This window comes from Lolium perenne, chromosome 7 (genome assembly GCF_019359855.2).
Source record: "Lolium perenne isolate Kyuss_39 chromosome 7, Kyuss_2.0, whole genome shotgun sequence".
Taxonomy (NCBI): Eukaryota; Viridiplantae; Streptophyta; class Magnoliopsida; order Poales; family Poaceae; genus Lolium; species Lolium perenne.
The window spans coordinates 134,556,545-134,628,633 of record NC_067250.2 but is presented as its reverse complement, the minus strand read 5'-3'; positions in this window follow the sequence as shown (position 1 = coordinate 134,628,633).

The following is a 72,089-nucleotide window of genomic DNA, read 5'->3' as shown; positions in this document are numbered from 1 at the left end:
GTTTTATTATGTGATCAATGTTGAGAGTGTCCACTAGTGAAAGTATGATCCCTAGGCCTTGTTTCCAAATACTGCAATCATCGCTTATTTACTGTTCTACTGCATTTTTACTTCCTGCAATATTACTACCATCAACTGCACGCCAGCACGCTATTTTCTGGCGCTGTTACTACTGCTCATATACATCCATACCACTTGTATTTCACTATCTCTTCGCCGAACTAGTGCACCTATACATCTGACAATTGTATTAGGTGTGTTGGGGACACAAGAGACTTCTTGTATCGTGATTGCAGGGTTGCTTGAGAGGGATATCTTTGACCTCTTCCTCCCTGAGTTCGATAAACCTTGGGTGATCCATTTAAGGGAAAACTTGCTGCTGTTCTACAAACCTCTGCTCGTGGAGGCCCAACACTGTCTACAGGAAAAGAAGCGTGAGTAGACATCAAGCTATTTTCTGGCGCCGTTGTCGGGGAACGAAAAGCTACCAACAGAGATTTCCTCCCTCGTCAACCACGCGCCAGTCCTGGGCAGCAGGTCTCCGACTTGTCCTTCGAAGTCTTCCTCATTGGCGACTACATCCATTCCGACGATGGTCCTCTTGCCTCTCCTCACGATAATACGGCTAGGCCTGGATGGGTCGGTTATGAAGAAGCATTGGTGCACGTGTTCTACCAGTACCCATGGCTCATTCTGCGCGGTGGCGTTCATGGACTTTGATTTGTTGGCTTCGGGTAGAAACATGGTGGTGAAATACCGGTCTTCTTTTGTGACGCTCTTAGCCCATCTGATACGGAACATCGACACTTTCTCCCCATCGTAGCTAAGCTCCCAGATTTCCTCGATCCTTCCATAGTATCTACTCTTTACGTCACCCGTGCAGGAATCCATCGTTACCCCTCAGTTCTGGTAAACACCGTTCTTTCTTTTTCTTCCGTGTAGAATGTGTACCCGTTGATATCGTACGCTTGGTAAGTCATGATGTTGGGCGCGGGGCCATGTGACAAGGCCAATACTAGTTTATCCTTGTCAGAATCCATTGGTGGGGGAAAGCATCAATGTGGTCTTTGAACCATCGCGCGAAAGAGGAGTTGTGCTCTCTGAATATTTCTGCTTCCGTCATCATCGGCTTGCCACTGTTCTCTATCATGGTTTTGTGCTCTTTCAACCAAGGGTCGATCAAGTCAATGTGTTGTAGCGCTACTAAGTTGGCCCTGTCAAAGTTGGAAGTCCGACCAGACATGTGCATGTGCAGTTCCTTCTTTCCATTTTTGTGGCCTACTCCCTCGAACCTGCGGAGGTGCTTGTTTTGAGGCAAACCAACAGGGTCCTCGATGTCTAGATAATTCGTGCAGAAAGAGATGCACTCTTCGGTGAGCCAACCCTGGATGATGCTTCCATCCGGATGTTACCGGTTACGAACGTATCCTTTAATGACCCCATTCATTCTTTCAAACGGCATCATGTTGTGTAGGAATGCCGGCCCTAGATTGATGATATCATCCATGATATGGACCAACAGATGGACCATCACGTCAAAGAATGCAGGCGGGAAGTACATCTCAAGCTCACATAGGATCACCACGATCTCTTCCTAGAGCCTTGCGAGTTTCTTCACGCTTATCGACTTCCGAGTTATGACGTCGAAGAAGTTACAGAGCCCAGTCAGCGTTGCACGGACATGGTCATCCATTATACCTCGGATTGCAACCGGAAGAATCTGCGTCATCATCACGTGACAGTCATGAGACTTCATGCCGCTGAAGTTTCGTTTCTTGGGGTCCATGTATCTGCTTATTAGCCCGGAGTAACCGAAGGGCACTCTGACTCCTAGAAGGCAATTGAAAAATTGATCGACCTCAGCCGGACTAAAAGTGAAGCAAGAGGGGGGGGGGGGGGCAGTAATAGTCTGGCTGCTTAATCCTTTTGCGCTTCTGACCGCCGTCCGTATCCTCCTCCGACTGTCCGTCTTCGGTCGACGGGATCTGAAGCTCTTGCCTGATGCCCAAAACTTTCAGGTCGTGTCTTGCTTTTGGCCCATCTTTGGTCCGGTCCGGCATGTTGAGAAGAGTGCCAAGCAAGCTCTCGCACACGTTCTTCGTAATATGCATGACATCAAGGCAGTGAGGTGTATCGAGAATTTTCCAGTACGGCAAGTCCCAAAACACGGACCTCCTTTTCCATACACCAATGAGCGGCGTTGTTTCCTTTTTCTTCTTCTCTCCAGGCTTTGACGAATCTTTCCCGACGCAGGGCACTCCTTCCAACCTTTCAGTAATGTATCAATCTCTTCGCCGCTCTTCTTACGTGGAGGTCCTCTGGGTTCATTTGTACCATCGAACAAATCTCCACGCTTTCTCCACGGGTCAGTCTTGTGTAGCCACATTCAATGCCCCATGTAAACTGTTTTCGAAGAGCCGGGATCCTTACCAAGCTGCAAAAACATCGTCTCTTCTATGCACCTGACACATGCCTTGTGTCCATGGCACACCTGGCACGAAATATAACCGTATCCGAGGTAGTCCTGCACCGTCGTGATCAACGCGACTCTCAAAGGGAAATATTCTTCCGCGACGGCGTCCCATGTATCTACCCCTTCCTCCGCCCACAATGTTTCAAGCTCCTCCTTTAATAGTTCGAGATACATGTTGATATCGTTTCCTGGCTGTGTCGGCCCTTGAATTAGCATACTCATCTGTATGTACTTCCTCTTCATGCACAGCCAGGGCGGGAGGTTGTAGATCCATGCAAACACGGGCCATGTGCTATGTGTGCTGCTCTGGTTTCCGAACGGATTGAATCCGTCCGTGCTCGCACCCAACCTGATGTTTCTGGGATCTGCCCCAAAACTTCCGAATTCAATGTCTAATGCTTTCCACTGGCTTGCATCCGAAGGGTGCGTCAGCACTGGGTGCTCAATCCGCTCTTCATCATTCAACACTGCCTCCTTTCTTTCAGCGTGCCAGCGCATGAGCTTTGCTTCCTTGCGGTCCGCGTAGAACCGTTGAAGCCGGGGGCGAGCGGGAAGTACCACACAACTTTCTGAGGAGCTTTCTTCTTCCCTTTCTTGTACCGTTCAGCGTCACACACATGACATTTGGTCTTGTCCACGTGCTCCTTGCGATACATGATACAGTCGTTGATGCAGGCGTGATACTTTTCGTGGGGTAAGTCGAGAGGGCACGTGATTCTCTTGGCCTCGGCTAGACTACCAGGACACGTATTCCCGGCAGGAAGGAGATCTTTCACGTATTCCAAAATGTCATCGACGCTTGTGTCCGTCCATCCGTGTTTCTCCTTCATCTGCAGCACATCGAGCGCTACTCTCAAGAGGGACTCTCCCAACCCGCGACCTGAGTCTTACAACGGAGTATTCGAGTCTATCTCCAGTTGCTCAAGCTTTGATTTCCGCTTGGCGCCTTTCGTCTTTTTGAGAAGCAGATCTTGAAGATAAGGGTCCCGCACGACTGAAGCTAGCGGCACCTCTTTGTCGTCAAGGTTATTGTCGTCGCCAAGGTTATCGTCGTCGTCAAGGTTATCGTCTTGTGCGACAAACTCTTCATCGTCATCAATATCATGATGCCCTCCTTCTTGCCGGCCATTACCATTTGCTGCCGTCGCCCCACTGACCTCCGCGCCATCATCACTCATCCATTGAGTGTGTCCATGCATGAAACCATTAGTGAGCAGGTGCCCCTGCAATTTGCCTGAATAGGGGTCAAACCATTTCACTCGTTTGCATCTTTGGCACGGACACAATACCTCCGTGCGGTTATTTTCAAATATGTCGATGATCGCGTGTTTCAGATATCTCATCACGACGCTTTCACTCATCTCGATAACCATTATCGCCTGCACGGTAAGATTATATAATTGATTAGAACCATGCATCCGTCGGTAGTTTTCACGGAAAATTTCGGCATGACCTTCCTACATGGTAGGACATAGGAGCGCCAGAAATGTGCCGAAACGGAAACTTAACGAATCAACATTTCGGCGCAACGTTGGCAACTCATTTTCAACGCAAACATACACAAGCACAAACACAACATATATATATGCCACACACGAGCTTTGCTTCAAATGTCCAATATACATCGATTTCATTCCTCAATTTGTTCATCAATCACCTATTTGTTTAATATATTCGTCAACGAGATCGAGACGTCGCGCTGCGACCACGGCGTATGGAAGCCGAATTTCTAGATCTAGATCTAGATTGAGCGGTCAATGCGGGATAGTAGATCTAGATCTACATAGGGGGATGTGGGAGATGCATGTAGGAAGGGAAGATTTGCTCAAAATATATGATTTTGTTTGGTCAAATTGGCTAAATTGGGGATAGAAATGGGCAAAAATGAGCTAGGTTGGGAGAAGGCTCGGGTTTGTGTGGAGGAGTGGAGTAATGGTAGTGGGGGGAGTGGTTGTTGAGCAGAAATAATTTCCCAGGTTACTGCCGGAGCACCAGGGCATGGGTGCGCCGGCAGCACATAGCCAATTCGGCTATATCTGCTCCGGGCCAGGCCCAACAATCATTGCCGGCGCACCAGCCTAGGGGCGCGCCGGCAATAGTAAATTTCCGCCGGCGCGCTCCTGGGCTGGTGCGCCGGCAATGATTCTTGGGCCTGGCCCGAATCGGGCAAGCCCATGCCAGGATTTGTCCCCGGCGCGTCTATTCCTGTGGTGCACCGGCAATAGGCCTGCATCGCCGGTGCGGCGGCAAGGTGGTGCGCCAACACTTCTTTCCACCGGCGCATGTCCAAGGTGGTGCGCCGGCACCACTTACCTCCACCTATAGGCTTTTTCCCAGTAGTGCTGAGTATAGAACTCATCAATAGTGGAATCACCCTGCTGAAGAGCATGCTCCTGACGAACCACAGACAGGTAAAGAGCATCCCTAGACGGCTGATAGCGCTGACGAAGAAAAGCCCACTAAGCAGCAGCAGTGGGAAGACCCATGAACTCAGCAGCATACTGAGGCAGAACATTGGAAGTGAGAATAGCAGCAGCATGAGCATCCTCATCTATCCACTGAGTGTAGTCAGTCAAATCCATCTGGTATGTCGCAATAGCAGTAGAATACTCCTGGATCTTCCGGTCATACTCAGCCAGAGTAGTATCATCAGCACTCTTGGCTGCATCCTTGACCTCCTGAGTAGCATCGGGGGCAAGGGCAACGGGCGTCGGTGCAATAGGCGACGTAGGAGTAGCGGGGCGCGTCGGACAAGAGACCTCGCCAGAAAGCACACCCCAAAGACGAAGACCGCGTATGTGGACGCGCATGAAGGCAGCGAAATCAGGATAATTCACGCCATCAAAAATCACCGGGCAGCGAGGAATCGCAAGATAGCCCGACGAGGAAGACATAGTTTTTTTTTTCAGAGATGAGATCTAGATCGAGTCAACTCCCGATCGAATCAGCAGCGACGCGGGCGCAGGCGGGCGAGCGGATGGGGAGCGCAGGCGGGCGAGCGGCCGAATGGGAGAGGCAGCCTGGCGGGCGGGCGGCGGGCGGGCGGGCGGACGGGAGAGGCGGCGGCCGGGGAGGCCGAAGATGGGCGGCGGCGGGGCGGAACGGGCGGCGGCCGGAGCTCGCAGACGGCAAGGGAGAGGCGGCGGCAGCGGCCGGGCACGACGGCAGGAGGCCGGGGCGGGCGGCTGCGGAGGCGGCTTGATGAGGACATCACAACTTCCGATTTGAAGACATATCTTGGTGAAAAAGATGATACTACATCGAGGACGACTTCAATTCAAGAAGGGGAGGATGATGAGGACATATCTATGATAGATACAACCAATACTCCTACAACCACATCTCAGGTACATTTGTTACTAGGAATCTTTCCTAATATATATGAGAATATGATGCTGCCTAAATCAAATGTATTTATATTATTTAGGAATGGATCTAGCATGGACGCCAAGCATTGGATTAGGAACGTGCATGGAGATGGCAGCAGACCTGCAAGGATTCAGGATGGCGTTGCAAGCGAGGATTTTAGAACATTGAAGCCACGATAGTGAAGCAACGATGCTTGAATGAATTATACAAGTTACTCCATCATAAAATTCGTCCAAAGAGTTATTTCTGGTGTTGCGCCACCTTATTTAATGGGCCAGGCCCATGTATTTTCGGATTAGGTATTTTAGGGGATTTTAAGAGGCCATATAGTGGAGGAAGGCCCATTTAGGGGTGTTTTTGGCCAACCCTAGCTGGTTGGACGAAAATCCCTTGACTTCCCCCATATATATCCCTCTGTAGCCGTCATTAGAACTTGGATTTTGATTAGACTAAAAGTTAGCCATTGCAGCAACTCTCGTGTACTTCTTTTGAGGCCAACGCCCAGAACAAGACCGACTATTCGGAATCCCACCTTTTCAATAAAGCTTTCATCTATATCCGCAATAATTCTGATTGCATTATTAGTTCTTACTTGTTCTCGATTTCAGGTAGGAATTAAGACCCTCGCTGGTCAGGCTAATCGTGCATCCGCAAGATCAGTAACTCCCGGAGATTGTCCTAGCGATTGCATTGGCGCACGAGCTTTGCACGTGTAGTCGGATCGTCAGGTACGAACTCCACCAACAAATCAAATTATCTTCATCTCATCGAAAGATCGGACACCTTTGCCCTATCAAGTGGTATCAGATTTCAGGTTGCTCGGTGAGATTTTACAGTTTTCCTAGTGTAGATTTGTTTTTACCTATAACCCAAAAAAAAGCCCCACAAAAAGAAGTTAGATTAGTTCATCCTCGCCTAAAACCAGTCTTAGCCTTTTTGCTAACCTTTTTCATAGTAACAAAGGTACCTGAGATGTGGTTGTAGGAGTATTGGTTGTATCTATCATAGATATGTCCTCATCACGGCTACAAGGAGAGGAGCTAACCTTGCTCTGATACCATGTTAGGGTAATAGGCTTGTTGTATTACCAGGGGGCCAAAGGGCACAATATATAGTACATGTACAAGTGCAAATATGCAGGAAGCCCCCTAACATATGGGGAAACTACAATATACAAATATATACATCTGACAATAATCTAGCATTGCAGGCCAAAATAATATCTTATTTACATGACAGTGCTATTGGTGGACATTCCGGCATTCAAGCATCTTATCAAAGGATAAAGCATCTCTACTACTGGCCATCTATGAAGATTGCCGTAGAAAATTATGTGAAACAATGTGTTATTTTTCAGCAAGCAAAACACACTCACATCACAAGCCGACGGGTCTGCTTCATCCACTTGAACCGCCTAAAGCTCCTTGGCAAGAATTGACCATGGATTTGATAGAAGCAGTTTCTATTGCTAAATTGTTTGTTGACAACATTGTCAAGTTACACATGGTGTGCTGCTCAAGATTATCTCACATAGGGATAATATTTTTACAAGCAAATTCTGGAAAGACATGATCAAAACTATTGAGATTAACCTGAATTATAGCACTGCTTACCATCCTCAAACGGACGGCCAAAGTGGCACGTGAACCAGTGTTTGGAACGGTATTTGCTTTGTGTTGTGCAATACAATCCTCGTTAGTGGAAGAAATGGCTAGGTTTAGCAGAATTCTGGTATAATTCCAGCTATCACATGACATTGGGGTGCAGTCCTTTCAAAGCCCTATACCACACAGATCCTAACTTTGGAGGTATGACCGATCTCTTTGTATCAACATATTCCGTGGCCAACAAGGACACAATGGCCTATCAAGCTCAAACAGAACTACTTCAGGCTCAACTGATCCGAGATCAACAATGTATGAAGATGTATGCTTTCAAGAACAGAGAGGAGCGTCAGTTCATGGTTGGCGATCAAGTGCTGTTGAAATTGCAGCAATATGCTCAGCAATCTGTGGTAAATCGCCCCTATCCGAAGCTTTCCTATAAGTATTTTGGACCATACAAAGTCCTGGAGAATGGCATACCGTTCTAGCCACTACTCTGGTGCATCCCGTGTTTCATGTGTCTCAACTAAAACCTTTTACTGCAAGCTATAGTCCAGTTTTCAGTGAAGTTCCATCGGCTTCTGACTTCATGGCAGCAACTCCAGTTCATGTGGTGATTCTTCAGCGTCGGCTGGTGCGTAAAGGCAATGCAACAACACCTCAAGTTCTTATCAAATGGGGGCACATTTACCTGATGATATGACTACCAGGGAGGATTATTATGTATTGAAGACACAATATCATAATGCTACACTCTGGGAAAAGAATCAACCTCATGTCATTTCTCAAGGAGGGGGGGGGGGGCAAATGTCACACCTTCTCCAGAGTCGGTATAGAAGTGCTTTGTTGGTCACAAATTGTCAGAGACTAAGCTGTTGAGCTATTCGTGGCCCAACTGTCAGAGACTAAGGTGGAATAGGCGTGGAGTGTCGTTAGACTAGTCATGTGTGGACCTGGGAGTCATGTAAACGTGTATGTCTATAAGAGACGAGGGCGACATGTTGTAAGGCATGTTGAATAAAAGTAAATGATCTCTGAATCTCATCCCCTAGTTCTCTATATCTAGTTCCCAAGGTCTGGCCTTAACTGGTTGTGCCTGGCAATGACCTTGTTGGAGGCATTGTTTGGAGAGCGGGGACTATCTTCAGGGTGAAAACCTATGATCTTTGGTCAGGCGACGACGGCGCTGGTGCACCGTTTCCTTCTTGGAGGCGTCGTTTTTGGAGATTCTGTATTTCAGGTGTTGTCTTGGTGGTGGTTGTATTACTGTTGCTAAGCCTAGGATGCTATAACGGGACTTTTGTTTCTTATTTTTCTTTTCTTTTTTGGCTGTGTGCATCCGTATGGCCATTAGGGTGTTGCGTTATTGCAGAGGCTGGGTGTAATTGGTATCTTTTGATATTAATATATTCCCTTTATCGAAAAATCTAGTTCACTTGCTCCTCTCATCCCACCTCCATTTTCCAAATCCGTTGAATCATGTGATCGTCCTCTACCTCTAATTGGTATCTTTTGATATTAATATATTACCGCTAATTTAATCAGAGTTTTGTGCTGTTGGAATTTCAGAAATAGTGACGAATATCTCATGTTTGTCCATATCCTCCAAAAGAGGCATATATGTTTCTGTACTGCTGAAGTGCTATATAGTGGGGTCTCCACCCGTCCAAGTGCAATCTAGCAGATGGCCAATGCAGTGCTACACGGTTTCCTGCTCTCCCTAGCACCGGTATGTAGTCAAGTCAGCGTTTTTTCCGGGATATGGATGTTTTGTACAACTAAACCGATATCTAGGCCGGTCCTTGTTGAGGGTCCTATCTTCAGGGTGAATAAAGGCCATTTTGTACAACTAAACCGATATCTAGGCCGGTCCTTGTTGAGGGTCCTATTTTCAGGGTGAATAAAGGTGGTAGTCCTAGGGTTTCTCTTGTGTGAAGATGAAGACCTTCCTAAGGTCGAGTTTCGGAAGGCTCTGCTTGTGAATGTAATAGTGCACCTATTGCTTGGAGTTTGCTGGATAGGGTGGTATTCGGTCATGTGCACCCATGACTTTATTCTGACCGTTTGCTTTTAGAGGGAGCGACGCGAAGCTTTGTACTTTCTTGCCATCAGGTGATATTTTGGTACATGGTGAAGTCAGAGTCGGAGAATATCATGATGGCCGGATTGGAGTACTAGCAATGGAGGTTTAAGTCTTTGCTCTGTTGAGGGACTTTCTTGGTGTTCCAGGGTTCACGACAGCAGTATGAAAGTGGGGCCGGCAACACATGTGAAATTCAAAGTCTTGTCGAAGACATTGTTTTAAAAGCGGGGACTATCTTCGAGGTGAAAACCTAAGATCTTTGATTGGACAACGATGGAACTTGTGCACTTTTCCCTTCTTGGAGGTGTCGCTTTTGGAGAGCCTGAAGTACAGGTATTGTCTCGGTGGTGGATGTATTATTGTTGCTAGTGCTGGAATGCCGATGCGGGACTTTTATTTCTTAGTTTTCTTTTCTCTTTTTTGGTTGTGTGCATCCGTACTGCCATTTGGGTATTGCGTTGTTGTAGATGTTGGATGTATTTGGGGGTCGGGAACCATTCGAACCACTCACAACTTCTTGCATGACAACAGCTAATCAAAGCAGACCCCACCAATGTTGATCGACCGGTGGTCTGAGAATGACGAGTGTGCTTTCGCCCACAGCTTCTGTTGCTTAACCGGCTCGTGGTGTTTATGGTCCTGACCCGGTACAGCCGCTAAGCTCATTTTGCATTTCCAAGTGTTGTTACTAGCCTCGAGAGAGATGTTTCACAGGATTCACCTGCAACGTAACTTGTGATATTAATATATTCCCTTTATCAAAAAATCTAGGCCATTTTCATACCCTCTCACTCAATGCTAGGGTCCTTGCCGATCTACAACTAGATCTGAGAATGGTTGGGTAACTAATACTAAACCAAAAGGAAATGGAGACTGCAGTTATCAAAATGAAGTATAAAAAGCGGTTACCTCCCCCAACTTGATTAAAGCGAGGGTTTTACTGCTAAGGCGCAAATGACCTCTCCTTCAATGAACATGGACCTTTGCTTCCAGTGAATGTTACTTGACGTGGTCCAATGGTCTCCTAAGTAATGAACCTGGGGTAAACAAAACTAAAAGGAAAATAAATATTTTTATGCTTTTATTTATAGTTGTATAGTTTTTTAATTTTGAGGCACGATGGGTCAACTCATAAGTGATTGAATCATGAGCCTCACAGGTCGGTTCATCTACCTAAGCACCACACTTAAGTGAATCAAGCTGATGTTTTGATCAAGCTCAGGTCATTTCTTGGGGGGGGGGGGGGGGGGGCAAACGTCACACCTTCTCCAGAGTCAGTATTGAAGTGCTTTGTTGGTCACAAATTATGTCACACCTTCTCCAGAGTCGGTGGACCATGAGATGGCAGCTGGCTGAGCTGGTGAGCTATTCGTGGCCCAACTGTCAGAGACTAAGGTGGAAGAGGCGTGGAGTGTCGTTAGACTAGTCATGTGTGGACCTGAGAGTCCTGTAAACGTGTATGTCTATAAGAGACGAGGGCGACAAGTTGTAAGGCATGTTGAATAAAAGTAAATGATCTCTGAATCTCATCCCCTTGTTCTCTATATCTAGTTCCCTTGCTCCTCTCATCCCACCTCCATTTTCCAAATCTGCTGAATCCTGTGATTGTCCTCTACCTCAACTCCAGGAACATCACAAATTACTGCCGATTTAGTCAGAGTTTTGTGCTTTTGAAATTTTAGAAATAGTGACGAATATCTCGTGTTTGTCCATATCCTCCAAAAGAGGCATATATGTTTGCGTACCGCTGAAGTGCTATATAGTGGGGTCTCCACCCGTCCAAGTGCAATCTAGCATATGGCAAATGTAGTGCTAACACGGTTTCCTGCTCTCCCTAGCACCGGTATGTAGTCAAGTCAGCGTTTTTTCCAGGATTTGGCTGTTTTGTACAGCTAAACCGATATCTAGGCCGGTCCTTGTTGAGGGTCCTATCTTTAGGGTGAATAAAGGCCATTTTGTATAACTAAACTGATATCTAGGATGGTCCTTGTTGAGGGTCCTATTTTCAGGGTGAATAAAGGTGGTGGTCCTAGGGTTTTTCTTGTGCGAAAATGAAGACCTGCCTAAGGTCGAGTTTCAGAAGGCTCTGTTGTGAATGTAATAGCGCACCTATTGCTTGGAGTTTGCTGGATAGGGTGGTATTCGGTCGTGTGCACCCATGCTTTTATGCTGACCGTTTGCTTTTAGAGGGAGCGACGCGGATCTTTGTACTTTCTTGCCATCATGTGACTTTTTGATACATGGTGAAGTCAGAAGCGGAGAATATCATGATGGCCGGATTGAAGTACTAGCAATGGAGGTTTAAGTCTTTGCTCTATTGAGGGACTTTCTTGGCCGGATTTAAGTTCAGGTGTTGTCTCTGTGGTGGATGTATTATTATTGCTAGTGCTGGAATGCCGATGCGAGACTTTTATTTCTTAGTTTCTTTTTCTCTTTTTTGGCTGTGTGCATCCGTACTGCCATTAGGGTATTGCGTTGTTGTAGACGTTGGATGTATTTGGTATATTGTGATATTAATATATTCCCTTTATCAAAAAATCTAGGCCATTTTCATACCCTCTCACTGAGCGCTAGGGTCCTTGCCGATCTACAACTAGACCCGAGAATGGTTGGGTAACTAATCGTAAACCAAAAGGAAATGGAAACTGCGGTTATCAAAATAAAGTGTAAAAAGTGGTTACCTCCCCCAACTCGATTAAAGCGAGGGTTTTACTGCTAAGGCCTAAATGACCTCTCCTTCAATGAACATGGACCTTTGCTTCCAGTGAATGTTACTTGACGTGGTCCAGTGGTCTCCTTAGTAATGAACCTGGGGTAAACAAAACTAAAAGGAAAAACAAATATTTTTATGCTTTTATTTATATTTGTATTTTTTTTTCATTTTGAGGTGCGATGGGTCAGCTCACAAGTGATTGAATCATGAGCCTCACAGGTCGGTTCATCTACCTAAGCACCACACTTAAGTGAATAAACTAAGTCTAAGAGTTGTACATCTTTTAGGTTAGGATGAAGTGCATGTGAGACAAAATGTGGAACACGAGTGTGAAGCCTCCTATGTGCCAAAGATAAAATAAAGGGATCCCACTTAAGGTGGAAAACCTGATACCACAACTTTTAGTGACAATGGTTTAAGTTGGAAAGTTTTTCTAGACATTTCTTGTTAAAGCTTGTTGGAATGAAACAACCAAATGGTTTAGGGGGGGGGGGGGGGGCTGGAGGTTGCATGGCTGACACTATACCGTACATGTCTTCGCACAAGGTTCAAGTCACTGCAAAAATAACAAACAAAATAAAAACGATCGATCCAGTCACCCAAACGAGAAATGGGAAATAAAGAGAAAATGCAAAAAAAAAACACTACAAACAATTATAGGATAGAGAGTTTCTAAGATAGCTAAAATGAATAATGATACCTTGTTGCTCGGTGTTGTCCTATCGTATAGGTGTTTAGTACGAGCGTATGCCCATGTTGCACCTTGCCTTCTTCTCTTCGCTTTCTTTCTCAAATCTGGGATGGTACATGCATGTGGTATGGGTAGGCCTGCCCGAACCGGTGCTCGTTAAACCTCATGCTCATCTAGTTTCTTCTTCCTCCAGGTGGTATGGTTGCTTGGTACGGGCGGGCCTTCCCGTACCGGTCCTCGTTAAAAATTGTATGCTTTGATGAGAATTTTTTATTTCTTGACAGAGTGGGTATGGTCACGGTGATCGTTAAACCTTCTGCAAACTCAAAATTTCTTGTTTTATTCGGAATTTTCGCAAGGACCTATCATGTTAGTTCAGCATACCAGAGGGTACATGTGTATATATATTCATTAAAGTAGTTTTACTAAGTAGGACTACTCATATGAGCAACAAAATGAATACTATCTTTCAAAGATTAGTATGTCTTGAGCCAACTCTAATAGAAAAACATGCGAAAAATAAAAAGTGTCAGTGCAAATGTGTGGCACCCCCGGGATCAGGGTTGGACAAATACCAGATCTTCGTCTGACATAAGCCTAACCTTGAGCTCGAGAGACTACAGTGAGAGAATCGGTAACACAACAGTGACTCTACGACTCAAAAGAATATATTACAACTCTTAGCAGAGTAAGATCCAAATTATAACACGCAGAGGTCACTGACCCAACATTCAACAAGCAACGGAAGCAAATTATGTTATTCTAAATAACAAGATAGCAAAGGGCTTAAGAAGCCATAACATAAAGCGACGTCCCAGCCCATAAGTCGCAGGCTGCTGCCTGGGAACTCCAAACTAACCGTCGATGTTAACGTAGAAACCACCTTCGGCTGTAGAGACTTCATCTGAAACAAAAGCATGCAAAGCTGAGTACAGGGACTCAGCAAGACTTAGTACAACCTTTTAGCAAAGCGGGTATGCGGGCTTTCTGGTAGATCTTCTTTTGCGTAAAGCCAGTTTTCCTTTGTAAGATAAGAGAGAAGAGAAGCTCGACTACTCAGAACTTTTAAAAGGGGATAAGAGAGCGACATCTCTATCTCTATTGAACATCATATTGTATCCACCAAACGTCATCATCTCGAACCACTATCCTCGGATCACCCCCTCAACACCCGAAGAAGGTGTCCGTAAACACACATTGTTTGCCAAGTTTTACGATCAGGTTAAAGTTATCTATGATCACAGAATCCATTCCCAAGTCGTCCATAACCGTGGACACGGCTTTTCGAAAAGATTTAACCCTGCAGGGGTGCACAACTTTACCCACACGTGCCAACCGACTCTTAATGCCAATATATTAGCTCTCTTCCGTGGAAAGCCGGCAGAGGGTGGTCGACCACGACCTTTACCTTGCTGTCGCCGAGACCATGAGTCACGCGCTAAGGATTATTCCGCCGTAACGGGTCGAGTCCTGAAGTCGGTCCTTAACGATGTGTACCGAGGTGGGTTTCCCCAGAGGCCGCAACCCCCAGCCACCACGACCACGCTTACCTGCCTGTTATGTACCTTTAACCCCCAAGCAAAATGCAATGCATATGACCAGGTAACGCGCAAACTATGTGACTCATGGAATCTACTAGGCAAGTTAGTGAGTCGAGAGGGTACCATAATAGGGCCTCGTGTGGTTGTACGCTCGGTCTTGGTTCAAGAGGCGAGAACTCGGTTCCTAGGGTCGGCAGAAACGAAACAACCCACCACATCCCAATGTGGCCTCTCGTCTGAGCCTTTAATCATGTTTATCATCATCATCTCTATACTTACCACGTCAACCTGTCATGCTAGATTCATTTCATTGTGAGGCTCCAACCGAAGACCGGAGTAGTAGCGTAACAAACTAAGCATGGCTAAGCATAAGAGATAAAGGCTCTCGCGACGCACACATGCCAAACCTAGTTATGCTAGGAGCAGTGGATCAGGGTATCGAGGCTACAAAGGTCGGACATGCAATCGATAGGGTAACTCTATCTATCGATAAAAGACAGTTGAATCGTATGCGATATGTAGGAACCACAGATAAAAGTATTTCGAAATCACAGATGAACCAGGTTAGGGCTTGCCTTGTCCCTCAGCGGATGAGTACTGTTCTTCGGTGGCGTTGACGTCGGACTCCGGCTCAGATCCTATTCGCGAAGAACCAAACACCGGAAAGGGGAAATAAACAATCACGACATGGCATAATGCAATGCGCATACAAGATGAATGATATGTCATGTTATTAGAATTGAGTAACCCTAGATGCATCGTCAATTTAATGGGGTTCCGGCATCGGACCCCGACATATGAGAGGGTTCGATTAGGGTTTCGCTAAATTTGCAAGTTCAAAGGTTGTAATGATGTATGAGATGCTCATAAACATGTAGGATTTTAAATTCTGAGCAAATTGATATATAATACATCATTTTCTGAATTAAAAATAAACAGAAAATAATAAAAGGGTCGGCTGACATCATCATGACGTCAGCACGACGTCACTCTGGCCATGGCCGGCCAGGTTGGCCACGGCCTCGACGAAGCGGGGCGCTAGGGCCCAAGCGGGCGCGCGCGTTGGATGCGCGGGGTCGGGGCGAACCTAAAGAGGGCGGCGCCGCCCTCCATTGGTCGCCGGAGCGACCACGGCGGCGTTGGCCGGCGGCAGAACTCGCGGGCGCGCGTTGCCGGCGCGCTACGGCCAGCAATCGGCGAGGGGAGGGGCACCAGGCGACTCAGAATCTCACCGCGGAGCTTCTAGCATCGACGGCGGGGCCGGAGGTGGCCGGAATCGGCGAGGACGGCGGCGACCTGCGAGCTCGGGCTCCGCCCGATTGAAGCGATTGGGAGCTCCCCGGCGTGCGCTGCTTAGCGGAGAAGGAAGAGGGCGCCTAGGCGGAGCTCGTGGCGGTGTCGGCTGGCCGCGGGGAGGCGCCGAACGGCGGCGACGGCGAGCTGGCCGGGCCTAGGGTTTGGTCGGGCGTGGAGCAGAGAGGAGGAGAGGAAAGAAAAGGGGCGTGCTAGGGTTTGCTCCGGCGGCGGCGACGTTTTATAGGGGGTCCAGGGGGCGGCGGAAGCAATCCCGGCGGCCGGCGCCATCGGGTGGCGAGGGGCGCGCCAGGCAGCTGCCTGTGTGCGTGCGGGGAAGAAGACAAGGGGGGATTTTTCTGAAAACCCCCCTGGGTTTTTTGGAATTTCCCTGGAAATTAAAAACAGGAGGGATTTTGATGATTTTGGGGGTCTTTTGACCCAAAATTTTGAGGGGCTTTTTGCACCAAACTTTTGTGAGACCAAAACACAACATTTGCAACTTTGTTTGAACACAATTTTAGTGCAAATTTTCTCAAATTGAATGCAAATGCATGCATGCACATGACAACTTAGCAACATTATTTGATTAACAAAGTTGGTCTGTTACAACTCTACCCCCCTTACAAGAATCTCGTCCCCGAGATTCCTAAGTTTTAGAAAAGAAGGCAGGGTACTCAGATCGGAGACGATCTTCTCGTTCCCAGGTTGCTTCTGACTCAGAGTGATGAGACCATTGAACTTTCAGGAATTTGATGGTTTGACGCCGAGTTTTACGCTCAGCTTCATCAAGGATACGGATAGGATACTCTCGATAGGTCAGATCCTCTTGGAGATCAAGTGTTTCGTGGTCAACACCACGAATGGGATCTTTGAAGCAACGTTTGAGTTGAGAGACATGGAAGACGTCATGAACTTCAGGAAAAGTTGGAGGGAGTTCCAACTTGTAGGCAAGTGTACCTCATTTTGCAAGGATGCGGAAAGGTCCAACATAGCGAGGAGCTAGTTTGCCTTTTATACCGAAACGATGGACACCTCTTAAAGGAGTGACTCGAAGATAAGCTTGCTCGCCAACTTCATAGCGAACTTCTTGATGATGACGATCGTAATTGCTCTTTTGACGAGACTGAGCAGCTTTCAAACGCTCTCGGATAATGCCAACTTGATCTTCTGCTTCCTTGATCATGTCTGGTCCAAAGAACTGTCTTTCACCAGTTTCTGACCAATTCAGAGGGGTTCGACATTTCCGTCCATAAAGAGCTTCAAAAGGCGCCATGCCCAGGCTAGATTGGAAACTGTTGTTATAGGAGAATTCAGCAAATGGAAGGCACTTTTCCCAATTCTTGCCGAAGGATATAACACAGGCCCTGAGCATGTCTTCAAGGATTTGATTCACCCTTTCGGTTTGACCACCAGTTTGAGGATGATAGGCCGTGCTGAAGGAAACACGAGTTCCCATAGCTTGTTGGAAACTGGCCCAGAACTTGGAAGTAAACAGCTTCCTCGGTCAGAGATAATCCTCTTCGGAACACCATGAAGAGAGACTATTCGAGAAACATACAGATCTGCCAACTTGCTAGCAGTAATGTCTTCTCGGATAGGAAGGAAGTGAGCAACCTTGGATAGGCGATCAACAATTACCCATATAGCATTGCTTCCTTTCTGAGTTTTGGGAAGTCCGGTAATGAAATCCATACCAATTTCATCCCATTTCCATTCAGGAGTAGATAGAGGTTGAAGAGTACCAGCTGGTCTTTGATGTTCAGCTTTTACACGACGGCAAACGTCGCATTCAGCTACAAAGCGAGCGATTTCTCTTTTCATCCGAGTCCACCAGAACCTTTGGCGAAGATCCTGATACATCTTTGTGCTTCCAGGATGAATAGATAGAGGAGACTCATGAGCTTCTCGGAGGATAAGCTCTCTTAGGTTCTTTTTCTTCGGCACCACCAAGCGGTTACCAAAGTAGACAACACCTTGATCGTTGACGGAGAAACATTTAGCATCTCCGCTAGCAATGTTCTCTTTGATCTTAGTGATACCCAAATCACGCTTCTGAGCGTCTTTGATCTGGTCTTCAAGAGAGGGTTTTACCTCTAAGTTGGAAAGGAATCCCTGAGGAACAACTTCAAGATTGAGTCTTGCAAATTCCTCATGGAGGGCGGGTTGACATTGCTTGAGCATCAGATTGTTGCAATATGACTTCCGACTTAGCGCGTCAGCAACGACGTTGGCTTTGCCGGGCTGATAGTTAAGACCCAAATCATAGTATTTGATGAGTTCCAACCATCTTGTCTGCCTGAGATTCAGATCTGGTTGGGTAAAGAGATACTTCAGGCTTTGATGATCCGAGTATAACTCGCAACGATTACCGTAAAGGTAAGGTCGCCATTGCTTAAGAGCATGGACCACAGCTGCAAGCTCTAGATCATGAGTTGGATAATTGAGCTCATGTGGCTTCAATTGTCGAGAGGCATAAGCCACTACATGGCCATCTTGCATCAACACACATCCGAGCCCTTGAAGAGAGGCATCACAGAAGATGACAAAGTCTTTGCTTGTGTCTGGAAGGACAAGTACCGGAGCGGTAGTCAGCTTTACTTTCAGTGTCTGAAAACTTTCTTCAGCCTTTTCTGACCACTCAAACTTCTTATCTTTCTTCAGAAGGTCAGTCATTGGTTTGGCGATCTTGGAGAAATTCTCAATGTATCGACGGTAATAACCCGCCAATCCAAGAAAACTCCGAATCTCTTTGGCTGACTTAGGAGTCTTCCAGTCAAGAACGGATTGAACTTTATCTGGAATGACTGCAACACCTTTTGCAGAGACCACATGGCCAAGAAAGATGAGCTCTTGTAGCCAGAACTCACATTTAGAAAACTTGGCATAGAGACGATGTTCACGAAGCTTTGTCAGCACCAAACGCAAGTGTTCAGTGTGTTCTTCTTCGGTTTTGGAGTAGACCAGAATATCATCAATGTAGATAATGACGAATTTGTCAAGATACTCCATAAACACTGAGTTCATGAGCCGCATAAAAGTGGCTGGAGCATTTGTGAGGCCAAAGGACATGACGGTGTACTCGTAAAGACCATAACGAGTCATGAACGCCGTTTTTGGAATGTCCTCCGTTCGGATTTTGATTTGATGGTAGCCTGATCTCAAATCCATCTTGGAAAAGACTGTGGCACCACTCAATTGATCAAAAAGATCATTGATTCGAGGTAGAGGATACTTGTTCTTGATGGTTACTGCGTTGAGCGGCCGGTAATCAACAACCAGACGCGGAACATTGGTATCCCTCTTCTTGACAAAGAGTGCAGGACATCCCCAAGAAGAAGTACTAGGTTGGATGTACCTTTTCCCTTCTAACTCTTCCAACTGCTTCTTCAGTTCAACCAACTCTTCTCGAGGCATACGATAAGGACGTCGAGAAACAGGAGCAGTTCCAGGAACCAGCTCAATGACAAACTCCACGCTTCGATCAGGTGGCATGCCAGGTAATTCTTCCGGAAAGACATCAGGGAAGTCACAAACCACCGGAACATCAGAAATTTCAGGCGGAGGTAAGACATCAAGGGAATACAACTCAGCATCAGGGATATGTACTGCTGATGGAGATGTTGCTGCCGAAGACCAATACAGAATGGAGCTTCCGGAAAGATCAGTCAGAGTAAGAGACCTGGCTCCACAATCAATGACAGCCTGATATTTAGCTAGCCAATCCATGCCCAAAATGATATCAATGTCGGTTGACTTGAGGGAAATGAGGGGAATTGGAAAAAGAAGATATCCAATCTCGATTTTATTCCCATGACTAACCATAGCGGTATACCAACTAGAACCAGGGGAATGAACCATAAGAGGGGTAGACATAACTTCAAAAGGAATCTCATGCAGTTGAGCAAACTCTTTGGATATGAATGAATGCGATGCTCCAGAATCAAACAGAACTGTAGCTATAATGGAGTTGATTCGAAGCGTACCCATTATGACGCTTGGATCTGCTTCAGCTTCTTCAAGATGACATGGGTCAGACGACCATGACCAGCAACTGGAGGCTTAGTAAACTTCTTTGGTGATGGAGCACCACGAACAGAAGTATTGTGGGGGCACTCCTTCATGTAGTGACCAGGTTGACCACAAGTGAAGCACGCACCACTGCCTGGAGTACCCATAGCGGGACGATAGTTTGTTCCACCAGAATTGTTTGGAGCTTGTGGGCGAGGAGTATAACCAGAAGACTTTGGTGCATTAGGAGCACGAGGCACAGCACTGTATGGAATGAAAACACGACGGCGTTGATTGCCTGATCCAGAAGACTGAGAAGTATCTCGAGGACGCTTGCGAGTTTCCTCATACTCCACCTTTCCTCTTTCTGCCTTCATAGCCTTGTTGACAAGATCTTGGCAGGTTGGGAAGTCCAGGAGATGAAGATCTCGACGAAGATCAGGATCCAGTCCTTTGCGGAACAAGGCTTGCTTCTTGGCATCAGTGGAAGTTTCTTCAGGAGCATAGCAGGCAAGACGATAGAAATTACCTTGGTAATCACAGATAGAACCACTGCCCTGCGTCAGCTTCAGAAACTCTTCTCTTTTCTCGTCCATCAGACCCTCTGGGATATGATATGCACGAAAAGCAGCTTTGAACTCTGGCCAAGTTACAACATGACCAGCAGGCTGCATCAACAGGAAGTTTTCCCACCATGAACCAGCAGCTCCTTCAAGATGGTAGGTGGCAAAGTTCACCCAATCTGCTTGAGCAGCGTGGGCAACCTCAAGCTTGCGCTCGATGGTGCGGAGCCAGTAGTCAGCATCAAGTGGCTCAGTGGAATAACTGAACACTGGTGGGGTGAGGCGGATGAAGCTTCGAATCCCCACTTGTTCCTCATGACGCTGAGCTGTGTTACGCTCAATCCTTTCAAGGAGCCTGATATTGTCTGCGCGATTGGCTTCATACATGGCCATAAGTTGGACCATAGAAGGAGGAGGAGGAAGGTCAGGATTCTCCTCGTGGCCATCTCCACGACCATTGCCACGGCCATGACCACGACCACGGCCAGCACCACTTCTAGTACCGCCTGACATCCTGAGGAGAAGACAAAAACCATGAGACACGGATTCACCGGAAGGATTCAACGGAAGGATAGCATGTACCGAATGCAATGAGCATGCTGAAAGACAAGACATGTGATATGAGGATATATCATCGTATCGATCATAGTAGTTAAACAAGCATACAAAATGTACACACTACTAACCGACTCACAAACCATGAAGATGGAATGCAAAGATGACATACAATCACCATGTCACATAAAGGCAAACAATTGGATGCTAAGTACCCGAAGCAAAAATAAAGGAACAATGCTTCAGATTAACTGAGGCATTCTGGAAACTCGAAGACAAGCAACCAGATACGGAGTACTGGAGAAAAATAACCCAAACCCGCGTATCCTAGAGATTTGAATTGAGAGGAAAGAAGTGAAATCTTTTTCCAATCAAAACCAGGTAAGATGACTCAGCATTAGAGTGACACCAGGTAAGGAGTAAAAAGAATCCTATTCAGAGTTTTGCAAATAAACTTTAGCTTTCAAATAGTTTTCGCAACAACTAGACTCAACATCGACCAGTGAACAAGGGTTTCCTACGAGCAGTCTGCTCACGATACCAAAACCTGTGGCACCCCCGGGATCAGGGTTGGACAAATACCAGATCTTCGTCTGACATAAGCCTAACCTTGAGCTCGAGAGACTACAGTGAGAGAATCGGTAACACAACAGTGACTCTACGACTCAAAAGAATATATTACAACTCTTAGCAGAGTAAGATCCAAATTATAACACGCAGAGGTCACTGACCCAACATTCAACAAGCAACGGAAGCAAATTATGTTATTCTAAATAACAAGATAGCAAAGGGCTTAAGAAGCCATAACATAAAGCGACGTCCCAGCCCATAAGTCGCAGGCTGCTGCCTGGGAACTCCAAACTAACCGTCGATGTTAACGTAGAAACCACCTTCGGCTGTAGAGACTTCATCTGAAACAAAAGCATGCAAAGCTGAGTACAGGGACTCAGCAAGACTTAGTACAACCTTTTAGCAAAGCGGGTATGCGGGCTTTCTGGTATATCTTCTTTTGCGTAAAGCCAGTTTTCCTTTGTAAGATAAGAGAGAAGAGAAGCTCGACTACTCAGAACTTTTAAAAGGGGATAAGAGAGCGACATCTCTATCTCTATTGAACATCATATTGTATCCACCAAACGTCATCATCTCGAACCACTATCCTCGGATCACCCCCTCAACACCCGAAGAAGGTGTCCGTAAACACACATTGTTTGCCAAGTTTTACGATCAGGTTAAAGTTATCTATGATCACAGAATCCATTCCCAAGTCATCCATAACCGTGGACACGGCTTTTCGAAAAGATTTAACCCTGCAGGGGTGCACAACTTTACCCACACGTGCCAACCGACTCTTAATGCCAATATATTAGCTCTCTTCCGTGGAAAGCCGGCAGAGGGTGGTCGACCACGACCTTTACCTTGCTGTCGCCGAGACCATGAGTCACGCGCTAAGGATTATTCCGCCGTAACGGGTCGAGTCCCGAAGTCGGTCCTTAACGATGTGTACCGAGGTGGGTTTCCCCAGAGGCCGCAACCCCCAGCCACCACGACCACGCTTACCTGCCTGTTATGTACCTTTAACCCCCAAGCAAAATGCAATGCATATGACCAGGTAACGCGCAAACTATGTGACTCATGGAATCTACTAGGCAAGTTAGTGAGTCGAGAGGGTACCATAATAGGGCCTCGTGTGGTTGTACGCTCGGTCTTGGTTCAAGAGGCGAGAACTCGGTTCCTAGGGTCGGCAGAAACGAAACAACCCACCACATCCCAATGTGGCCTCTCGTCTGAGCCTTTAATCATGTTTATCATCATCATCTCTATACTTACCACGTCAACCTGTCATGCTAGATTCATTTCATTGTGAGGCTCCAGTCCGAAGACCGGAGTAGTAGCGTAACAAACTAAGCATGGCTAAGCATAAGAGATAAAGGCTCTCGCGACGCACACATGCCAAACCTAGTTATGCTAGGAGCAGTGGATCAGGGTATCGAGGCTACAAAGGTCGGACATGCAATCGATAGGGTAACTCTATCTATCGATAAAAGACAGTTGAATCGTATGCGATATGTAGGAACCACAGATAAAAGTATTTCGAAATCACAGATGAACCAGGTTAGGGCTTGCCTTGTCCCTCAGCGGATGAGTACTGTTCTTCGGTGGCGTTGACGTCGGACTCCGGCTCAGATCCTATTCGCGAAGAACCAAACACCGGAAAGGGGAAATAAACAATCACGACATGGCATAATGCAATGCGCATACAAGATGAATGATATGTCATGTTATTAGAATTGAGTAACCCTAGATGCATCGTCAATTTAATGGGGTTCCGGCATCGGACCCCGACATATGAGAGGGTTCGATTAGGGTTTCGCTAAATTTGCAAGTTCAAAGGTTGTAATGATGTATGAGATGCTCATAAACATGTAGGATTTTAAATTCTGAGCAAATTGATATATAATACATCATTTTCTGAATTAAAAATAAACAGAAAATAATAAAAGGGTCGGCTGACGTCATCATGACGTCAGCACGACGTCACTCTGGCCATGGCCGGCCAGGTTGGCCACGGCCTCGACGAAGCGGGGCGCTAGGGCCCAAGCGGGCGCGCACGTTGGATGCGCGGGGTCGGGGCGAACCTAAAGAGGGCGGCGCCGCCCTCCATTGGTCGCCGGAGCGACCACGGCGGCGTTGGCCGGCCGCAGAACTCGCGGCGCGCGTTGCCGGCGCGCTACGGCCAGCAATCGGCGAGGGGAGGGGCACCAGGCGACTCGGAATCTCACCGCGGAGCTTCTAGCATCGACGGCGGGGCCGGAGGTGGCCGGAATCGGCGAGGACGGCGGCGACCTGCGAGCTCGGGCTCCGCCCGATTGAGGCGATTGGGAGCTCCCCGGCGTGCGCTGCTTAGCGGAGAAGGAAGAGGGCGCCTAGGCGGAGCTCGTGGCGGTGTCGGCTGGCCGCGGGGAGGCGCCGAACGGCGGCGACGGCGAGCTGGCCGGGCCTAGGGTTTGGTCGGGCGTGGAGCAGAGAGGAGGAGAGGAAAGAAAAGGGGCGTGCTAGGGTTTGCTCCGGCGGCGGCGACGTTTTATAGGGGGTCCAGGGGGCGGCGGAAGCAATCCCGGTGGCCGGCGCCATCGGGCGGCGAGGGGCGCGCCAGGCAGCTGCCTGTGTGCGTGCGGGGAAGAAGACAAGGGGGGGATTTTTCTGAAAACCCCCCTGGGTTTTTTGGAATTTCCCTGGAAATTAAAAACAGGAGGGATTTTGATGATTTTGGGGGTATTTTGACCCAAAATTTTGAGGGGCTTTTTGCACCAAACTTTTGTGAGACCAAAACACAACATTTGCAACTTTGTTTGAACACAATTTTAGTGCAAATTTTCTCAAATTGAATGCAAATGCATGCATGCACATGACAACTTAGCAACATTATTTGATTAACAAAGTTGGTCTGTTACAAAATGCAACTAAACTCAAAGACACAAAACTAACAAAGACACCAACAGACTTCAGGTTGCCTCCTAGGAAGCGCTTTCTTTAAATCCATATAGCTAGCCATATGTGCTCCATATTTCATCCACCTAGATCCCAAGGGATATCGACTCGAGGTGTAATCATACTTACCTCCAACTGAAGTGTGGAGCATCTTGTAGCAGATTTCGATCGGAGTCGTACCCGCTTGCGGTGCTCTATGATACGTCTCCAACGTATCTATAATTTCTTATGTTCCATGCTTGTTTTATGACAATACCTACATGTTTTGTTCACACTTTATGATGATTTTATGCATTTTCCGGAACTAACCTATTGACGAGATGCCGAAGTGTCAGTTCCTGTTTTCTGCTCTTTTTGGTTTCAGAAATCCTAGTAAGGAAATATTCTCGGAATTGGACGAAATCAACGGCCAGTATCTTATAATTCCACGAAGCTTCCAGAACACCCGAGAGGGACCAGAGGAGAGCCACAGGCCCACCACACAGGTGGCCGGCGCGGCCCAGGGGGGCGCGCTCCCTATTGTGTGGCGCCCCCGTCAGCCTTCCGAGTCCGCCTCTTCGCCTATAAGAAGCCCCTGACCTAAATCTTCGGGACGAATAAGCCACGGTGCGAGAAAAGTTCCAGAGCCGCCGCCATCGCGAAGTCAAGATCTGGGGGACAGAAGTCTCTGTTCCGGCACGCCGCCGGGACGGGGAATTGCCCCCGGAAGGCAACTCCATCGACACCACCGCCATCTCCATCACCGCTGCTGTCTCCCATGAGGAGGGAGTAGTTCTCCCTCGAGGCTAAGGGCTGTACCGGTAGCTATGTGGTTAATCTCTCTCCCATGTACTTCAATACAATGATCTCATGAGCTGCCTTACATGATTGAGATTCATATGAGTTTTGTATCACTATTCATCTATGTGCTACTCTAGTGATGTTATTAAAGTACTCTATTCCTCCTCCATGATATAATGGTGACAGTGTGTGCATCATGTAGTACTTGGCGTAGTTTATGATTGTGATCTCTTGTAGATTATGAAGTTAATTATTACTATGATAGTATTGATGTGATCTATTCCTCCTTTCATAGCTTGATGGTGATAGTGTGCATGCTATGTTAGTACTCGGTATAATTGCATTGGTCTATCATGCACTCTAAGGTTATTTAAATATGAACATCGAATGTTGTGGAGCTTGTTAACTCCGGCATTGAGGTGCTCTTGTAGCCCTACACAATTAGTGGTGTTCATCATCCAACAAGAGAGTGTAGAGTGGTTTTATTATGTGATCAATGTTGAGAGTGTCCACTAGTGAAAGTATGATCCCTAGCCTTGTTTCCAAATACTGCAATCACCGCTTGTTTACTGTTTTACTGCATCTCTACTTCCTGCAATATTACCACCATCAACTGCACGCCAGCAAGCTATTTTCTGGCGCCGTAGACAGTCAAGTATTTTCTGGCACCGTTACTACTGCTCATATTCATTCATACCACTTGCATTTCACTATCTCTTCACCGAACTAGTGCACCTATACATCTGACAAGTGTATTGGGTGTGTTGGAGACACAAGAGACTTCTTGCATTGTGATCGCAGGGTTGCTTGAGAGGGATAACTTTGACCTCTTCCTCCCTGAGTTCGATAAACCTTGGGTGATTCACTTAAGGGAAAACTTGCTGCTGTTCTACAAACCTCTGCTCTTGGAGGCCCAACACTGTCTACAGGAAAAGAAGCGTGAGTAGACATCACTCTACATTATGTAGATAAATTTGTTCGTTGGGAACCCCAAGAGGAAGGTGTGATGCGTACATCGGCAAGTTTTCCCTCAGTAAGAAACCAAGGTTTATCGAACCAGTAGGAGCCAAGAAGCACGTTGAAGGTTGATGGCGGCGGAGTGTAGTGCGACGCAACACCAGGGATTTCGGCGCCAACGTGGAACCTGCACAACACAACCAAATTACTTTGCCCCAACGTGACAGTGAGGTTGTCAATCTCACCGGCTTGCCGTAACAAAGGATTAGATGTATAGTGTGGATGATGATTGTTTGCAGAAAATAGTAGAACAAGTATTGCAGTAGATTGTATTCGATTAAAAGAATGGACCGGGGTCCACAGTTCACTAGAGGTGTCTCTCCCATAAGATAAATAGCATGTTGGGTGAACAAATTACAGTTGGGCAATTGACAAATAAAGAGGGCATGACCATGCACATACATGATATGATGAGTATTGTGAGATTTAATTGGGCATTACGACAAAGTACATAGACCGCTATCCAGCATGCATCTATGTCTAAAAAGTCCACCTTCAGGTTATCATCCGAACCCCTTCCAGTATTAAGTTGCAAACAACAGACAATTGCATTAAGTATGGTGCGTAATGTAATCAGCAACTACATCCTTAGACATAGCATCGGTGTTTTATCCCTAGTGGCAACAGCACATCCACAACCTTAGAAATTTCTGTCACTGTCCCAGATTTAATGGAGGCATGAACCCACTATAGAGCATAAATACTCACTCTTGGAGTTACAAGCAAAAACTTGGCCAGAGCCTCTACTAGTAACGGAGAGCATGCAAGATCATAAACAACACATAGACAATAGATTGATAATCAACATAGCATAGTATTCTCTATTCATCGGATCCCAACAAACACAACATGTAGCATTACAGATAGATGATTCTTGATCATGTTAGGCAGCTCACAAGATCCAACAATGAAGCACAATTAGGAGAAGACGACCATCTAGCTACTGCTATGGACCCATAGTCCAGGGGTGAACTACTCACACATCACTCCGGAGGCGACCATGGCGGTGAAGAGTCCTCCGGGAGATGATTCCCCTCTCCGGCAGGGTGCCGGAGGCGATCTCCTGAATCCCCCGAGATGGGTTTGGCGGCGGCGTCTCTGGAAGGTTTTCCGTATCGTGGCTCTCGGTACTGGAACTACTATCGACGAAGGCTTCTTATAGTCGGAGAGGTAGGTTTAGGGGCGACGCGAGGGGCCCACACAGCAGGACGGTGCGGCCAGGGCTTGGGCCGCGCCGCCCTAGCGTGTGGCCGCCTCGTCGCCCCACTTCGTTTCTCCCCCGGTGTTCTGGAAGCTTCGTGGAAAAATAAGATCCTGGGCGTTGATTTCGTCAAATTCCGAGAATATTTCCTTACTAGGATTTCTGAAACCAAAAACAGTAGAAAACAACAACTGGCTCGTCGGCATCTCGTTAATAGGTTAGTGACGGAAAATGCATAAATATGACATAAAGTATGCATAAAACATGTAGGTATCATCAATAAAGTGGCATGGAACATAAGAAATTATCGATACGTTGGAGACGTATCAGCATCCCCAAGCTTAGTTCCTGCTCGTCCCGAGTAGGTAAACGATAACAAAGATAATTTCTGGAGTGACATGCCATCATTATCTTGATCAATACTATTGTAAGCACATGAGCTGAGATCAAATCATTCAAAGCAAATATCTATATTGATATAAGAGATGATAATGCAAGAGTTAAACAAGCTAGAAGTTTTCATGAACTATTGCTTTAAAGACATGAAGCCGTACAAAGTTTATTAAGGATGTGTTAAGTATTCAGCGTAGAAGTTCTATCCTTCATTCCAAGCATCAAGTAAATTTTCACAACATAAGAAGGATTCAGTCAAGTAAACATAAACATGAACGTCATGAATCAGCTGTTTCGAAGTCTACTCAACCGGTGAGCGCAAGCATTTGGTATTAGCACCAGGATGTTATGGCATAAAGAACGTTAATGGGGGTTTGGAAGGCCAAATGGAAGAAAGTCTTACAGAGCTATAAGTGATCATTAGACAAGAGGAAGCCTTATGATCGAAGCTATGCAAGGAGTAGTGATTGCCATGCAACGGATGCACATAGAGCTATATGTGTATGAAAGCTCTCCAATGGAACTATTGGGGGTGCATCCAACTTGGTTGCTCACGAAGACCTAGAGCACTTTTGAGGAGGCTCATCATTGGAATATACAACCCAAGTTCTATAGTGTAAATTCCCCACATAGTTATACTAATAAAACATGAAAACTCTCTCATATGAAGTGTAGGTGCTAAACATGAGCACAAATGATGACTATGAATAATGCGGGTGCTAAAATATGAGCACAAGTGTGGATAAAAGATAGTAATGCTGCCCCCTTTTTCTTTATTCTTTTTTTTTTCTTCTTCTCTTTTTTTTTTCTTTTTTTCTCTTTTTTTTTCTTTCTATTTTTTTCTTTCTTTTCTTTTTTCTCTTTTTGATGGCCTCCATGGCTCTTTTCATTTTTAGGGGCAACATCCTAATATGACAACACACTTTCTAGTACAAATAACTCATAATGAATGAAACATGATGTATAGAAGTGTATGCCTCTGCCAGTGTAGTAGGATGTGCAATGATCTAGCGTAACATGGGTAAACCACACATCAGTTGTGTATGATCATGCAAAGCAATATATAAATAATGAATGACAACATGGCATGTAATGTAAAATGGAAGTTGCATGGCAATATATCTCGGAGCAGCTATGGAAATGTTGTGGTAGGTAGGTATGGTGGCTGTTTTGAGGAGATGTATGGGCTTATGTGTAGGAGGACAAGAGAAAGTCCTCCCACGGGTTTGGATGTACCGGTGAAGTATGCACAATTCTCAATGTGAGCAAAAGGCAATGCACAGTACCGAAGAGGCTAGCAAATTTGGATGGTGGAAGTGCCAAAAACCGTAGCTTAACATTAGTCAAAAAGAACTCACAAGCTTATTGCAAACAACTAGCAGGTTCATCATTAAGAGCATGATTAAAATTTACTCCAAGGAGGGCCGTTCACGGTGGCACAAGTACCCCGCTAGCTCCCTCGACCTTCAGCACAACTTAGTTATTACGATGAACTCTCAGACATGGAAAGCTATCAAGTCCAACTACACCTTCAACTATTTAAATAGAGTTTGTAGTACGGCACAAGCTTAAAGACAACAATCCACTACTAATTTTAACTTATATCGATAAATGAGTGTCTGAATTTGCTGGAGTGTGCTCATCCTCCAAATTAGACGCCGGGAGTTCGATTACGCTGCCCCCAGCTTCGTGCGGTGAGGAATGCTCCTCGTCTGCATCAGAAAATGCAAGGTCGATGTAACCGAGAGTGGATTTGCAGGGAGGCACATGAGAGGCATCCAACAAGAATATTATGCGAGACATTTTATAGGTAGAGATGTAAACGGTGCGAACATTACGAGAGTTCCAACTATGGCCGATTCTATAAAAATGTAGGAGATATTTAGTCCAAAAATACGGGAAAACAATACACACAACCAATGTATGTAAAACCGTTTGAGATGGGGCTCAGGAAAAGTAACGCTCGGCCTAGGTAAACTGTAGCTAATACATCTCACACAATTATACTACTCCAAGTGTGCTTTTTTTAACACAAGAGAGTCCAAAAGGACCAACAAGTCTCACCATCTAAATACCTCAAAACATTTGCAAGGAATCAAGTTATCAAAGCTCAATGTTCTACAAGTATTTTATTATACACTACCACATGCAACATTTCCCGTTTCCAACCATACAACAATTAACGAAGCAGATTCAACCTTCGCCATGAATATTATGAGTAAAGCCTAAGGACATATTTGTCCATATGCAACAGCGGAGCGTGTCTCTCTCCCACACAATGAATGCTAGGATCCATTTTATTCAAACAAAAACAAAAACAAAAACAAACCGACGCTCCAAGCAAAGTACATAAGATGTGATGGAATAAAAATATAGTTTCACTAGAGGAACCTGATAATGTTGTCGATGAAGAAGGGGATGCCTTGGGCATCCCCAAGCTTAGACGCTTGAGTCTTCTTGAAATATGCAGGGGTGAACCACCGGGGCAGCCCCAAGCTTAGAGCTTTCACTCTCCTTAATCATATTGTATCATCTCCCTCTCTTGATCCTTGAAAACTTCCTCCACACCAAACTCAAAACAACTCATTAGAGGGTTAGTGCACAATTAAAATTCATTATGCTACTTCTCAAAGATATAATTTTAGCAGGGGGATAATATCTACCAATAAAAGCATCCTTGCATTTAGTCCATGAATCAATACTATTCTTAGGCAGAGATAGCAACCAATCTTTAGCTCTTCCTCTTAATGAGAAAGGAAACAATTTTAATTTTATAATGTCACCATCTACACCCTTATACTTTTGCATTTCACATAATTCAACAAAATTATTAAGATGGGCAGCAACATCATCAGAACTAACACCAGAAAATTGCTCTCGCATAACAAGATTCAGTAAAGCAGGTTTAATTTCAAAGAATTCCGCTGTAGTAGCAGGTGGAGCAATAGGTGTGCATAAGAAATCATTATTATTTGTGGTTGTGAAGTCACACAACTTAGTATTTTCAGGAGTACCCATTTTAGCAACAGTAAATAAAGCAAACTAGATAAAGTAAATGCAAGTAACTAATTTTTTTGTGTTTTTAATATGGAGAACAAGATAGCAAATAAAGTAAAGCTAGCAACTAATTTTTTTGTATTTTGATATAATGCAGCAAACAAAGTACTAAATAAAATAAAGCAAGACAAAAACAAAGTAAAGAGATTGGAGGTGGAGACTCCCCTTGCAGCGTGTCTTGATCTCCCCGGCAACGGCGCCAGAAAAAGAGCTTGATACGCGTACAGCACGCGTCCGTTGGGAACCCCAAGAGGAAGGTGTGATGCGTACAGCGGCAAGTTTTCCCTCAGTAAGAAACCAAGGTTTATCGAACCAGTAGGAGCCAAGAAGCACGTTGAAGGTTGATGGCGGCGGAGTGTAGTGCGGCGCAACACTAGGGATTCCGGCGCCAACGTGGAACCTGCACAACACAACCAAATTACTTTGCCCCAACGTGACAGTGAGGTTGTCAATCTCACCGGCTTGCTGTAACAAAGGATTAGATGTATAGTGTGGATGATGATTGTTTGCAGAAAACAGTAGAACAAGTATTGCAGTAGATTGTATTCGATTAAAAGAATGGACCGGGGTCCACAGTTCACTAGAGGTGTCTCTCCCATATGATAAATAGCATGTTGGGTGAACAAATTACAGTTGGGCAATTGACAAATAAAGAGGGCATGACCATGCACATACATGATATGATGAGTATTGTGAGATTTAATTGGGCATTACGACAAAGTACATAGACCGCTATCCAGCATGCATCTATGCCTAAAAAGTCCACCTTCAGGTTATCATCCGAACCCCTTCCAGTATTAAGTTGCAAACAACAGACAACTGCATTAAGTATGGTGCGTAATGTAATCAACAACTACATCCTTAGACATAGCATCGATGTTTTATCCCTAGTGGCAACAGCACATCCACAACCTTAGAACTTTACATCACATCGTCCTGATTTAATGGAGGCATGAACCCACTATCGAGCATAAATACTCCCTCTTGGAGTTACAAGCAAAAACTTGGCCAGAGCCTCTACTAGTAACGGAGAGCATGCAAGATCATAAACAACACATAGACAATAGATTGATAATCAACATAGCATAGTATTCTCTATTCATTGGATCCCAACAAACACAACATGTAGCATTACAGATAGATGATCTTGATCATGTTAGGCAACACACAAGATCCAACAATGAAGCACAATTAGGAGAAGACGACCATCTAGCTACTGCTATGGACCCATAGTCCAGGGGTGAACTACTCACACATCACTCCGGAGGCGACCATGGCGGTGAAGAGTCCTCCGGGAGATGATTCCCCTCTCCGGCAGGGTGCCGGAGGCGATCTCCTGAATCCCTCGAGATGGGATTGGCGGCGGCGGCGTCTCTGGAAGGTTTTCCGTATCGTGGCTCTCGGTACTGGAACTATTATCAACAAAGGCTTCTTATAGTCGGAGAGGTAGGTTTAGGGGCGACGCGAGGGGCCCACACAGCAGGACGGCGCGGCCAGGGCTTGGGCCGCGCCACCCTAGCGTGTGGCCGCCTCGTCGCCCCACTTCGTTTCTCCCCCGGTGTTCTGGAAGCTTCGTGGAAAAATAAGATCCTGGGCGTTGATTTCGTCAAATTCCGAGAATATTTCCTTACTAGGATTTCTGAAACCAAAAACAGCAGAAAACAACAACTGGCTCTTCGGCATCTCGTTAATAGGTTAGTGCCGGAAAATGCATAAATATGACATAAAGTATGCATAAAACATGTAGGTATCATCAATAAAGTGGCATGGAACATAAGAAATTATCGATACGTTGGAGACGTATCAAGGCCCAACACTGTCTACAGGAAAAGAAGCGTGAGTAGACATCAAGCTATTTTCTGGCGCAGTTGCCGGGGAGGAAAGGTAAAAGGCACTGACACTCTGGTCCCAGGTAACTAAGTTATTTTCTGGTACCGTTGTAAGTGCTCGAAGCTATTTCCTTTAGATCCTGCAATTGCATCTTTTTGTTTTTTGTTTATCACTAGTTTGGCATAATGGAAAGCAACAGTGAGCTTTTAAAACTATTTCCTGAGTTAAGACATGGATTGTTTGCTGCGAAAATTAAAAAACCTATGGAACCTTATTTGCATGCTAGTAGCAATGATATTAGTATGAACTCTTTGAACACCATTGTTGCTAATGATATGGAAAATTCTAAGCTTGGGGAAGCTGGTTTTGATGAGCATGATATTTTTAGTCCCCCAAGCATTGAGGAGAAAATTTACTTTGATGATACTTTACCTCCTATTTATGATGATTATAATGATAGTGGTCTTTTGGTGCCGCCTACTATGGAGAGTAAATTTTATTATGATTACAATATGCCTCCTACACTTGATGAGAATAATAATGATAGCTACTTTGTTGAATTTGCTCCCACTACTACTAATAAAATTGACTATGCTTATGTTGGGAGTAGTAATAATTTTATGCATGAGACTCATGATAAGAATGCTTTATTTGATAGTTATATTGTTGAGTTTGCTCATGATGCTACTGGACATTATTATGAGAGAGGGAAATATGGTTGTAGAAATTTTCATGTTACTAAAACACCTCTCTATGTGCTGAAATTTTTGAAGCTACACTTGTTCTATCTTCCTATGCTTGTTACTTTGCTCTTCATGAACTTGTTTATTTACAAGATTCCTATGCATAGGAAGCATGTTAGACTTAAATGTGTTTTGAATTTGCTTTTTGATGCTCTCTTTTGCTTCAACTTTTATTTCTTGGGAGTGCATCATTGAAATTGCTAAGCCCATCTTAATGGCTATAAAGAAAGCACTTCTTGGGAGATAACCCATGTGTTTATTTTACTACAACACTTTTATTTTATATTTGAGTCTTGGAAGTTGTTACTACTGTAGCAACCTCTCCTTATCTTTATTTTATTGCATTGTTGTGCCAAGTAAAGTCTTTGATAGCAAGGTTGATACTAGATTTGGATTACTGCGCAGAAACAGATTTCTGTCTGTCACGAATTTGGGTAGGGTTCTCTGTAGGTAACTCAGAAAAATCTGCCAATTTTTGTGTGTGATCCTCAGATATGTAAGCAACTTTCATTCAATTTGAGCATTTTCATCTGAGCAAGTCTGGTGCACCTAAAAAATTTGTCTTTACGGACTATTCTGTTTTGACAGATTCTGCCTTTTTATTTCGCATTGCATCTTTTGCTATGTTGGATGGATTTCTTTGTTCCATTAACTTTCAGAAGCTTTGAGCAATGTCCAAAAGTGTTAAGAATGATCGTGTCACCTCTGAACATGTGAATTTTTGATTATGCACTAACCCTCTAATGAGTTTGCTTTGAGTTTGGTGTGGAGGAAGTTTTCAAGGGTCAAGAGAGGAGGATGATATATGATCAAGAAGAGTGAAAAGTCTAAGCTTGGGGATTCCCCCGTGGTTCATCCCTGCATATTTCAAGAAGACTCAAGCATCTAAGCTTGGGGATGCCCAAGGCATCCCCTTCTTCATCAACAACTTATCAGGTCACTTCTCTTGAAACTATATTTTTATTCGGTCACATCTTATGTACTTTACTTGGAGCGTCTGTTTGTTTTTATTTTTGTTTTGTTTGAATAAATGCTTGTGTGGGAGAGAGACACGCTCCGCTGGTTCGTATGAACACATGTGTTCTTAGCTTTACTTTTAATGTTCATGGCGAAGGTTGAAACTGCTTCGTTTATTGTTATTCGGTTGGTAAGGAAATGTTGCATGTGGTAGTGGTATAATGAAACACTTGCATAATCTTGTAGATCATTGAGCTTTGATAACTTGATTCTTTGCAAACGTTTTGAGGTATTTAGATGGTAAGGCTTGCTGGATAAATAAGTTAAAATTAGTAGTGGATTGTTGTCTTTAAGCTTGTGCCGTACTACAAACTCTATTTAAATAGTTGAAGGTGTAGTTGGACTTGATAGCTTTCCATGTCTGAGAGTTCATCGTAATAACTAAGTTGGGCTGAAGGTCGAGGGAGCTAGCGGGGTACTTGTGCCACTGTGAACGGCCCTCCTTGGAGTAAATTTTAATCATGCTCTTAATGTTGAACCTGCTAGTTGTTTGCAATAAGCTTGTGAGTTCTTTTGACTAATGTTAAGCTACGGTTTTTGGCACTTCCACCATCCAAATTTGCTAGCCTCTTCGGTGTTGTGCATTGCCTTTTGCTCACATTGATAATTGTGCATACTTCGCCAGTACATCCAAACCCGTGGGAGGACTTTCTCTTGTTCTCCTACACATAAGCCCATACATCTCCTCAAAACAGCCACCATACCTACCTACCACAGCATTTCCATAGCTGTTCCGAGATATATTGCCATGCAACTTCCATCTTACATTACATGTTGTCATTTATCATTTATACATTGCTTTGCATGATCATATACAGCTGATGTGTGGTTTACCCATGTTACGCTAGATCATTGCACATCCTGCTATACTGGCAGAGGCATACAGTTTCATACATCATGTTTCATTCATTATGAGTTATTTGTACCAAAAAGTGTGTTGTCATATTATGATGTTGCCCCTAAAAGTGAAAAGAGCCATGGAGGCCATCAAAAAGAGAAAAAGAAAAGAAAGGAAAAATAGAAAAGAAAAAAAAGGAATAAAGAAAAAGGGGGCAGCATTACTATCTTTTATCCACACTTGTGCTCATGTTTTAGCACCTGCATTATTCATAGTCATCATTTGTGCTCATGTTTAGCACCTACACTCCATATGAGAGAGTTTTCATGTTTTACTAGTATAACTATGTGGGGAATTTACACTATAGAACTTGGGTTGTATATTCCAATGATGAGCCTCCTCAAAAGTGCTCTAGGTCTTCGCGAGCAACCAAGTTGGATGCACCCCCACTAGTTCCATTGAAGAGCTTTCATACACATATAGCTCTATGTGCATCCATTGCATGGCAATCACTACTCCTTGCATAGCTTCGATCATAAGGCTTCCTCTTGTCTAATGATCATTTATAGCTTTGTAAGACTTTCTTTCATTTGGCCTTCCAAACCCACATTAACGTTCTTTATGCCATAACATCCTGGTGCTAATACCAAATGCTTGCGCTTACCGGTTGAGTAGACTTCGAAACAGTTGATTCATGACGTTCATGTTTATGTTTACTTGACTAAATCCTTCTTATGTTGTGAAAATTTACTTGATGCTTGGAATGAAGGATAGAACTTCTACGCTGGATACTTAACACATCTTTAATGAACTTTGTACGGTTTCATGTCTTTAAAGCAATAGTTCATGAAAACTTCTAGCTTGTTTAACTCTTGCATTATCATCTCTTATATCAACTATAGACATTTGCTTTGAGTGATTTGATCTCAGTTCATATGCTTTACATTATTATTGGATCAAGATTATGTTGGTAGCATGTCACTTCAGAAATTATCTTTGTTATCGTTTACCTACTCGAGGACGAGTAGGAACTAAGCTTGGGGATGCTGATATGTCTCCAACGTATCTATAATTTCTTATGTTCCATGCTTGTTTTATGACAATACCTACATGTTTTGTTCACACTTTATGATGATTTTATGCATTTTCCGAAACTAACCTATTGACGAGATGCCGAAGTGCCAGTTCCTGTTTTCTGCTGTTTTTGGTTTCAGAAATCCTAGTAAGGAAATATTCTCGGAATTGGACGAAATCAACGCCCAGTATCTTATAATTCCACGAAGCTTGCAGAACACCCGAGAGGGACCAGAGGAGAGCCACAGGCCCACCACACAGGTGGCCGGCGCGGCCCAGGGGGGCGCGCCCCCCTATTGTGTGGCGCCCCCGTCAGCCTTCCGACTCCGCCTCTTCGCCTATAAGAAGCCCCCTGACCTAAATCTTCGGGACGAATAAGCAACGGTACGAGAAAAGTTCTAGAGCCGCCGCCATCGCGAAGCCAAGATCTGGGGGACAAAAGTCTCTGTTCCGGCACGCCGCCGGGACGGGGAATTGCCCCCGGAAGGCATCTCCATCGACACCACCGCCATCTCCATCACCGCTGCTGTCTCCCATGAGGAGGGAGTAGTTCTCCCTCGAGGCTAAGGGCTGTACCGGTAGCTATGTGGTTAATCTCTCTCCCATGTACTTCAATACAATGATCTCATGAGCTGCCTTACATGATTGAGATTCATATGAGTTTTGTATCACCATTCATCTATGTGCTACTCTAGTGATGTTATTAAAGTACTCTATTCCTCCTCCACGATTTAATGGTGACAGTGTGTGCATCATGTAGTACTTGGCGTAGTTTATGATTGTGATCTCTTGTAGATTATGAAGTTAATTATTACTATAATAGTATTGATGTGATCTATTCCTCCTTTCATAGCTTGATGGTGACAGTGTGCATGCTATGTTAGTACTCGGTATAATTGCATTGGTCTATCATGCACTCTAAGGTTATTTAAATATGAACATCGAATGTTGTGGAGCTTGTTAACTCCGGCATTGAGGTGCTCTTGTAGCCCTACACAATTAGTGGTGTTCATCATCCAACAAGAGAGTGTAGAGTGGTTTTATTATGTGATCAATGTTGAGAGTGTCCACTAGTGAAAGTATGATCCCTAGGCCTTGTTTCCAAATACTGCAATCACCGCTTGTTTACTGTTTTACTGCATCTCTACTTCCTGCAATATTACCACCATCAACTGCACGCCAGCAAGCTATTTTCTGGCGCCGTAGACAGTCAAGTATTTTCTGGCACAGTTACTACTGCTCATATTCATTCATACCACTTGCATTTCACTATCTCTTCGCCGAACTAGTGCACCTATACATCTGACAAGTGTATTGGGTGTGTTGGGGACACAAGAGACTTCTTGCATTGTGATCGCAGGGTTGCTTGAGAGGGATAACTTTGACCTCTTCCTCCCTGAGTTCGATAAACCTTGGGTGATCCACTTAAGGGAAAACTTGTTGCTGTTCTACAAACCTCTGCTCTTGGAGGCCCAACACTGTCTACAGGAAAAGAAGCGTGAGTAGACATCACTCTACATTATGTAGATAAATTTGTTCTTGTTCTTAGGCAAGGACGGATGCACCGGGCGTGGTATGTCTCCTCATATATCTGCAACGGGAGAGTTAGGGACTTATATATGACTTTTGAAGCTTTACCTTGGCCGTTATTGTAGGGTAATACTTCGTAGTACTCATCAGATGATAAAGGATAAGTGACTTCCTTATCATCTCATAACCATTGGTAATGTGTTCATCCTTACTAGAGTTATCATACCACTCTTCTCTCTGCATGTTAGTCACGCAATATTCATAGCGAGGTTCTATCTATAGTTCATAAAATATTAATATTCCCAAAAGTAGTATGTAGGCACAAGGTCTCCTGAGAATTATAATCATTCATATGGACGTAATAAGAATCATCACTAAAAAGAGTGGCATCATAAACAAGCAATGTATTCGTAGTGTGCCACTTGTTGTCAACCCCACCTTCTGGTGTCCCTCCTCTTTATGTTGCGATTCATGCAAATGGTTATTTTTGGGAACTACTGATTTACGCTGTTACTTACTCTCTGTGAAAAATGCATTCTCACTAAGATGTTCTCGACAATGGTAAGTTATATATTTCAAGTTTCATATTCCATTTGTAAAAACTCACTATGCCCACTCATCATTAATACCATGAGTTTTCGGAGTAGTTCATAGGCACCTTTATAAAGTACAAACTCCAAGATTTCACTAGTAGTATCACCATTGTTATAGGATACTAAAGAAGCATCATAAGTTCGCGAAAATTGAAAACTAAAGTTCCCTGCAGAAAGTGTGAGCACAATAGTGATGCATGTAAAATGCATACATGAACTTTATCCTTTATTAGAATGAATTCCCACATATTTGCAACAAAAATGATGATAATACCATGTTTTACATTGATTCATGGGGATTTACCAATGATCCCCTTTATTTGGTTTATAACTCTACATAACAAGATTTTCCTGTTTTGTGTATTTTTTTACTTTCAGAGACCTATACGGAGTCAAATTGAGCTCGGATTTCTAGAGGGTCATTTTTTCATCGGGATAAGCAACCTGGGCCCTAGAAGCACACCTGAGAGGCTTGAGGCCCAAAAGAGCACAGGTGACGCGCCTAGGCAAGGAGGGCATGGCACCCAACCTCTTTTGGCCATCGATCGTACAAATCGCTTGATTCTTTCGCGCACCGACGTATTTTGACCTAAAAAACACTATATATATGATCCCCGAGGGTTCTCTGGAGGAGAGCGCCACAAAAAGACATAAACACGAAAACAAGGGCTGCAACATCAAAGATTGGAGGGGAAAACTTCGCCAAAGCCACCGCCGGAGGGATCTCCACCTTCTCCAACGTATTCCTAATCATCACCATGATCAAGGGGGAGTAGTCCACCTCTGGACTATGGGTTTGTGGCAGTAGCTTGATCTATTTCTCTCATGTTCTTCATAGTTCTTGGTAACATATGAGCCACCCAACATGATTATGGTCATATTTGTAATACCTATGTGGTGGATCTTTATTATATGATATGATACCATGACATTTTGCTATACTTTGTGTAAGATGTATTGATGGATGCATATTATGTACCCCGTTCTTAAGTATTGGTTCTGATCCAACTTGTATGCAAGAACATGTGCGGAGTGATGTGTGTGTTAGATGGAATAGCATGGTTTTAGTGATTGAATAGTGACAACACATTCATGATCTATCATGGCTTTGCCTTTTCTTTTGCTATCTCACTAGGGATAAGTGAACGCATGTGCTATGTTCATTACTTGGCAAAAATAATGATCTTGTTTGTTCAAGGTAGCATATTTGATATTCAAACATCATGTCAAAGTACTTATGGCTATACTCTGTTAATTCTTAATACAAGATTGCTTGAAGTTATTTCTATGTTGTGGAGTGTAAGAGAGATGTGTTGCAGCATCTCTATGTTAGGACGTGATGCCCATATGGATGCTTATATTATGCATGTTAAAGTTATTTTCTTCATATCTCATTGATGAATTAGTATTTTCCACTACAACTTAAAAGAGAGAATAGTCACGCGAACCTATGAACCCCAGTCCAATTTTAATCATAAGAAACACCTTCCATCACTTTTATCTTACTTTTTATTTACAACACTATTTTATCCAAAAATACAAAATACTTTTCTTTCTTATTTGCACTCAAAACCCCAAAAGAAACGAACCTTTACTGCTTTTATTTAGTTTATTTCACTTGTTTAGTTTAGTTTAGTTTACTTTAGTTTTTTACTTTATTTACTTTTACTTACACGAAACCTTGTGCTTGACAACCACACCGTGGAGTTGGGGACACAAGGCTTTATTTTATTTTGTAGTATTGCTAGAAGAAGAGAGTGCAAGATAACTCTTTACTCCAATCCCCGAGAGTTCGATATAAACCCTCAAGTCACCCTTGTGGGGAATATACTCTGCTGACACAACACTCTGCACTTGGAATCCCAACGTCATCAAATAGTTACATGATAATATATCTCACTTACTTGCGCATCATTGTGAGTCATGGTTCTTTGTAGTGTGCCTCTTCATTTCTATCATCCCTTGTCTCCTCCATCGCATGATTCATCTATTCAAATATAGTTATCTCCAAAGACATGATTAGTAGCAAAAAAAAAAGTAGATTTTAGATTTTGTTTTTTGGTTGTTTTAATGCAAATGAAGACAATACGACAAATAGCAATAAACGGAAACAACTATGTGTGATTGGGACGATAATGACCAAGCACTTTACTCCGCGGCAACATCGCCAAGTTGATGTCTAGGTTTCCTACACCACAACATGGTTATTGTGGTACTTAAGAGCAACAAATATTTATTAAAATATTGATCCCATGAGAGCAACAAAAAACTACGCAACCCTGCAACTTCGTTGTCAATGCATCACGTTCACACCTAAACCGTGGTTTCAAAATAGCCTACTCTATAGGTTGCTATGGTGTAATCAACCAAAAAATTGAAAGTAGTTTGTGAATAAGAACAACAATAGACAAGATAAAGTAAGGACTGAAAATAAACTTAAAGCGGTGAAAAGGCGGGAAATAATTAATGCAATGAGATACTCAAGCGACATGGTGTAGATGATGCATCACTAGATTTACACTCGTAGTTTACTATATATTTGACGGTCCCTCACATACCATTGTCTCGTTGTATGCCACAATCAAAGACAAGTGCAGGGGATCACTGCAGTACAATCCGATAAGTATTTGAGTGTTGAGCCCACGAGAATCTGAAGGTAAACTATCTATTCTCTAAAGCCCTATAACCCACTTATATGACCTTGTATGCAAAGCTAGGATCTATGGTGTGTGTGTGTGTGTGTGAAGACGTTTTTACTATGCAATATAGAAGTGCTAAAATTAAAATGCAAGAAGTAAAACTAATGCAACACAAGTAAAGTGCAATAAAGTAATATGAGATGAAGTGAACTGGAGTGGAGTAACTCAAGAGAGCAAGTGGCAAATTGCTAGTTCATTTGTATGATTGTCACAATTCGTGCATCTCATTATAGTCTTTTTACACTACAAGAAAAGTTCAAATAGACAACGTCTCAAAATCGTCCGCTAAGGGGTATTTTTCGTCGCCTATGGGCCTAACCCGACGATATGGGTTCTGTTGTCGAAACTGCGTCAGGCAAAGTCCTACCACGTATTTTTCGGTCCGTCGCGCTTGGGTGCCCTTCCGCCACGGAAAATCGGACCGTTGCAGAAGTGTTTCCGGGAGCCCGTTGACTGCTGACGTCATGCAAACTGCCACGTGGCAGACGCCGTTAACTGGCAGTTAACGGCGTTAACCGCTGAAACCCCGTGGTAGATGGTAGGCCCACACGAGGCCTGCCACGTCTTAAGCGGGCCGGCCCATTAAGTTTGCGGGCCGGGCCAGCTGACTTAGTTTGACCGGTTAACTATATAGCTGGGCTGGTCCATTAGTTACGTGGGCCGGGCCTAACCTCTAAGGTTGACTGGTCAAAACATTAATGGGCCGGCCCACTAAGCATGTGGGCCGGGCCGAATGCACTCGTTTGACCGGTCAACAGGCAAAAGGGCCGGCCCACAAAACATGTGGGACCCACTTTCATGTTATCGGGCCGGCCCATTTACCAAATGGGGTCCACCTTAAAGAAAGTGGGCCGGCCCAAGAAATTATTGGGCCGGCCCAATTAGCATGTGGGCCCCACTTTCCTGCTATCGGGTCGGCCCATTCAGTACGTGGGGTCCACATTAGATCAAATGGGCCGGCCCACCAAGCCAGTGGGCCGGGCCAAAAGCACAGGTGGGTCCCACTTTCCTGTTAACGGGCCAGCCCATTTAGTATGTGGGGTCCACCATATAGCAAGTGGGCCGGCCCAGCAAGATAGTGGGCCGGGCCAAAAGCACAGGTGAGTCCCACTTCCCAGTTAAAGGGCCGACCCATTTAGTATGTGGGGTCCACCATATAGCAAGTGGGCCGGCCCAACACGCTAGTGGGCCGGGCCAAAACCACATGTGGGTCCCACTTTCCTTTTAAAGGTCCGGCCCATTTAGTATGTGGGGTCCACCATGTTGCAAGTGGGCCGGCCCAACAAGATAGTGAGCCGGCCCAACAAGATAGTGGGCCAGGCCAAAAACAAAGGTGGGTCCCACTTTCCTGTTAAAGGGCCGGCCCATTTAGTATGTAGGGTCCACCTTATAGCAAGTGGGCCCGCCCAACAAGATAGTGGGCCGGGCCAAAAACACAGGCGGGTCCCACTTTCCTCTTAAAGGGCCGGCCCATTTAGTATGTGGGATCCACCACAAAAGCAATTGGCTGGCCCAACTAGTTAGTGGGCCGGCCCAGAATTGGGTGGGGTCCACCTTAAAGCAAGTGGGCCGGCCCAATTAGAGTGTGGGGTCCACCGTAAATCAATTGGGCTGGCCCAATAAGTAAGTGGGCCAGCCTGTTTAGTTGCTGTTTATATGCCAGCATAATTGGCGCTTTAGAATTTTGCGGGCCGGCACATATGTGATTTCGGTTAATTGGGCCGTTTAAGGGATGGGAATTCGTGTTTTAGATACTGAGAATATTTACGCAGCAATGATTTCTGTCGGATAGCCTCACTTACCACAAGCAAAAAAGAAAAAAATGCGCGAAAGAACTATAAAAACTAACTAAATATTACATCAGCTGCACGGCTTTGAAAAAATATTACAGAACCCAGAGAAATTGAATGGTAATTAAACCTAGCAATACAATGAAGCGATCCGGCAATCTTTTAAGTTGTCCATGCAGCACCTATATCTGAAACAAAGACATTACAAGTTAAGACAGCAACAATGGAAAGGCAAAGACACTACAATATTGTTTGCCAAAGAATTTGGAACTCATCATTTCGTCGTTATAACAAGATCATTGTAATGCGCACAATAAGCAAACAAAGAGTGCATGCCGCATACCAACAACCAATATAACAGAGCATGTTAGAATGAAACAGCAGACTTACTACTGCCGAGTCCCATGCAAACCAACATGTTCAGGGAGTACAAAATTGGCATGAACAACATAGTAGCAGGCTATAAATTTTGTAACAACGACTGAGCAAGATGAAGTTATGATGGCTACATCTACAGAGCAGGGAATGTAAACCAAAAATAGAAGTTATCATGGCAAAAGCTAAAGAGGAGGGAATGTGAACCAACATGTGCCAAGTGCAATTACTTCATTTTGGCCATGAACTAAATAATACTCCTGAACTTATAGTGAAGGGGATGCAAATCAAGATGTTTCGGGATATAAACTTGTAATGAGTAACACATAGAGGATAGTTAATGCTGGAGCTTAGGATGGACCAGATACAGAATATAGTGGGATCACCTGTGAACTTGTATAAGAGGGAATGCAAACCAATATGTTCAGCATTCCATATGTGAGCGTCATGCCAAGTCAGAGAAACAAGTCAATAATGCATCTTTTGAAGAACAAGATGGCACGCAAAATTATTATCTAGTAGTATGACAAGTTTATTTGTACTACAGGCTAGATAGCAGAGTGATAGCATGCCAAACTAAGTCCTTACTTTGTTAGCTTACAATGAACTAGATACAAAACAATGGCATCACCTGTAGTACAGGGAATGCAAGCCAACATGTTCATGGAGTAAAAAATTGGCGCAAACAACATAGTAGCAGGCCATAATTTTTGTAACAACGACTGAGCAAGATAAAGTTATGATGGCTAGATCTACAGAGCAGGCAATGTAAACCAAATATAGAAGTTACGATGCCAAAAGCTATAGATCAGGGAATGCGAACCAACATGTGCAATTACTTAAAATTGGCCATGAACTAAATAATAGCAGGATGTTACTATAATACCTATAATTTTTGTAACAACGACTGAGCAAGATAGAAGTTATGATGGCTACATCTACAGAGTAGGGAATGCAAACCAAAATGTTCAATCGCTTAAAGTTAGCAATGAACTAGAAAATAGCAAGGTGTTACGGTCATAGCTAGGAATGAACTAAAAGAGCTTCAGACAAACAAGCATACGAACCCGAACATGGCGCTAAAACAAGGGACTTACATTAGGAGAAGCACTCTGTGGGAGTCACAGCAGATCTTCCTGGGGTTGATAGATCCGGTGATGAAGTACGCAACATGTGCTACTTGGGGTTGGAGAGACGGCCATTACACTTCATGGTTACTCATCTCATCTGCAAAAACGTAACGGCGCGTCGTTAGCACAAACAGGCTCCCCCAAGATTAAACAAGAACTTGCAGGCAAGCAATAGAAAAGCGACAGTAGAAGAGTTTAGATCATGCACGGCGCCGGTGAAGCAGATCCGGTTCATGCACAGCGGTGTCGGTGAGCAAGATCCGATGCGGTGGACGACGGATCCGGCGAAGCGGCTCCGGTGGGGTGGACGATACCGCAGCTGAAGCGACTGCGGTAGACTGCTGGATGAGCATATGGTTTCGAGGTTCGGCGGGGATGATCCGGTCCGGTTGATGATAGCGTCGATGAAGCGGCTCCGGCAGGCAGCCGGATGACGAGGATCGCGAGGCCTCGGGTAGGCCAGGGAAGTCCGTCCGGCGGGGATGTTTCGGTGCGGTGGTCGTGGAGGTGGGAGAGAGGGACTTGGGAAATTCCGGTGGGTGGTCTGAGGGAAATGAATTTTTTTGGGGAGGGTTTCCGGGCTAGGGAGGTGGTGATCCAAAAAATGACGGCAGACCCCCCCACCAACCGACTTTGCTATCATCTCCACAGGGGTAGAATGGGAATTTGGAAGCGTGTGAATTTTTGGTATTTTGTGGGCGGGAAGTTTTGCCGCTATGAGATTTTGAATTTGGCTAAGGTCCAAGTATAATGATAAAAAATTGTGAGACCGTACTAGTACCTCTGTTCAAGGCCGAGTGCAAAATCAAATCATCATCACTTTGAATATTGGTCAGTACCATGATCATGATCTATCTCTGAAATTAGTGTATCCGCTAGATCTTGCAAAGTGTAATGATAAAAAGAATTGTGAGACCGTACTAGTACTTCTCTTCTAGGCCGAGTACAACATCAAATCATCATCACGTTGAAAATTTGTTACCAACTTACCATGATCATGATCTACCTCTGAAAATGGGCGCATCCGCTAAAACTTGCAAAGTATAATGATACAAATTTGTGAGACCGTACTAGTACTTATGTTCAAGGTCGAGTGCAACATCAAATCATCATTACATTGAAAATTGTGTTACCATGATCATGATATTTCTCTGAATTTGGCGCATCCGCTAAATCTCGCAAAGGATAATGATAAAAAAATTGTGAGATTGTACTAGTTCTTATGTTCAAGGCCGAGTACAAGATCAAATCATCATCACGTTGAAATTTGTTACAATGATCATGACATATCTCTAAAATTGGTGCATCCGCTAAATCTTGCACGTGGCGCATCTCGGTGCGGAGCAACAGGTCGGTGCTATCAAGGTTGAGGCGTCGGTAGCGTCATCGGGCTCTCCTCTCTTGATAGATCTTCTACATGGCGCGGCACACCACCCGCTGATAAGCAGTCACATGTGAGACCGAGGTGGAGACGTCCCCAGCATCCTCGAGGCGCATCCAAAAAAAATTTAGTAAATGGCTACTCCTGAGAATACTAAGTTGTGTGATTTTGTTAGCACCAACAACAATGATTTTATTTGCACACCCATTGCGGCCGCCCTTCTACGAGCCAGCGTCGACTCAAGGTATGAATCCATGTGGTGTCGCGCCCCTTCTGCCGATGAAGTGGGTGCCTTAGATTTATTGTTCTTCTCTTATGATTATTTCGAGCCGAACATGTGTGCTCTTTCTCTGAATATATTGCTTGAAAATCTTACCAAGTTACTTAAATTCACTTCGTTCTTAATCTTGCGAGCTAATATTGTTATTTTTAATGAACGGTGGTGCGCGCAAGGAGAATTATTTGTGGGTGTGTTGAGCTGTTAGGCATAAGTCGAAATCCTCATCTAAACGATTCCTCAGCTTAACACATAAAAAAGGTGTTCAATCTCGCCCACAATACCCTCTTCTTTCATCTCCCTTTATTGGAACTTGTTTTGCAGACAAGGAAAGTGGCACGTGTAATGTGAGTAAAACCCTCTTAGCCAAAATCATCTACGAGCAAGATTTTCTATACTGTAGATGCCCCAATTGACTCTCATCCCCAAAGTAGTTTTTTATGTCAGTATAGACTTCTTTACTTGATGTATACTATCGTACATGGCATGCATTTGCCTAATGAGCAGCATTGTATTGCTATTCTAGCCAACCTGATCGATATGTCAAGCTTCATGCACGAGATGCCATGTTTAATTTACTCCCTCGCTCTGATCCATATTTCTTGGTGTGAAATGAATGTGAATCGGAGGGAGTACTTTTCTTAGATAGTACTATATCATTTCAAAAAAAGTACTACTACATCACAAATGCATCAAAAGAGTACTACATCACAAGACCACCACGGTTGTACTAGTAGAGTTTAATGCTGAACTTCCAAAGGGATTAAGATTACACATATGAACTTTAAACATGACCAGGGGCATGAGGGCCAGCAGCAGGGGCGTTGACGTGGAATAAGCTAGGCAAGACGTAATTCTGGAGGAAGAGGCCATATGATGCGTGCTTGGCCTTGGTTGCAGGGCGGTGCTTCCCTTGATGTACTTAGGCCTACACCCATCGCATGTTGGATCAGGCTGCGGATGTCCTTCTGGAGAATTTTGCCACATAATGGGCAAAATAGCTCCCCGCGCATGCAGAAGCGAATTTCACCACCCTTCAGCCGCTTGAGAACATAGCGCATTTTCCGGTCCCTGCGCACCTTGTTGTTGTCCATGTCATCAGAATACTCCTATGAATTATTAAGTACTACATAATCAGGTTTTTTATGACAGATCGAATAAATACTCCACTAACATAATCAAACCTTAGAAACCCTAAAATTAAATGTGTAGAACAAGTAAATGGCAGAAGAAATTGTAATAAATCATGAGAAACCCTATGAACAACCATGAACATAAGCCACAACAATTGCAAGTCCACTAAGTATGAACACATAAATTGATTATATGACTACATGGAAGATTAGTCGAAATTAAACTAGAATCTGATCTTACGAATCGTAGAATCAATTACATCTACAAGAACAAGGTAGGATATCAAATCAATCAAGAACCAGGCTCGTGCAAACCATGTGAACAGCAATATGACACAAAGAGGATTGGGACAGTTTCGATAAAAGAGTAGTACCTCCTCGTCATCACCCTCAACATCCTCCTGGAACTGAACGTTTGGGCCGAAATCGTCGAAGGGGTCGAGGTTCGCGTCCAGCACCAGGCCTAGGAAGACCTCGCCGTGGTGACCTGCAACGCCGTGCACATCTTCGGCAGGATCAACAACGTTGGTATCCACCTTCTGCTCGACGGCCAGGACGCCCGTTTCGACCGAGGTCGAAGAATCAGACAAGCAGAGGAGACGAGCGGCATGGGTGCCCGGTGAAGCCTCACCCGTCGTGACGGCCAGGACGTCCATTTCGACCGAGGTCGGAGAATCAGACACGCAGAGGAGACGAGCGGCCTGGGTGCCCGGTGAAGCCTCACCCACCGCGACGGCCACTACCGTAGAGGCATCCTCTGCGCGGGCGGCCGCCGATTGCTCCGCCTCGTATGCAATACCTGTCTTCATGCTGCTGCGGTTGGAAACGGGGAAGTCGATGTATCAGAGGTGCGGTGAGTGGATGGGTTTTTTCACAGTGTGGGGGAGGCAAGTTGGGGGAGTGGAGAGGACGAGCTCGCGAGAGATGATGAGGCCGATTATTTTATAGCCTCTGACTCTCTGTATCCAGTAGTGGACGCGTGAAGTCGTGCATGTACTCGACTTTCCACTTTCTGGGAAACGTGTACGAAACTTTTTTTTGGACCATTTAACTTCATGTGGGGCTCATGTACACCAATACTTCCAAATGTCATAAGTAATTCAAAATCATTCAGAATAATATGAGACCTTAACATTTTTTGTGTGTCAGATATTGTCTATGAAAAATAACATCCTTCAAAAAATAAATCCCCTATGCCAATCCGATCATGCCCGTCTACTCCAACTAGCTTCCTCAAGTAATTTGGCACCTTATATTCTTAAAATGAACCAAAAATCGGCACAGGGGTGCATCATCACATGGAAAATGATGATACCATTCTGTCTTCCCATTTTTGTTTGAATTTTTCAAAATTGTCATGCCCTAATGGAAAAAATGTACTCCTTCTAAGAAGCATGTATCAGAATGGCATTACCAAAACCTAGGGGTGGGGTGGGGGTGGGGGGCACATGGTGGTGTGATGATACATCACATTTGGACCACACAACACCATTTGGACCAACCAAAAAAAACCACCCTACACAAACCCTGGTCAAAACTAGTTTGACCAATATTACAAAAGTTGTACGGAGTACATAATTCAGAAACCGTCAGAAATATACGAAGCATTCAGGAGTCCCCCAAGTCAGTGACTTTGAGTCACTTACAACTGTGGTCCACATATCTTTTTTTTTGAGAGAGAATGGTCCACATATCAGTCACCCAAAGTCATGGCAAAGTCAGCTTGGCAAAGTCACCGACAGACAAAGCAAGCAGTGAACAGACAACTCCGTAGCACTGAAAAGACATCTCACTGAAAAGGCTAGTACTACCTTTTCTTCCCGGATAAGCAAAACTAGCTGATCGGTACTGACGAAATGCACCAGGTCCGCAATGTACTCCAGCTATAAGTGAAGCATGCCTACCACTGAAGAGGAAATTCAAGATTCCACCAGATCCCCATATCACTCTTTTGCATAAAACACGGACATATCTTTTGCAGAATTCACCACTTGTTGGTCTAATCTATCGCAACTTCCATCAGTTGGTCATCTAATTAACGATTTAACGGATTAGAAAAATAAGCGGTGGAATTAGAAGTACTAGTAGCGAAATGTGCAAAATATACTGTCCTTCCCGAGGGGGTTTGTCCAGAAGAGGGCCGGATGACAATGTCCCGGGTGCATCCAGAAAGGAGAGGGGTAGTTTCTAATACATGTAAGAAATTATTTTACAAAAAGGTACATACTAAGTAGTACAACTATTAGTACAGTACTACTATTTCGAGGGAAAATGCCATGTCGTGCGACCTCTAATCAATGAGTAGAAGTTGTAGGTGCACATAACATGCATTGCTGAAAGCTGGTTCCGCTGGAATTTGAGCTCAGCCGGGGCGGATTCTGCGAAGTTCGCCCGACGTCACTCATGTATCCCACCAAACTGCTCATTTCTTTCAATGTCTCTTCTCTTTCACTGCAGCTCTCCAACATCAGGTGCATCAACTTATCTTGTGCCTTCTGCTTATCGAGAAGGGCAAGGATGGCGATGTCAGCATATTCAAGGATCAACTTTTGGAGCTCTACTTTATCCTGAAGAAGGATTTTGTACTCTATATCAGACTTGTCTCTTCCGAGCCACACAGTCTTGAGTATGCTGCTGGCTTCCTCCGCTGATGGAATGTTCCTCTCTTTCTGCTTAATCAGCTCGTTCTTCAACATGTCGCGCTCATTGCGAAGGCTGCAAATGAGCTCCACAAGAGTTTTCGAATTCTTCTTCTTGGCAGCCAAATCGTCTCGGAGGCGATCACACTCTAAGCTGAGCTCCTCGTTTTTTTCCATCAAGATGGCGACAGTGGCGTCGATAGTCGGCGCCGCTTCCTTCAGGGCGAAATCATCGGTAGCAAGTAAGCGCAAAGGAAGAAGAAGAAGAAGAAGATAACTACACAGTGCTTGGTGCTACCTCATTTCGCCGGGGTAGGGCCGGGTTGAAATCATCGGACGACGATGATTCCTTGGTCGTGGAAGTTGGTGCAGTACGGGCGTCGTTGGAACTTCCAACCCTTCAAGATGTATAACCATAAAGACTCTTAAAGAGCTTGAGCCCGGGAAGAAGAAATGAAAGTACATGGCGAAGGAAACTAACCCGGTGAGCACAGCACGGACGCGTTTCGGCGGCGGCGGCGGCGGCGACGTCGAGCCCACTTGGTTTCTGGAAGCGTCTCTCGAAATTTCGAGCCGACGTTTTTTCTCCGCGTACTTGACCGCCGACGACCTGAATTTTGAAGACATTGCTGGAGGAGAGAGCGACGAACAAATGTTTGTTAGGTGGAGAGAGGAAGAAAGTGAATGGAACGAGAGAGTTTTGCGTTTTGCCCTTATAGTCATAGTCGCTAACCGTGACGCGGGAAGGTTGGTCGTCGGCGTTTAATGGTCTCCCGCGTGGAAACCGAGGCGGCCACGAGGCAGCGGCTGGCCACGCGGCGTCCAGTCGCCTACGCCGCCGTAAATGAGGGTAGTTGCCTACCACCACCAGGTGACATGCACGTTTTGCATGTCAACGTGTGACATGCGGCCTAAATTCAAATTTTTTGACCGCCGATGAAGAGTTCCGTGCCATGCACTCTGGCACTCTGCGCCATCTTGGATCAGAAAATGAGCGAAGAACAAGGACGAGACACTAGTTCAAATTTAGGATGAAGTTTAAGTTTTATTTTGGTTTAAATTAGATTAGAGGGAGTAGTACTCTTACTTTATTATATTACTCGTACTTGTGTTGATGTAGTAGTATTATTATGGTGGTGTACTTGCGTTCATGTACTTGTTTCAGCTGTTTTGGTGAAGGAGACATGCATCACCTTTTTTGGTGATGTATCTAGTCGTCCTGTAGCCCTTGTCAAATTCCTCTTATATACTGATGGGAGGGCTTGTTCACCCCATACTGATGGGAGCCCTTGTCAAATCGTAATCATAGTTTTAAGTTTCGAAACCAATGAAAAATATCCTGCTACGTGCAAAATCTCAATGTGAAAATCTTAGTATATATTGTAGACTGCACAAAAATTAAGAAAATATGGCAGGTAAAATTATACTCCGTATTGGAATTGTGAACTACTCCCTCCGTCTCACTACTTACGGCGCATTTTTTCCCGATATTACTCGATGCTTAAGGCGCGGGTGGTTGTGGTTCAGTTATCTCCCTAATTTGCACCTGCTTTCCCGTTTCCACTAGTCGAAAGTCGAAACCTGGCCACATTAACCCAAGATCCTGAAAAACTGTTGGTCTATCCCGAGAAACGAGGAGGTTTAAGGAAACGAGGAGTCCAGCGCGTGCGGAAGGTGCTTTAATCGTGCGAGCATGCAGGGGCAAAATGAGGAAACTAGCGATTACTTTCTCTCCTGCCAGTCTTATACCTTAATAAATGGGCAAACTGAGCACGTTGTAGCTAATCCTTTTATTAATTAAGCAGCTATATTAGTCAATAAGATTGCCTTATGTTTTTCCTCAGTTTTCGCCAAGCCCTTATTTGCAACCCGCAGAAGGAGCTCAGATGGGAGGATTCCAGTTTAGTTGACCGTTCCGTGCTGACGTGTGGGGCTAGTAGAAAGGGACCGCGTGGGACAGGATGAGACCGCGTTTGGTTGTACGTCAGCAGGAGCTGGGTTCTGTCTCTCTCGGCGCGAATTTGCATTTTTAAGAGCACCTTTTCCCCCTCTGTCTCTTTGTCTTTTTTAACCAAATTAGTATCAAATCTAGAGAAGCTTGCATTTCTGTCTTTCTTTAATTATTTGTGCCTTTTGGCCCTCGTTGTTTGCCCAATATGGCAGCAAATCTAGTACTCCCTCTGGTCCATATGTATGTAGTTAAATCTAGAAGCAAATCTCCAGGGTAATGAACGACAAATTCACAGTCATAGTAAATCGAGAAAACAAAGTAGGGCCAACAAAATATAGTAGAATAGGGATATATAATAGGGATCCCTCCCTAGAAAATAAGCTGCATACACAGCAGCCAGCATAGTAACAGGTTCGAGGTTCTTCACAACACCATCATACTAACAACATAACAACAAGGGATCCCTAGCTAACAACAAAATAGAAGCTGCTTTGCAGCAGCAGCACACGTCCAGGACTCCGCCTCCCCCATGTGGCTCTGCCGCCACGTGTTGCTCGCCTTGGGAGCCTTGGGCTTGAGCGGAGGCATGCGCCCGGCGGAGATCTCCACCCGCTGGACGCTGCGGAGGTGCATGCCGAGCGCCATGTGCTTGGCGCGGAAGGAGTGGGGGTTCACCGACGCGCCGACCTTGGGGTTGGTGTTGCCGATGTTCTCGGCATGCGTGAGGAGGCAGTTGAAGTCAGTGCCGCCGAGTCTCCTAGTGCAGAAGGGGCACCTGTAGACACCCTTGGCGACGTCGAGGTAGGAGACGTACTGGCCGACCTGCAGCCTCCGCAGCACCTGGCGAGTCTTGGTGTCATGGTCCTCGTCGTCGCTGCCGACGTCGCTGCCAGACACCTGATCCATATCAAACTGGAACTTGAGTGAAGGAGTTGCAACGATGTCTAACGTGCATGATAACAAAGTAAGGAAAAACAGAGCCAGCCTCAGTTAGAGTGGAGACGATTATATGTCTACAGGGATGGTGTTAGCGAACCAAAGCTCATGCACAACAGATTTGTACACAGCAATGGTTTGCTGAACCCACTCTGTAAAAATTTGTGCCCAACGATTCATCATAGGCAAAGAAACAGATTCCAGATCTGAATTTGAACAGATTCCAGATTATTTGCAAAATTAACGGTTGATATCTTTTGATTCGTGCATAAAATAACTGATTGAGATCCCATGATTACTTGCATAAATTAACTGATTGAGATCTCATTATTACTTGCATAAATTAACCGAACGGCCGAACTCCAAATCTTCGACGAAATCAAGAAGGGGTCAAAGCAAAATGGAATAAAATCGGCGCAAATATCAACCCAATACTCATCCATCTACAGATCGGCACTAATAGTTACTAGGGAACCAGCAAAAATAGGGTTCAAAGAGGAATGGGGAACAAAAAAAGGGAGCAAACCATAGTTACCTTGTTCCATGGGTCGTCCATGCAGGTGTCGTAGGGGTTCGGAGGCGGGATGTACGGCACCTCCTCATAGGGGTCCCATCCCGGCGGGATCCGACCGCCACCGGCGGCGGCGACGGCCGTTGAGGGGACGGCATCGAAGAGGGAGGCGTCGCGCTTGGAGCCGACGGCGTCATGGACGATGGGATTCGCATTCTCCTTGCACATCTCGCCGGCAGAGAAGGAGAGGGTTTTTCTCTTTGGAGAAGATGATGATGGGACGTGAGAGGAGGCGTTGCATGAGCTAGTGAGAGAGACAGAGAGAGTGCGAGGAGGCGTCTATAAAGGTGAGGGGTGGTTAATGCAACCCGCGTCCTACGCGTCCACCATTGATCGTCTGCACGTCTTGGGCTTCTGCAACGCGACACGAGTCCATGATTGCACGTCTTCAACTTCTGCACCGCGACCCGCGTCTACGCGTCAACAATTGCACGTCTTCCACTTCTGCACTGCAACACGCGTACTCGAGTCTAACCCTGGAAATTTAGCATTTTTTGTGTGCTCAGTATTCCCCTTGAGTACTAATACTGGCTAGTGCAATATACTCCGTACTCAGTTTCACCTCAAGTGGATGGTCAACAGATAGTCAACAAATGGGATTAACTAGTTAAATGAGTCAACAAATGGGATTATCAAGCTTACTTATTCGTTTTCACGTGTTAAACTTGTCTAAATCTTGGTCAAACCTAGGATTTGATCAACATTCAAAAGGGCAGAAAATTCCAAAAAAAACAGAAAAATGAAAAACCAAAGCACATAGTCTTGTTATGTCATATAGTAAGCATTACATTTGATAAACAAGGTCTAGACATATTCAAACCATACAAATCATGTATCTACCCTCTAACCCCTAAACTATGTCTTATGAAGTCAAGCATGAAGAGAAGTGGTTTTGGGTTTCAAACATGGAAATTTCAAACACCTCCCAAAAACTTCATTTTAGAGTGACTAAGAAGGATACATGCTTCCCTTTTCATTTTCATGTTTTAAACTTGTTTAAATCTTGGTCAATCCTAGTATTTAACCAAGATTCAAATGGGCATCAAAATTTAAAAAAATCACAAAAATGAAAAACCAATGCACATAGTTTTTCTTATGCCATATAGTAAGCATTCAAGTTGATAAACAAGGTCTATACATATTCAAACCAGACAAATCATGTATCTATACCCCTAACCCCTAAACTCTGTCTTATGAAGTCAAGCATGAAGAGAATTGGTTTTGGGTTTCAAACATAGAAATTCAAAAACCTCCCAACAAGCTTCATTTTAGAGTGACTAAGAAGGATCCATGCTTACCTTTGCATTTTCATATTTTAAACTAGTTTAAATCATTGTCAACCCTAGGATTTGACCAACATACAAATGGGCACAAAATTAAAAAATCAGAAAAATGAAAAACAAAAGCACATAGTCTTCTTGTGTCATATCGTAAGCATTCAAATTGATAAACAAGGTCTAGATATATTCAAACCAGACAAATCATGTATCTACCCCATGTCGATCTTATGAAGTCTAGCATGAAGAGAAGACGTTTTGGGTTTCAAACATGGAAATTTCATGAACATGTCAAAAGCTTCATTTTAGAGTGACTAAGAAGGATCAAGGCTTACCTTTTCATTTTCATATTTTAAACTTGTTTAAATCCTGGTCAAATCAAGGATTTGACCAAGATTCATAGGGACATAAAATAAAAAAATGAAAAAAATGAAAAACCAAAGCACATAGTCTTGTTATGTCATATAGTAAACATTAACGTTGATAAACAAGGTCTAGACATATTCAGACTAGACAAATCATGTATCTACCCCCTAACCCCTAAACTCTGTCTTATGAAGTCAAGCATGAAGAGAAGTGCATAGTTTGGGTTTCAAACATGGAAATTTAAAAAAACTCCCAAAAACTTCATTTTAGAGTGACTAAGAAGGATACATTCTCCCCTTTTCATTTTCATGTTTATACTTGTTTAAATCTTGGTCAAACCTAGGATTTTACAAGATTCAAATGTGCATCAAAATTCCAAAAAAAAAAAATATAACTGAAAAACCAAAGCACATAGTTTTCTTATGTCATATAGTAAGCATTAAAGTTGATAAACAAGGCCTAGACATATTCAAACAAGAAAAATCATGTATCTACCCCTACCCCTAAACTTTGTCTTATGTAGTTAAGCATGAAGAGAAGTGGTTTTGGGTTTCAAACATGGAAATTTCAAAAACCTCCCAAAAGCTTTATTTTAGAGTGACTAAGAAGGATCCATGCTTACCTTTTCATTTTCATATTTTAAACGTATTTAAATCATTGTCAAGCCTAGGATTTGACCAAGATTCAAATGGGCATAAAATTAAAAAAGATCAGAAAAATGAAAAACAAAAGCACATAGTATTCTTATGTCATATATATAGTAAGCATTCAAAAGTTGATAAACAAGGTCTAGACATATTCAAATAATACAAATCGTGTATCTACCCCTAACCCTAAACTCTGTCTTATATATGAAGTCAAGCATGAAGACAAGTGGTTTTTGGTTGCAAACTCGGAAATTTCATAAACCTCCCACAAGCTTCATTTTAGAGTGACTAATTAAGAAGGATCCAGGCTTACCTTTTCATTTTCATGTTTTAAACTTGTTTAAATCCTCGTCAAACCTAGGATTTGACCAATATTCAAATGGGCATAAAATAAAAAATAAAAAACCAAAGCACATAGTCTTCTTATGTCATGTAGTAATCATTCAAGTTCATAAACAAGGTCTAGACATATTCAAACCAGACAAATCATGTACCCCTAACCCTAAACTCTATCTCATATATGAAGTCAAGCATGAAGAGAAGTGTGGTTTTGGGTTTCAAACATGTAAATTTCAAAAACCTCCCAAAAGCTTCATTTTAATTAGACTTACTTTTAAATTAAGAAGGATCCAGGATTAATTACATTTTCATTGTCATGTTTTAAACTTGTTTAAATCTTGGTCAAACCTGGGATTTGACCAAGATTCAAATGGGCAAAAAAATTCAGAAAAAAAATCGAAAGAATGAAAAACCAAAGCACATAGCCTTCATATGTCATATAGTAAGCATTCAAATTGATAAACAAGGTCTAGACATATTCAAACCAGAAAAATCATGTATCTACCCCTAAGGCCTAACCCTAAACTTTGTCTTATGAAGTCAAGCATGAAGAGAAGTGCTTTTGGGTTTAAACCATGGAAATTTCAAGAACATCCCAAAAGCTACATTTTAGAGTGACTAAGAAGGATCGATGCTTACCTTTTCATTGTCATGTTTTAAACTTATTTGAATCTCGGTCAAATCCTAGGTTTGACCAAGATTTAAACAAGTTTAAAACATGAAAATGAAATGGGAAGTCTGTATCCTTCTTAGTCACTCTAAAATGAAGCTTTTGGGATGTTCTTGAAATTTCCATGGTTGACTTCATAAGACGGAGTCTAGGGTTAGGGTAGACCTATACATGATTTGTCTGGTTTAATTATGTCTAGACCTTGTTTATCAACTTTAATGCTTACTATATGACATAAGAAAACTATTTGCTTTTGTTTTTCATTTTTCTGTTTTTTTTTTAAATTTGATGCCCAATTGAATCTTGTCAAATCTTAGGCTTGACCAAGATAATTTAAATAAGTTTAGAACATGAAATGAAAAGGGAAGCATGTATCCTTCTTAATCACTCTAAAATGAAGTTTTTGGGAGGTTTTTGAAATTTCCATGTTTGAAACCCAAAACCACTTCTCTTCATGCTTGACTTCATAAGACAGAGTATGTGATTTGGTTTTTCATTTTTATGTTTTTTGTTCTTCCCTTTTGAATCTTGGTCAAATCCTAGGTTTGACCAAGATTTCGACAAGTTTAACACATGAAAACGAATAAGTAAGCTTGGATCCTTCTTAGTCACTCCAAAATGTACCAATCGATAGATGTGTTAACTTTGCTTCATGAAAAAATAATGTCATGTAAATGAGTTAACTTGGATTTCCTACCCTTGAATCCATAGGAAACTTTTTTCTAATGCACTATAATAATCAATCGAGTTTTTACACCAACAGGTCTGTCACTTACGTGAGGTGCCCACTTATGAGGTCCCACACTTCAGTGAGCAAAAGTCACGTGCAATAGGTACGCAAACTCCCAGCCATCTTCTTTGTCAAGAGAAGACGCATCAGGATGCGTATCGGTTGTCCCTCTCACAAAAGAAAAATCCTATTAACAGAGGTTCGACTGACGCCAAACATCCAAATCCAGATGCATCCCAACTTGCTACTATCTCCTTCCCTAATTACGATACATATATTTTTACAGCCAAGTCAAAATTCAAAAGATTGAGGAACTCTACATAAAAAATATCAACATCTACAATTTTAGAAGCACATACTACAAAAGTATTATTCAGAGGGGGTACTGAATAATACGTTTTTATTGAGTACAAATAATGTCAGTTGGAACTAGACTTGTAAGACACATGGCCACAAATCTTTCGTCAGAAGAGTCGAATCTGCAAATCAGTAGTTACAAAAGCGACCCAGCTTAGGGATGGATAATATGACTTAGGCAATATAAACGTTGAAATATATGTATCTTGACATATTTCAGTTGTAGATACATCCATTTTAACATCAAGTAATATGGATCGGAGGACTAGCTAAGGAATAATGAGAGTCAGTGCTTCTCTCCCCCAGCCTACCTGGCGGAGCGGCCCTCCATCAGGTCAGGTGGTGATTCCGCTTCTCTCCCTGGAACTCCTTATCCCCCAGCCTACTCGGCGACGTGCGCTCCTCAGCTACCTCCGCGAGGGCGCCTCGGTGACCTACGCAAAGGTGGCTGGACTCGGAGCACATCGACTTCCTTCTGTGGTGCCTGGATTGGATCGACCATCCCGCGCGTGTCCTCCACCATATTGTTTTTCTTCAAGATGCTGTCATCCATCATCTTCTTCACCGCATCATGTTGGGTGTTGAGGCTCCCGTTGAGAGCTTGAATGCACATGTTTGATAGCTCGACGTTTTCTTCGCGAAGAAAGCCGCACTCGATCTTAAGCATCAAATTCTCGCCCTTAAGCTTCTTGATGACAGTGTTCATTTCCTCACTTGATGGAATGCTCACATCATGCAGCTTGCCCCGGCCGGTGACCTCGTCCTTCAAAGTATCGAGATCATCGCGAAAGTTGGAGGCGAGTTTCACGAGAGTTTTAAGCTCATCTCTGAAACACGCCGACGCTTCCTGCATGGCAATATCATCAGTACCAAACAAAGTGACGAGAGGAAGACGAAAATGTCCAATCAGTGGTAACCTCTAAGCGCACGAGACACGGGTTGAAGTCGTCATGAGAAGATGGCAGGGTGCGTCGTGGGGCACTGAGATATGTATAAAAAGGATTAATACGGAATAAAGAGTTGGGACCTCCGGGCCAGGAAGAATCAAGAAACATGGCGATGGAAACTAACCAGGAATCTTCGACCGCACGACGGACGCCGTTCCGAGACGAGCGCGAAGCAGGGCCTTCGTTTTCTGGCGGGTCCTTTCTCGCGGCCAGAATCTGGATAGACCGCCGGCGGGAACTCTCCGTGAAGCGATTCAACCCGGTAAGGATTGGATCTCTGTGCATAATGTGCTAGTCCCTGGATCGACTCGCTAGCACACACAGTTCGATGAATAAACAGAATAGCAAATTCGTCATTTATTACAACGTATGATCCATAATATATTTATTACAACTTGCATAGCTCATGGCTAGCTCAAATAACAGAGTTCAAAGCGGAAAACAAATAAATTCAAAGAGCTCCATCACGCCACAGGCGAACATGTTGAGTGGAAGCTCGCGACCTAAAATCGATACCTTACTCGTCCTCGGAGTAACCTGCAACATAAAACGTTGCAGCCACGCAGGGTCAATACATTTGGAATTGTATTGGCAAATGTCACTATTTAGTGGATATATATAATGGCGCCTAACAACTACGTGCTCATTTGGCAGGTGGAGTTTAGGCTAATTTGCAGAAAACAATAGTTTCCCTATCCTTTATAAATCATTTTATTTAGAAACATCGTCTAAGAACATATTAGCACAACCCATGCTGCAGCAAGACAGTCGGCTTCATATGCTCCTAAACATCTATGGACATGCTAGCATAGACCCATGTAGACACAAGCCAGCCTAGCTTTGCATGCTCCTATACCCATTGTTTCCCATCAAGTTTTATTAAGAAATTGGAGTGCTGAGATCTTCCAAACAGTAACATGCCTAGTTGCTCATAGTTGTCCATAACCGGGGACACGGCTAAGTACTTAGTTTGACACTCTCGAGAGGATTGTACACTTTACCCACATGACCTAGTCAACCCCTTTTACCATGATGCTCAATTTGCTCAAATGGTCGGGAAAAGACTAAGTCGAGACCGTTTTCAGAAGTAGGACCCCAAGCCATCTGGACGGACCCACTAGTAGAAAATCTCTCATCAGTACCGGTTCCAGAGGGGCTTTAGTACCGGTTGAGCAACCGGTATTAATTATCCGGCACTAAAGCCCCCCCCCTTTCGTACCGGTTGCTTACGAACCGGTATAAAAGGGGCCTCCACGTGGGCCACCAGGAGAGCTCAGGGCTAAGGATCTTTGGTACCGGTTGGTAATACGAACCGGTACCAAAGGTTCCCCCCGCGGCAGGGAATTTGCCCAAATCTCTGCCGCGGCAGAGAATTGGCTTTTTAGGGTTTTTGGAGGGGTTTAGGGATATCGGTTTGTTTCATATCGCGTCGATGCACCAGAAACGCGTTTGGGTTTAGGTAGTACATGAAGATCAAGATGATGCATAGCAAGTTGGTGCATATAATATAACACACATGTTATTGCATAAGATCGCAAATTAAGTAGCACTACGCATGAAGATCGATCTTCATGCATAGTGGTACTCTCCGAGGCGTACTCTATATATGTCTATTACATGTAGCATAGTGGTACTCTTCGAGTCAACTATATATGTAACATGTACATCTTCATTCATAGTGGTACTCTGCGAGTGGTGGTATGACATCCCGAAGGAAAAATCCCGCCAATTCCTCGCCTATTGCTATGAAGCGGTCATCGATTGAGAGCTTGTTCCGCTTTCTTGCCAACTATAAAAGAATAAGATACAAATGAATACATGAAACAACTATTACTGAAACTCAGCACAACTTATGATAACAAAACAAATTTGTGAAGATTGTTTTTGTACCTCTTTATTTCTTTCATTATTCGTTCTCTCGTTGACAATTCTGCGGATGTACTCGCAAACGAAGAATCCACAGAGATCGGTCCCCGGAGGTTGTTGCGGGCATTTCTTTACAAGAATATAATTCAATCAAACAATAGTCAAGTATGATAATTAAAAGGTGTGTGAACCTAGGTAGTACTACTTACTTTCGCATGCCATCGCAGCTTCGGTGTCCATTCACGGGACGTATCTTCCTTGATGAAAGTTTGCCATACGCTGCTCGACAAAAGAAAATGCATAAAAGAGTCATCAATTAGTTCAAAGCAGGAAATTAACGAAACAAACCGATAAGAATTAAAATTACCTTCTGAGCATTAAAAAACAAGACACGTATAGATCCTTTTTTTTGCTTAGTGAGTCCAAGACTTCAACTTCTCCAATTTCCAAATTGATGACGAGAAGAATAAAGTGAAACCTACGCACGTTTCAATATGTAGTGTCATATACATAAGTCATTAGTTAAAATTTTGACATACGGTGAGCAAAATATAATGTGTTATAAGACAGTAAGACTCACTCGAAGTTGTAAGGCCAAAGTATTAGCTTTTTGTCACGTTGTCGCTTCAAAAACCTTAGCAAAGTCTGCGGTGTATCCTTGTTATGAACGTACTTCTTTAAGACTCCCATGAATCTCTCAAAGGGGAACATGTTGTGTAGAAATACAGGACCGAGAACGCCAATCTCTTCGACCAGGTGAACTAGGAGATGTGTCATAATATTGAAGAAGGATGGTGGGAACACCAACTCGAAGCTGACTAGACATTGGACCACATCCTTCTGTAAATTTTGTAGAGTAAGTGGATTGATCACCTTCTGAGAAATTGCATTGAGGAACGCACATAGCTTCACAATGGGTACTCGAACATTTTCCGGCAGAAGCCCCCTCAATGCAACCGGAAGTAATTGTGTCATAATCACGTGGCAGTCATGAGACTTTAGGTTTTGAAACTTTTTCTCCGACATGTTTATTATTCCCTTTATATTCGACGAGAAGCCAGACGGGACCTTGATGCTACTCAGGACTTCAAAAAAGATCTCCTTCTCCTCTTTGGTAAGAGCATAGCTGGCAGGACCTTGATACTTCTCTGGATTCAGGTTGTTTCCTTCGTGGATACTTTGCTGGTCCTGTCGTGCATCCGGTGTATCTTTTGTCTTCCCATACACGCCCAAGAAGTTTAGCAGGTTCACGCAAAGATTTTTCGTCACGTGCATCACGTCGATTGCAGAGTGAACCTCTAAGAATTTCCAGTAGGGTAGCTCCCAAAATATCGACTTCTTCTTCCACATGGGTACGTGTCCGTCAACATCATGCGGAACAGATTGTCCGCCGGGACCCTTTCCAAAGATCACTTTTAAATCCTTGACCATATCATATATAACTTCCCCATTAGGGCGGGTAGGCTTCGTTCGGTTATCTGCCTCACCTCCGAAATGCTTTCCTCTCTTTCTTACGTGATGTTGTTTTGGAAGAAATCGACGATGCCCTGTACACATTCTTGTTTCCCAAATAATTACTATCAGTCTCACCTAAACAGTGTGTGCATGCATTGTATCCCTTGTTTGACTGCCCTGAAATGTTACCAAGAGCAGGCCAATCATTGATGGTTACAAATAACAACGCTCGTAGGTTAAATTCCTTTTGTTCGTGCTCATCCCACACAGGTACACCTTCGTCACGCCACAACTCTAAAAGTTCTTCAACCAATGGCCTCAGGTACACATCAATGTCGTTGCCTGGTTGCTTCGGGCCCTGGATGAGCACTGGCATCATAATGAACTTCCGCTTCATGCACAACCAAGGAGGAAGGTTATAGATACATAGAGTCACCGGCAGTGCTATGACTGGAGCTCTGCTCCCCGAAAGGATTAAAGCCATCTGTACTTAGACCAAATCTTAAGTTCCTTGCGTCATCTGAAAATGACTTGAACTCTCTGTCGATTTTTCTCCACTGCGACCCGTCAGCGGGGTGTCTCAGCATCACATCTTTCTTACGGTCCTCTTTGTGCCATCGCAACAACTTGGCATGCTCTTTGTTACTGGAACAAACGTTTCAACCGTGGTATTATAGGAGCATACCACATCACCTTCGCAGGAACCCTCTTCCTGGGGGTGGACTCACCCTCAACATCGCCAGGGCCATCTCGCCTGATCTTATACCTCAATGCACTACATACCGGGCATGCATTCAAATTCTCGTACTCCCCGCGGTAGAGGATGCAGTCATTGATGCATGCATGTATCTTGCACCTCTAATCCTAGAGGGCAGACAACCTTCTTTGCTTCGTACGTGCTAGAGGGCAACACGTTCTCCCCTGGAAGCATCTTCTTTATTATTTTCAGCAACTTTTCAAATCCCTTGTCGTAAGTACCATTCTGCGCCTTCCACCGCAGCAATTCCAGCGTGGTACCCAGCTTTTTCTCGACCATTTTCGCAATTTGGGTACAACAGTTTGTTGTGATCCTCTAACATTTTCTCCAACTTCAACCTCTCCTTTTCATTTCCGCAGTTCATCTTCGCATCAAGAATGGCCCGACCCAAATCGTCATCCGGGTCATCAAAAATCGGCTCATCGAAAATGAGCTCTTCTTCAGCTTCGTCTTCCCCATTCTACTACCACCGTCTTCAGTGAATAAGGGATAGTTGTCACTATCCTCTTCTTCTTCGTTGTCTTCCAATATAACCCCTCTTTCTCCGTGCTTGGTCCAACAATTATAGCTGGGCATGAAACCATTCTCCAGCAGGTGGACGTGAAGGGTCTTCGAGGTAGAGTAATCCTTCATATTCTTACAGGAACTACATGGACAATACATGAAACCATTCGACCGCTGTTTGCCTCAGCCACGTTGAGAAAATAATGCATGCCAGTAATGAACTCGGGATGGCACCGGTCACCGTACATCCATTGTCGACTCATCTGCATTTTATATGTATATCAAAAATCATTAAGTACACAACATCATGGATATATGAGTGACCAACTTAATTAATATTCAAGTTCATCACATAAAACTAAGTTTTTATATAAAAAGAAGAGGCTCACCGAGGTTGTACGGTGCCGGCTAGGGACGACGCTAGCGATCGACGGCGGTGAGGACGGGGATGATACTAATTAAAACCTACAAAATATACCATAATTTCAGCTCAAATTGATTATAAAAAAAGTAAAATCCCTAACTTAGGCATTTCATCAAACACCTTGCTAGCACTAGAAAAATAGTACGAGTTAAACTACCAAAGAAATGAGCTAAATTAGGAACGCCGGAAGAAAGGATGATATTGCTAACCCTTGGATAGATGGAGGTCGTTAATCTTGTTAAAATGGTGGAGAAAGAATGAAAATTTGTTGGAGTGTGAGAGGTGCAAATGTTTTAGAAATGTGAGAGAGATGAAAATGAGAATGGATCGGGGGCGGGGGAGGGGCAGTGAGCATATGAGGCACCCTTTAGTACCGGTTGCTAACACAAACCGGTACCAAAGGTCCAACCTTGGCCCCACCCTCACCTGCCATTCTGGCCGAAGACCTTTCGTACCGGTTCCTAACACGAACCGGTACGAAAGCTCGTAACGAACCGGTACGAATGCCTGAGCGTCCGAACCGGTACAAATGCCACCTTTAATACCGGTTCGTAAGGGAACCGGTATTAAAGTCTTAGATGGATGAGAGGTTTTCTACTAGTGACCCATGCCAACCTACACAGCTACATCTGCTAGTCACGTCAGGTCGGGTTCCTACAACTTACTTAGTCAAGCCAGAGCCCATATGACATGCGGCTGTACACGGAAGCTACTAAACAAGAAACCTGTCCAATCTCTTTGATCCCTGGGCGGCAATCCCCACCATTGTTCACCGTGCAGACGCTCCCGTCTTACCAATCCGCCCAGGTGTTTCATTATTCAGGTTGTTTTCATTATATCAAAACATATAATTTTATTCATCTAAACTTATCATGATAACCCAATCCACGCATCTAAGATAGCATTGCTAAGCAAACAACAATACGGTGGCGACAAAAGAATCAATTGTTGAACATGTGGCTGTTCTAATAGGTGTTCATAGCATAGCAATATATATTTAAAACAATCCTACACATGGATAGCTACTGAAAATAAATACAAAGTGCATAGAAAAATAATAGGACAGAACGGTGAGTGACACTTGCCTTGGTTATTGATCAAACAGTCCTGACAGTCGCACTCGTTATAGTCCGGACAATCTACAGACAAACAAGCAACATACCATGAACACGGCGTGTACATGGATATGCACAAACAATAAAACATGGATGCTATATGCATGTATGTATGCGTATGATGCCATGGTCCAGTTTTATTTTTACTAAAACCGTTGCATTTTCTTTCCTCGCATAAGATAGGTTAAATACAACGAATATTTTTAAAACAGTAGCAAAATATAGGTTCTAATGCTACTGGATAAAGGGTATCATTTACTAGCATTAGCAAAAGTAATTGCTCGAAAGTAATTTGTAGAACTTATTTTATAGCCGAAACAAAATATTTACAAACCTGTAATTTCTGGAAAAACTACACGTGGAAATATGACATACGATGAATCTATCACAATGTACGCAGTCTACTGATTCCAACGATATATTATACGCTAAAATCCGAGTTACGAAACTATTTCTATGAATTTTACGAGATTAATTATTTATCAGAACGATAACAATGATGCTCGAAAAGTTGTCAGAAAAAGTTACTCGGATGGAGAAACTTCCTACACAAAAGTTATAGAGGGTTGATTTACAAACTCAATGCAAGAAACGTCACCTAAAACCGAGTTCCAGATTTATAGATACGAATTTTTAAAGTTCTTTGACATGAACTAGCTAGTATAATCTGCACCTAGATGGATCGATCCTTGCATGTGTGAGAGATTGATCACGTACCGATGGGTCACGCGTCTACGTGCGTTGCTGCAGTCGACGTGTGCGGCGATTTGGCTGCTGTGCGCATGCGTAGGTGATGGTGATGGGATGCGATCTGGCTGGCTTGGTGGCGATCTGCGCACTTGGCTAAGGGCAGGGCGTCGGCTGCATGGGCGATGCGTGCGGCTGCGCGCGGGCAGGAGCAAAGAGGCGGCGGCTGGCGATCTGTGCGTGGAGGCGATCGATCTATCTGGAGCTGGGTGGGATCGGGACCTTTTATAGGCGCCCAGATGCGTGAAGATGGGCCGCGTTGAGGCGCTCGTGGGCGGCCGGGCGAACGCGGGCGGCTGGGCCGGCACGGCCTGGTCGCCTTCCTCTTTTTTTTTTTGTAAACAATACCTTTTTGGCCTCAAATAAAAATCAGAAAAATATAAATAAATATTCGTTGGAATCGGTGTAAAATATACTTTGATTTGATTTGAGACCACTTTTGGAACAAAAGTAAAAACTTTATAAAACAAAAATTTGGCGTACATGCCTATGTGGCTATAGTGCCCCTTTAGGTTTAGGGTTTAAATCGATTTTTCAAAGATCGTACAAATGCAAAGATATTATGACGATGATGAATGCCATGCATAAAGTTTAAATTTTGAAAAATTCGGGATGTTACACTCCGCGTCCCTGGTCAACACTAGATGGTGCTTCTTCAAGTGAGATGGTGGCCTTGACTTCGGAGGCATCGCGGGAAGTGGAAGGAGACTGGAAGTGAAGCAAGAAGGGAATGGAAGAAGTACTCCCCCTATTAAAACCAGACAGCCGTCTCCTGCCCTCGCTTCGAGCAACCTGGTCCGCCCATCCTAAATCAACGGCCGAGAGGGGGCTCCCTTGCGAACTCAGATCCAGTGACTTACCCAACAGAAGTTACCATGAACTTTACCTATACGAGCCATCAGATTAAGATCCAACGCACATGGTTGATCTAAAATTTGAAACTAAAATTTATGTTGCTCAGAAAAAAAAATCCCTTTATCGAAAAAAAAACTTTACACTAAGACGAAGTTGCATGGTGACTTCTCTTACTGGAGTCACTGGATCTCAGTCCCTCGTCAGGACTCGGGAGAAGAAGCAAATGAATCGAGAGCGGTCCGGAGTAGTACGTATGCTTCAACACAGAGACGTTCTATCCTGTCCGTCCACCGTAAATCAACGGGACAGAGCGGCTACCTTCTCTTCGAAGGCTCTGGCGCGCAACCCGAGGAATGGACATCTGTCGGCTAGTATAGAATTTTATAGCACGCCATTAATCGAGCTAGCAGCTGTACTACTGACTACTAGTACTACTCTGATGGACGTCCAAAGCTCTGAATAGTCAGTGGAAACAATGAACGCCAGGGTAGTACTGTAGTAGTGAAGCAATGGGGATTATCTCGAGCAAGTACGGAGTACCGAGTATAGTACTACAAAAGTGCTGTTCGTTGTTTTCGCAGTTCATTTTAGCGTAACGTCCAGGTACAAAAATGTGGATTTTCTGGAGCAAGTACTGCTGCGCATTGATATAGTTTGCACGTGATGTCTGGTGCCCAGCTGCATATAATATCACCATGGTACATATTTGATGGATTAAATTTAACTACTCCTACCTTATCACTTCTAAAATGATTGATATGGATTATCAAGATTTCCATATGTCATATAGTAAGCATTCAAGTTGATAAACAAGGTCTAGACATATTCTAACCAGAAAAATCATGTATCTAGCCCTAACCCCTAAACTATGTCTTATGAAGTCAAATATGAAGAGAAGTGGTTTTGGGTTTCAAACATGGAAATTTCAAAAACCTCCCAAAAGCTTCATTTTAGAGTGATTAAGAAGGATCCATACTTACCTTTTCATTTTCATGTTTTAAACTTGTTTAAATCTTGGTCAAACCTAGGATTTGACCAAGATTCAAATGGACTTAAAAAAATCAGGAAGAATGAAAAACCAAAGAACATAGCCTTCTTATTTAATATATAGTAAGCATTCAAGTTGATAAACAAGGTCTAGACACATTCAAACCAAAAAAATCATGTATCTACACCTAACCATAAACTCTGTCTTAAGTGGTTTTGGGTTTCAAACATGGAAATTTCACAAACCTCCCAAAAGCTTCATTAAACAGTGACTAAGGAGGATCCAGGCTTACCTTTTCATTTCCATGTTTTAAACTTGTTTAAATCTTGGTCAATCCTAGGATTTGACCAAGATTCAAATGGGCATAAAAAATCAGAAAAATGAAAAACCAAATAACATAGCCTTCTTATGTCATATATATAGTAAGCATTCAAGTTGATAAACAAGGTCTAGACATATTCAAACCAGAAAAAAGCATGTATCTACCCCTAACAATAAACTCTGTCTTATGAAGCAAAGCATGAAGAGAAGTGGTTTTGGGTTAATTTCAAACATTGAGATTTCAAAAACCTCCCAAGAGATTCATTTTAGAGTGACTAAGAAGGATCCATGCTTACCTTTTCATTTTCATGTTTTAAACTTGTTTAAACCTTGGTTAAACCTAGGATTTGACCAAGATTCAAATGGGCGTAAAAATTCATAAAAAATCAAAAAATGAAAAACCAAAGCACATATATAGTCTTCTTATGTCATATAGTAAGCATTCAAGTTGATAAACAAGGTCTAAACATATTCAAACCAGAAATATCATGTATCATATCTACCCCTAACCCTAAACTCTGTCTTATGAAGTCAAACATATGAAGAGAACTGGGGTTTGGGGTTTCAAACATAAAAAAATTCAAGTACCTTCATTTTAGAGCTAGTGACTAATTAAGAAATGATTCATGCTTGCCTTTTCATTTTCATGTTTTAAACTTGTTTAAACCTTGGTCAAACCTAGGATTTGACCAAGATTTAAATGGGCATAAAAATCGAAAAAAATCAAAAAAATGAAAACCCAAAGCACATATATAGCCTTCTTATGTCATATAGTAACCATTCAAGTTGATAAACAAGGTCTATACATATTCAAACCAGAAAAAGCATGTATCTACCCCTAACCCTAAACTCTGTCTTAAGTGGTTTTGGGTTTCAAACATGGAAATTTCACAAACCTCCCAAAAGCTTCATTTTACAGTGACTACTTAAACCTAGGATTTGACCAAGATTCAAATGGGCATAAAAAATTAGAAAAAACTGAAAAAATGAAAAACCAAATAACATAGCCTTCTTATGTAATATAGTAAGCATTAGTTGATAAACAAGGTCTAGACATATTCAAACTAGACAAATCATGTATCTAACCCTAACACTAAACTCTGTCTTATGAAGTCAATCATGAAGAGAGAAGTGGTTTTGGGTTTCAAACATGGAAATTTCAAGAACCTCCCAAAAGATTCATTTTAGAGTGACTAAGAAGGATCCATGGTTACCTTTTCATTTTCATATTTTAAACTTGTTTAAATCTTTGTCAAACCTGGGATTTGACCAAGACTCAAATGGGCATAAAAATTCAGGAAAAAACAAAAAGAATGATAAACCAAAGCACATAGCATTATTTATGTCGTATAGTAAGGCATTAAAGTTGATAAACAAGGTCTAGACATATTCAAACCAGAAAATCATGTATATATCTGCCCCTAACCTTAAACTCTGTCTTAATTATGAAGTCAATCATGAAGAGAAGTGGTTTTGGGTTTCAAACATGAAAATTTCAAGAACATCCCAAAAGCTGCTTCATTTTAGAGTGACTAAGAAGGATCCAGGCTTACCTTTTCGTTTTCATATTTTATACTTGTTTAAATACCGGTCAAACCTAGGATTTGACCAAGATTCAAATGGGCATAAAATTCAAAAAATTAGAAGAATGAAAAACAAAAGCACATAGTCTTCTTATGTCATATAGTAAGCATTCAAGTTGATAAACAAGGTTTATACATGTGTTCAAACCAGACAAATCATGTATCTACCCCCTAACCATAAACTCGGTCGATCTTATGAAGTCTAGCATGAAGAGAAGTCGTATGGGTTTCAAACATGGAAATTTCAAGAACCTCACAAAAGCTTCATTTTAGAGTGACTGGAAAAGATCCAGGCTTGCCTTTTCATTTTCATGTTTTAAAATTGTTTAAATCTTGATCAAACCTAGCTAGTATTTGACCAAGATTGAAATGGGCATAAAATTCAAAAAAAATAAAAAAAACAAAAAAACTAAAGCACATATCTTTCTTATGTCATATATATATAGTAAGCCTTCAAGTTGATGAACAAGGTCTAGACATATTCAAAACAGAAAAAGCATGTATCTACCCCCTATAACCCTTAATTAACTATGTCTTATGAAGTCAAGCATGAAGAGAAGTGGTTTTGGTTTCAAACATGGAAATTTCAAAAACATCCCAAAAGATTAATTTTAGAGTGAGTAAGAAGGATCGAGGCTTACCTTTTTATTTTCATGTTTTAAACTTGTTTAAATCTTGGTCAAATTAACCTAGCTAGTATTTGACCAAGATTCTAATGGGCATAAAATTCAAAAAAAACAGAAAAATGAAAATCAAATGCACATAGCCTTCTTATGTCATAAAGTAAGAATTCAAGTTGATAAACAAGGTCTAGACATATTCAAACTAGACAAATCATGTATCTACCCCTAACACTAAACTCTGTCTTATGAAGTAAATCATGAAGAGAAGCGGTTTTGGGTTTCAAACATGGAAATTTCAAGAACCTCCCAAAAGCTGCTTCATTTTAGAGTGACTAAGAAGGATCCATGCTTACCTTTTCATTTTCATATTTTATACTTGTGTCGTCGTGGTGAACAGACAGATGCCATAGGATGGCTTAGATTGGGGCCGAATGGACGCTAGAGGATTCGGGGGAGGGTTTGCGACTAGATGGATGAACTTCCGGATGCTTTTCTCAAGAACACAACCAAAGGCCGGTATGCGAGAAGAGAGACAAGAGGAAGAACTCTTTACTAGGTCGCTTGCTTCATTGATCTCAACACGGTTACAAGTGCTTGGATACAAGTTCCCTCGTCTAATCTCCTCTGTGGACACGCGCCTGTATGAGGCAGTACCCCCTCTCCTTATATAGGGAAGAGGGTGGCTTACAGAACAAGAAACCCTAATGGCATCTTTGACTGGACAAACTACTTTACAAAGCTACTTTAATCATAGATGACGCCGGAGTCTTCTTTAATCAGGGACGCTGACGTCCTCCGGCTTCTTTCAGCGTCATCTCTCTCTTTGGCGCCAGGGCTCTGATTAAAGCCGCTTTGCTTAGCTCATCCTTGTCTTCTTGCTCTGAAGGGAATCTTTGACCAGTCCTGCCGACAGGCCCTTCTTTCCGGTATCTTCCTTACCAGGTTCCGGTATACCCCTCTTGGGGATACCGGCTTAGCTTCACTTAGCCCAAATTCCTACCTTCGTGTTCCGGTAAGAATATTAAACCGGTATCTCGATGGCTCAAACCATCCGGTTTGGCATGCCTTTGGCATACCGGGGGTTATCCCCCCAACATTAGTCCCCGAAGCTGGTATAGTCTGGCGGATTCTATCCTACAGACCATGCCAGGTTTTCATGTTTTTAGGATACCGGTTTAATCTCTCCAGCTTTGAGCTTGGATCCGGCATCTTTGCCCTTATTTGTCTTTTCTCTCTTTGCAAGGCATCTTCCGGCATCTCTTTTCTCCGGTATCATTCGTATTTACTCCTTCCTCGGCGAAGTCGAGAATATTTCGGGCCCCGCGCCTATCAGTGACATGCGCACTGTTAACTGGCGCGCCAGTGTCAGTTGTCACTTCGCTTCGACTCCCGCGCGCTCATTAAATGCACCACTGCGGATCCCACTAGCCACTTCGGATCTTGTGTATGCCTCCGTGTGGCTTCTTATTTTTTCGCGTGTATTTCCTCGCCACGTGGCGGCCCGTGGTGCGAACCGTCGCGGGCCGCGAGGCGAACCGCCGCGGCCTGGTGGTTTTCAGCCCACCTTCTCTCTTCTTTATAAGGACAACTGCCCTTTCTTCTTCCTCTTCTCGCATTCCCCAACCTTCGCGCACAGTGCTCCTCGCCTCTGCGCCTTCGCTGCTCCTCGTCCGCCGTCGTTCGCTTGAGCTCTGTCGCCCGGCGAACTCACGCCGCGTTCCCGCCGGACCTCGCCGTGCGGAAATCTTCCGCAGCATCTCCGTCGCGCCCGCAGCATTCTTGCTTCTTCGCGTCCTTCTCTGCTTCGCCGTCGACGGTGCTCGTCAGCGACAGTAGGTCCGCTCATTCTCCGGCGAACGTCTTCCCCAGCGACTGCGCCGCTCGAGGTTAGTGCCAATCTCACTTTGCTTGCCATTTGCTTGTTTTCTAGATCTTGGGTCGATAGTGTTCTTATTTCCTCTTTTTCTTTGATTTTCTTCTTACTCGTAGATCTTCGCGCGGGGTTCAACTGTGGGATTTCTGTTTTTTTCGCCTCCAAACCAATGTCTGGCGAGGAATCTTCCTCTGCTTCTTCTTCTTCCTCCTCCGGTACCCGGCGTAGACAATCTTCCGGTGGATCTAGGGCTTCAGATCCGATGGATACCGATTCCGGCAACCAGCAGGGATCCGGTAGCCGCC